Raw genomic sequence first — 72,089 nt, 5'->3', positions numbered from 1 at the left:
ATCCAGGCCTTACAGTATCCGGTAGGTTTCAATGAGATCCCCCCCTCATCCTTCTGAACTCCATTGAGTGTAGGCCCAGGGACATCAAATTCTCCTCATAGGTTAAGCCTTTCCTTCCTGGGATCAAGAGTGAAATGTGGTAAGGTGATGGTAAGCTGTCTTCTTGAATCACTGCAATCCTTCCAGTGAAGGTGCTCCCATGCTGGGGAAGGAGTGCCAGGATTTCAACCCAGCAACAATGAAGTAACTGTGATATATTTCCAACTCAGCATGATGTGCTGCTTGGAGGGGAACCTACAAGTGGTGGTGTCCCAATGTGCCTTCTGCCCTTTGTCATTTTCGGTGGTAGAGGTCACAGCTTTTGTAGATGCTATGGGAGTGGACTGGGTGAATAACTGCAGTGCATTTTATAGGTGGCACCCACTGCAGTCACGGGTGGGACCACTGAATGCTTGGGTTGGTGGGTGGGGTGCTGATCAACTGGGCTGCTTAGTCCTGGATGGTGTCGGGTTCCTTGAGAGTTGCTGGAGCTGCACTCATCCAAGCAAGCGGAACGTGTTCCATTCCACCCCTGACTTGTGCCTTGTAATGGCGGAAAGGCTTTGCGGTGTCAGGAGGTGAGTCACACACCACGGGATCCCCAGCCTCTGACCTGCTCTGGAAGCATCTGACGAAGGATTACTCACGCAGGCAGAGTACTGGACCAAGCTGGTTGGATAATTATATTTGGTGTTTGAATTGTTCAGTTATAGAGTCAGACGGAACAGAAACAGGCCCTTCCGCCCACCATGTCCATGCCAACCATCTATTCTAACCCCATTTACCAGCACTTGGTCTTCTGTGCCTTGATGATTCAAACACTTATTGAAATACTTCTTAAAATTGTTGTGTGTGTCTCTGCCTCCACCATCCTCTCAGGCAACCAGATTCCAAACAGCCTCTAGGTGAAAAAATTCTTCCTCAGATCCCCTCTGAATCCGGTACATCCTCTACCCCAAACATGTGCTTAGTGCTTTTTTTCTTGGGAGACACTATACTAACATTGACGTTGGAGAGGGTTCAGAGAAGATTCACTAGAATGATTCCAGGAATGAGAGGGTTAACATATGAGGAACATTTGACGGCTCTTGGGCTGTACTCCTTGGAGTTCAGAAGAATGAGGGGGGACCTCATAGAAACATTTCGAGTGTTAAAAGGTCTGGACAGAGCAGATGTGGCAAAGCTGTTTCCCATGGTAGGGGAGTCTAGTACAAGAGGGGATGACTTCAGGATTGAAGGGCGCCCATTCAGAACAGAGATGCAGAGAAATTTCTTTAGCCAGAGAGTGGTGAATCTGTGGCATTTGTTGCCACGGGCGGCTGTGGAGGCAAAGTCGTTGGGTGTATTTAAGGCAGAGATTGATAGGTATCTGAGTAGCCAGGGCATCAAAGGTTATGGTGAGAAGACGGGGGAGTGGTGCTAAATGGGAGAATGGATCAGCCCATGATAGAATGGCGGAGCAGACTCGATGGGCCGAATGGCCGACTTCTGCTCCTTTGTCTTGTGGTCTTTATGGTCTAATCCCACTCGCCTGCATTAATTCCATATCCCTCTGTACCCTGCTCATTCAAGTACCTGTCCAGATGCCTCTTAAATGTCGTTACTCTTCCTGCCTCCACCACCTCCTCTGGCAGCTCATCCCAGACACCGACTACTCTGTGTGTGAAGAATTTAGAGCAGATATCTTTGTCACAAGAAAGTATGGTACAGTATATAATAAGAGCCATAGTGAGATACAGCACAGAAACACTCTGTGCCGACCATCAATCACCAAGTGACACTGCTTCTGCATTCATCCTATTTTTTTATTCTCCCCACATTCTTATCAACTCCCCCCAGCTTCTACCCCTCACCCACACACTAGGGGCAACTTACAGCGGGCAATTAACCCACCAACCTGCACGTCTTTGGGATGTGGGAGGAAACTGGAGCACTCGGGGGGGGGGGAACCCACGCAGTCACAGGGAGAACGTGCAAACTCCACCCAGACAGCACCTGAGGTCAAGATCGAACCAAAGCCTCTGGTGCAGTGAGGCAGTGGCTCTACTACCTGCACCACTTGTGCTGCCCAAGGTACGAAGGTGCTACAGAAATGCAACTTTAACATGAAACACTTAAGGCTCATGCTTGGAGAATGACTTATGTACTCACTGAGGCAGGAGCGTTTAGACACCAGTCATGTGACATGGTACCTGATCCCAGGGGGGTAGGGGGAGGTTTGTGGGTGCCCTCAGGAGAGGGGGTGGAGGGGAGTGGGAGGAATCAAAGGTGACCCTGATGATGGAGAACAGTTGTCCCCTGCACATGGTAGTCTCATGAGAATAACTCCAAGTGCAACTCCCTGACCCCAGTTGCTGACAGACTACCCTTTCCCACTTCAGAGAGCCCCTGGAAAAGCAAATCCCAACCTGGCAGGACCACCTCCTCTGCCTCTCCCACCTTCCCATGAGGGGGAGTGATATAACCTCCCCACAGGGCTTCTGGAAAGAGATGGTGATTGAATCAGCAATTATTCCAACATACAGCCCTTGTTTGGCAAGAACTTTGTTACCCTGCTGAATAAACAGAGACTGCATCCTTATACTGATTAACCCTTAATGTGCTGAACAAACGGCAACTTTGCACAGTTATACTGATTAACCCTTACCCTGCTGAATAACCAGCAACTCTACACAGGTATACCACAATTAACCCTTATTCTGCTGACTAAACTGTGATTCTGCACAGATGCAATTAACCCTTAATCTGCTGAAGAAACTGTACAGCTACACACATAATAAACAATAACTCTGTAGAGTTAACCAGTGATTAACCCTTGCCACACTAAATGAACAGCAACGCTATACAGTTACACTGTGATTAACCCTTACCCTGCTGAATAACTGGTGACATGGGATGAGAGCTTAAACTTAAGGCAAGGGAGCTGAACAAGTTTCTTTGGTTCTGGGGTGGTGGGGAATTCAGTGACTGTCTGACGGAATCCCATTTATTGAGAGAAAAATCAATAAGGTCATTTAGAAGACTGTGTTGGAAGTGGTCTTTCAATCTTGTCCCCAAACCAAACTCAGATAAGTTTCTCCCCTGTCCTTCCCACCGCACTTTGGACTGGTCAGGGACTCAGGGGCGAGGGAGCAGAATTTGAAATGCAATCCAGTCTTTCAGGAGTGGAGTTAACAAGGACATGTACTCCAGAGGAGTGGAAATTCAAAACACTCTTCCCTAAATGACCACTGATGCTGATAATTGCTGATGTTGGATTGTTAACCTGAGGTCTTGAGGAATATGAAAGAAAGGGATCTGGGATCAGTTCCTGTTACACACACACACACACACACACGCACACGCACACACACACACACACACGCACACACACACGCACACACACACGCACACACACACACGCACACACACACACGCACGCACGCACACACACGCACACACGCACACACACACACACGCACACACACACACACGCACACACACGCACACACACATGCACGCACACACACGCACACGCACACACGCACGCACACACACACGCACGCACACGCACACACGCACGTGTGCACACACACGCGCACGCACGCACACGCACACACACACGCACACACGCACACACACACACACGCACACACACGCACACACAAGCGCACACACACACAAGCGCACACACGCACACACACGCGCGCGCGCACACACACACAGAAACACACACACACAAACACACACGCACACACACACAGAAACACACACACATGCACACACGCACACACAGAAACACACACAGACAGACAGACAGACAGACACACACACACACACACACACACCGGCAGTCAGTCAGTGCTAGGTCACACAGACACAGTCAGTGGATTATATAGTGCTAGTCAACGTCGATTATGTTACTTGATTCCTCTCCAAAATATTAACTAACTCCCATGAGTACCAACTAATCATCGCTTCACCTTTAAGTAGGTATAACATCATATGCCTAGGGGCCATAATCTCACTGAGGAGCTGAATGGCCTGCTCCTGCCCCTATTGTTATTCCCATTGGTGTTTCATGTTCCACAGTCCCTGGCATGCTGCATATCCCAGATGGTGTGGCTCCTTTAAATAGCTGGATTGTGAACGGTTGCCACACACTGCGTGTGTCGTACAGGCTGTAGGTGCTGAGAAGGTGTCAGGTTGGGAGTGAGTCATATTAAAGAGCAGAGCACAGACTCAGCAAGAAGCAGGAGTGGATGCCTTCACCATCCACCGTTTCCAGCCAGTGGTTGCAGAGTTACCACTCAGAAGACATCTCTAAAGCACTGACCTTACAGAGGTTTATAAAATCATGAGGGGCATAGATAAAGGTGGATTGTTACAGTCTATTTCCTAGGGTAGGGGAGTCTAAAACTAGAGAGCATAGGTTTAAGGTGAGAGGGGAAAGATTTAAAGGGGACCTGAGGGGCAACTATTTCACAAAGAGGGTGGTGAGTATGTGAAACAAGTTGCCAGAGGAAGTGATTGAGGCTCGTACGTTAATGACATTTAAAAGACATTTGGACAGAAACGTGGATGGTAAAGGATTAGTGGGATATGAGCCAAATGCAGGCAAATGGGACTGGCTCACAGAGATACCTTGGTCGGCATGGACAAGTTAGGCCGAAGGGCCTGTTTCCATGCTGTATGACTCTGTGACTCAAGTAGGTGTGGCGGGTAGCTTGGTTTTATCAACAGAGTCTTCGTGGAGGCAGCATACTAACCGGGAAGTGGACAGTTAACATGTGCAGAACAAGGGCGCGATATTCAGGCCGCAGACTGGATTAACCTCCTATAGTCTGAGACTGGCACAAGGGGCCATCTCATGACAGACATAAGCACTTGAAGAAAGGGTGAGGCAGGAATGAAGAGGAGAAAACAGGAAGGTAGCAGAGGAAAGGTGTCTAGAAAATTCAGGTACCTGACATACCATCTGCCGTGGGAAAATCTTCCTCTCACAGTCCCAGGGAGGAAGTGTTTTATCCAACTAACTAAAGCTTTGTGTGCACACTCAGAGATAAACTGTTAATACTTATGTCTAAAATAATTAAGTTAACAGCAGTCTTGCTAAACTTGGGATATGCAGTTATACACATTTAAACGTGATGCGATAATTAGTTATTACTCATGGGAGTCGGTTAATATTGCAAAGAGGAATCAAGTAACACAATAAATGTTGACTAACACTTTACAGTTCTGTGACTGTGTAACAGGGTTTTTAAGTCCTAGTACTGACTGTGCGTGCGTGCGTGTGTGTGTGTGTGTGTGTGTGTGTGTGTGTGTGTGTGTCTGTGTGTCAATACTTGTGTGTGCATTTGCTTGTGTGTTTGTGTGTGTCTGTGTCTCTGTGTGTGTCTGTGTCTCTGTATGTGTGTCTGTGTCTGTATGTATGTGTGTGTGTGTGTGTGTGTGTGTGTGAGTGCGTGTGTGTGTGTGTGTGTGTGTGTGTGTATGTGTGTGTGTGTGTGTGTGAGTGCGTGCGTGTGTGCCTGTGTGTTTAAAACAAGGATTAAGGATCCCAAGTCATCTGCAAGCGTTCAATGGGACAGTGCAGAGGGCAGGGACCGCACGGGTTAGATACAGAGTAAAGCTCCCTCTACACTGTCCTATCATGCTTTCTGGGGTTAGACACCAGGTCAACCCATCAAACCCCCCCCAGGACATGGACAGCACAGGTCAGGCCCATTGCGAAGCTCCTTTAGGATGCAATTTCTTCTAGAATGGCCCTGTTCTCCTGGATGTAACCCAGGGAGCACAGAAGCCGAGGAAAGTGAACAAAGTTACTATTTCCAGACTCGGTAATGATTTGTCCAGGAAGCTGCGGTTGTACGTATGACAAGGACATCATTTGTGGCTGTGCTTTGTATGTCTCAGGGACGGGGAGCCAGCAGCCTGCTGTACAGACACTGCCCACACTGCATCTCTACAGCACACTGCATCGACCAATGTGGCAAAGCCTATAGGATTGGCCTTTCCAGGAGCTGAGCATCCACCATGAACTCTTCCTTTACCTCTCTCCCACCCAACCTGGCATCCCCACCCCTGAGACGGAAGATTGTAAGTTTGAGTCCCACTCCAGAGGAGTGAAGACACAAATCCAGGGAGACCCTCCCAGACCATTCAGGAGGGAGTGCCGCACAATTGAAGATGCTGCCTTTTGGATGGGATGTTCAGTAGAGGCCTGGGCCTTCAAACTCTCAACCAATACCATAAAACAGATGATTGGCTCACTGGCACATTTTTCTAAAATACAAATGTTTACTTAATAAAAGCACTCCTAAAGGACACCCAGTGTCAAAATACTACAACTAATACAGAAAGTAGAAGAAAAACTATTCAAACAACTACAGCAATAATGCTCATTAACAACCATGAAACGCACCCGCAACACTTCAGAGAAGAATCACATTCTCACCGTCCACGACACACGCGATCTCCTGAGGGGCCCGCTGATCGCAGAACTCAACCAGGGTGCCCATGGATACCGCACGCTCTCTCTCCAAGGACACCCGGACGTGGACATAAGCCTGGAAGACAGGCAGGCAGGCAGACCGGCCGGAACCCTCGGCTGCCCGCCGCATGGACCGTGGATAGCCAGCTTGGCCAGGCCCAGGAGAAGACCTACCAGGAGATCCCTCACGCAACCTGCGCCCCCTCCGCACCAGGTGACCATAGATCAGCAGCGTTGGGCTGAAGTGCAGCCAGAACTTGAGCAGCAGCCCCCTCAGATACGCAAAGAGAGGCTGCAACCTTGCACACTTGGTACACGTGGTACACCTTCTCCTCCCGGCGACAGAAGTGACAGGCGGCCGGGGTGTCGGTGAACTGGCTCTAGAAACGGTTGCACGTCACGGCCCAGTGCAGCACCCTCCCTCTCAGGTCCCCGATGTAAAGGGGGAGGACTCCCACCTAGAGAGACCTCCACCAGGGACCTCCCTCGCCGCCCGACGGCAAGCCAGACTGCTCACTGGCACATTTCTGTTTGTGCATCATTTGTCAGCCACATCTCCTGGATTGCAACAGAGACTACATTTCCCAGAAAGCCCTTTGCTGGGTGTAAAATGTTCTGGGATGCCTGAGGTTATGCCCTTCTTCCTCTCAGGAACACCCACTGGCTTCTTTCTGCCGTTGACATGCATGTGAAGCAGGATATCGAGGATTCTCAAACTACTTGGCCTTGGAAGCCATCACAACGAAGCTCCTGTCTCCTGCAGGTGACCACTAAACCAACCAGTGAGCGTCAATTAATAGCCATAGCAGATTGGAACTTTGGGTAAATGTCTCTTGCTAAGTCCATGGGGTAAAGGTCTATTAGCTCAGGATGGAACCAGTAACACCAATTGGATCACCTTCTGGTTGCTCAACTGTCCCACCACTGACAGCCAATACCAATCACAACCTGCTTTCTCACAGCCAATGGGAAGTGGACTTATTGGGCAGCTCAGTGGCCACACAGCTCCAGTGTCCTGGGTTTGATCCTGACCTCGGGTACTGTCTGTGTGCAATTTGTACGTTTTCCCTGTGACCACATGAGTTTCCCCCGGATGTTCCAGTTTCCTCCCACATCCCAAAGATGTGTGGGTCGGTAGGTTAATTGGCCACTGTAAATTGCCCCTAGTGTGTAGGTGAGTGGTAAAATCTGGAGGGAGTCACTAGGAATGTGGGGAGAATAAAATGGGAGTAGTGTACATGAATGGCTGGTGTGAACTTGATGGGCTGAATGGCCTGTTTCTGTGCTGCACAACTCTATAATTCCACTACTTTGTTACCTAGTTGCTTCCACGACTGATAAACAAGGCACTTGATGGGAACTAAAAGACGACCCCATTGTTTTCAATGCTTCTTCAATTTGTTCCTTGGGTTTAGGATGCAGCAGAGTCCAGTACGTAAAGGGTTAATTCCGAGTGAAGTCCTGTGAAATCCTGGAGGGGTTGGCAACCCTGGGACCACACAGGGTGGTGGAGGACCAACAGAACCAGCGAGGCCCTAGCAAGATTTGTTTAATTGCAGAGGTCAAAGTGGAAATCAGGGGCCTGAGGTCAGTGTTGAGTGATGGCTGTGGTCTGAGGTGAAACTTGCACGGTATTTAAGAAGCATCTGGATTTTTACTTCCCAGGTCCTGCTGTCTCCATGGAAACGCCTTCCCTGTATTGTCTGACACCTGAGCTGTGCTGTACAGTACAGCTAGCCCCCTCCTCGTATCACCCTTGCTTGTGACAGCACTGCCCACACACTAGCCCAGAGTGCAGCCTGACCACACGCCCTGTGAATATATGCCTCGCTATGTAACTCCCTCCTCTCTGTATAAAGCACGCAAACTCTCTGTATATACAGTCATCCTCTGTATAAGGATGCTGAGCATGTTGGGCGGCACAGTGACACAGCGAGTAGAGCGGCTGTCTCACAGAGACCCGGGTTCGATCCTGACCTTGGGTGCTGTCTGTGTGGAGCTTGCACGTTCTCCCTGTGACGGCGTGGGTTTCCCCTGGGTGCCCCGGTATCCCCCCGCATCCCAAAGATGTCCGGGTTAGCAGTGTGTAGGTGAGGGGTAGAATCTGGGGGGAGTTGATGGGAATGTGGGGAGAATTAAAAATGGGCTTAGTGTAGGATTAGTGTAAGTGAGTGGTTGATGGTTGGCATGGACTCAGTGGGCCAAAGGGCCTGTTTCCGTGTTGTATAGAGCAATACAGCACAGATACAGGCCCTTCAGCCCAACCAGTCCAAGCCGACCACGGTGCCCACCCAGCTAGTCCCAATTTCCTGCGTTTGGCCCATATCCCTCTAAGCCCTGCCCCTCCATGTACCTATCCAAGTGCTTCTTCAATGATACTGTTGTACCTGCCTCACCCACTTCCTCTGGCAGCTCGTTCCACACACTCTCCATCCTCTGAGTGAAAAAGTCGCCCCTCAAGTCCCATTTACATCTTTCCCCTCTCACCCTAAATCTAGCCCCCCGAGTTTTGGACTCCCCTACCCTGGGGAAAAGACTGTTACCTTCCACCTTATCTATGCCTCTCATAATTTTAAACACTTCTGTAAGGTTGCCCCTCGTTCTCCTACATTCCAAGGAATAAAGCCCTAGCCTGGCCAACACCTCCCTACAACTCAGGCCCTCGAGTCCTGGCAACATCCTCGTAAATCTTTTTTGCACTCTTTCCAGGTTAACCACGTTTTTCCTCTAACAGGGTGACCGAAACAGTACACAGTACTTTAAGTGCGGCCTCACCAATGACTTATACAACTGCAACATAATGTCCCAACTCCTATACTCAATGCCCTGTCTGATGAAGGCCAGCGTGCTAAACGCTTTTTTCACCATCCTGTCTACCTGTGACGCCGTTTTCAATGAACTATGCTCTTGTACTCCTGGGTCCCTCTGTTCCATTACACTCCCTAGTGCCCTACCGTTCATACCTTTTTATGTCTCTATAACAACCCTTTCTGTGTACGGAATGCACCCCTGCTGTGTACGGAAAGCCAACCCACTATGTGTGTACAAACACGCTCTTGTGTATAACATGAATTCTATGAACATCACACACCACTTCTGTGTGTGACATGCAGCTTCTTTATAAAACATATCATTGTAAATTGCCCTTAGTGTGCAAGGGAGTGGTGGAATCTGGGGGGGTATTGATGGGAATGTGGGGGGATTAAAAATAGGATAGCGTAGAATTAGTGTAAATGGATCACTGCAGAGTCGTTGGGCTGAAGGTCCTGTTTCTGTGCTGTATGACTTTATGATATCCTCTCTGTTTAGCAGATGTATCCATGTAACACTCACTATATGTACTGGTCATTTACCATTCACCTGCTGTACAACAGATTCACCCACATTTACTCTGTATAAAGCCCTATTCTCTGTTAATCAAACCAAATCACCAAATATGCTACAGCCACTGTTGAGCAAAGTACCTTCTGTGTGAATCTCTCCCCATGTAACTGCATCCCCTTCGTATGTAACTGGCCCATCTCTGTGAGCTACGAGTCAGGCTGCTCCTCAAGGGTATAACACAACAGAGCTGATGGGTGGAGTCCACAGGCAGAGAAAGACTGTTCGCCATTAGTTACACCGTAACCACTAACTCTGGGATGTGGGTGAACACCGGGTAAACAACATCACTTCTTGACCCCCTCTTCTCATGGACTGAAGGGGCCTCATGAGCCACCAGCTGTGTGTGGCCTCAGACAAAGAAGTGGGAGTAGGCCATTCAGCCCCTCCTGCTGTTCCTGCCCTTCAGTAAGATCATGGCCGATCTTCTACCCCAGCTCCACTTACCTGCACCAACCCCAGGTCCGTTGATTCCTTTAATATCCAAAACTCTGTCCATCTCTGCTTGAATGTACTCAGTGAGAAAGTAGCCTCGTCTGTCCCGGGTAGTGAATTCTACAGATTCACCACTCTCTGGGTGAAGAAATTTCTTCTCATCTCTGTCCTGACTGGCCCAGCTCTTAGTTTGAGACTGTGACTCCTGGATTGAGAGACCTGAGTCAGGGCGAACATTAACCTTGCATCCACCCTGTTCAAGCTGATTAAAATTTTAGTATGTTTCAATAAGATCACCTCTCCTTCTTCTAAACTCTAGAGATTATAGATCAAGTCTGCTTAATCTCTCCCCACAGAGCAATCTCCTTATCCCAATCATAGCTTTGGCTTTTTCAACTTCATACAGCACAGAAAAAGGCCAGTCGGCCCAACCAGTCCATGCTGACCAATATGTTTATCTAAACTAGTACATTTGCCTGTGTTTGACCCATAGTAATCTAAACCTTTCCTATCCATGTTTCTGTTTAAACATTGTAATTATACCCACCCCGACCACTTCCGCTGGCAGCTCGTTCTACATCCCCACCAGCCTTTCCTTGTACTTCAGACAGGAGGAGGTATCATTTTCACTCTCCTGTTTTTCAGGGAACGTTCTACAGGGGAGGCCAAAGGACATCATTAAAGATTAAAGGTCAGAGTGCAGGGGTCAAAAAATAGGTGCGTCTCTTCTCATTGACAAATACAGGCTGAGGCTTCAAAGTACTGAAAGCCGACTGTCAGGTTACCAAGCTGCAGGACTGTCCTGGAGTCTACTGGTGATATCTAACAGATGGCACCCCAATTCTAAGTACATAAGATGCATGGCACTTACTCCCCTAAGCTATTCCAACTCCATCCCAAAGGACAGGGCAGCGATGCATAGGGTCATAGAGCACAGAAACAGGCCCTTCAGCCCAACTTGTCCATGCCGACCAAGGTATCTTACTGAACTAGTCCCATTTGCCTGAGTTTGGCCTATATCCCTCTAAAAACCCTGGTAGTGTAGCAGTTAGCGTAACGCTTTACAGCGCCAATGACCCGGGTTCAATTGTGGCCGCTGTCAGTAAGGAGTTTGTACGTTCTCCCCATGTCTGCGTGGGTTTCCTCCGGGTGCTCCAGTTTCCTCCCACATTCCAAAGACGTACGGGTTAGGAAGTTGTGGGCATGCTATGTTGGCACCGGAAGCGTGGCGACACTTGTGGGCTGCCCCCAGAACACTATACACAAAAGATGCATTTCACTGTGTGTTTCAATGTACACGTGACTAATAAAGATATCTTATCTTTTCTTTTATTTCAAAGAATCCTCACCATTTTCCCAATTAATATTTACCCCTTCATTAAAATATCACTAAAGGGTCTCAGCCCGAAACATTGACTGTTTCCCTCCATAAATGCTGCCTGACCCATTGAGTTCCTCTAGCTCCTTTATGTGTGAGACTTTATTAACGTATTGTTGCTTGTGGGAGCTTGCTGTGCATATGCCCTTCATTTGCTGCCTTACAACAGTGATGATATAAGTATTTTATTGGCTTTGGGATGGTTTGAGATTGTGAATGGCACCACGGCAAAGCAATTGCCTACCCTGCCCAGGTACAACATATCAAAGGACCATGACATTGGAAAGAGTGGTTAGCTGAGTTGAAGAATGAAGCCAACTTTGGGATGTAGGGACAGGAACAGGCCACTCAACACACCCAACTCAGAGTCACCTACAGCACACACACTGGCCCTTCGGCCCACCGAATCCATGCCGACCATCAAGCACCGACTTACACTGATCCCATTTTATTCTCCCCACATTCCCACCAACTCCCCCCAGATTCTACCACTCACCCATGCACTAGGGGGCAATTTACAGTGGTCAATTAACCTACCGACCCATACGTCTCTGGGAAGTGGGAGGAACCAGAGCACCTGGAGGAAATCCACGCAGTCACAGGGAGAACATGCAAACTCCACACAGACAGCACCGGAGGTCAGGCTCGAACACAGGTCATCGGAGCTGTGAGACAGCAGATCCACTAGCCGCATCACTCTGTGATCCAACTGGGATTCAACTAAGCCATGGGCGTTTCTTATCTACCCTGCAACCTTCAAACTTGCTGACACAATTCTTTCAGTCCTGGTTATGAAATTTTCGGTTTCCATCTCTGGGGTGTTCTGTGGGACGAGGTTCCAGAACCCCCAACCTTCATGTGAAGGTGTGCTTCCTTAACCCCTGAACAACCAGACTGTAATTGTAAAGCTCTGCCTCCTGTTCTGAGTTAACTCCAGCCCCTACCTAAAGAAATAACACAGCATTTTCTTTTCTCCTTCCACATCGACAATAAACTACTCCCGGGCTTGGTCTATTAAAATTCTCCTTAGAACTAAATTTCAGGATAATGCTGGTTGAAGAACATGTGAATTGTGGACACAAGGTGCTCCCCAGTTCACGAACGCCTGACTTATGTACAGCCCGTTCACGCAAGTGAGCGTTTGGGAGGAACCTTATTGTCTACCTGCACTGCATTTTCTCCGTAGCTGTTACACTTTATTCTGCATTCTGTTATTGTTTTACCCTGCACTACCTCAATGCACTGTGTAATGAATTGATCTGTATGAACGGTACGAAAAACTAGTTTTTCACTGTACCTCGGTACAAGTGACAATAATAAGCCAGTTCCAATTCCAAGCTTCTTCTCCATTGGACCTTGGTTTGTGGCTGTATTTCTGATTTGACAACTGTTCGGGTTATGAACGGGTCACAGGAATGGAACCCTGCCGTAACTTGGAGATGGCCTGTATAAATTAGAAGCGAGCGTAGGCCATTCAGCCCCTCAGTCTTGCTCTACATTTGATATGATCTGGATTTACCCCAAACACTTCCCTTTGTTTCTCTCATTCCCAAATAAAACCTTTGATACTAAACAGTCCATAAAACACAAGAGTGAATATAGAGCTTAAAGAGAAAAAAAAACACACTCAGAGCCTCGTTAGTTTATTTGCATTAATTTCATGATAAAATTTTTAATATCTTTGAATACTCCATGAACACTACTTTTTTGACCGTAACACGGTGACATCAGGTAACAATGTACAGCTCAGACAAGTCACCGGCCCACCAGCTTTGAATGAAGATTCCCAGACTCCCAGAAACCAGAGGCCTTGTCCGAGGCAGGAGTTTGGATTTTAACTTTTCCAGGATTGACCTGGAATCTCCAGGACTTCACCTCCAACTCGCTGCCGAGAGTAAAGATCTGGGAACACAACTGCTGGATGTGTTAAAATTGGGATTGGTGGGATTTTCTTTTACATCTTCATTATAAACATTATTTATAAGAAAAATATTGAGGATGTAGGGTTGGTGCAAAGGCAGGATCAACCGTTGGGCAAAGAATTTTTCCAAGTACCCAGTGGTCAAGGTGAATGAGCACACACATCTCTACCTCCTGTTGGGTCATCCACTGCTCTCCCACATAAGGACCAGACACAATGGCATGTGAGAGGTGGGCACCCAATTTTAGTTTAGCTACAGGTGGTTCTATCTCCATCTCCCTCGTGGGAGAGCAGTCAACTCCACAGTGTTGGTTAACATTGCTGCTGGTTGACACCAAATCTGCCCCCAAAAGAGGGAAAACCCATCCTCTTGCCCTGATGCCAACATCCATTCATCTCTGAGTCCTTCCTGGTTGAATTCAGAGGGTCCCCATCGTGCCTACTGTTATTAACCACGCGTTGAGTAGGCCGTACCTGCTTTGCCTGGGGAATGGTGAAAGTTCCCGTCCAGACAGAGGAATGGGGAGGGTGTAACCTCCTCCTGCCTGAATCTCTCAGAGCTTGAGCTGTGATTGGTGAGAGTTGGGGAGGGTTCCAATGAGATCACAGTAACTCTGATTATGAGGATGGGGAGAGCGGGGTGGCTTCAATCCCATCCATTAGTCAACTGGGTTTGGGTTTAACCCATTATGTACTGGGGAAGATGTCCCATAATTTATTGTCTCAAGACTAAGGAAGTAGAAACACAATCTCCATCAACAGTAGGTTACAACCAATTCACACCAGGGTTTATCCAGCTGAGTTATCATTCACCACTGACATGTTTAGGCACAGCTAGTGGAGCCACTGCCTCCCAGCTTCTGAGAACTGGGTTCAATCCTGACCTCCGGCGCTGACTGTGTGGAGTTTGCATGTTCTCCCTGTGACCGTGTGGGTTTCCCCCAGATGCTCCGGTTTCCTCCCACATCCCAAAGACATGCGGGTTGGTGGGTTAATTGCCTGCTGTAAATTGCCCCCCCAGTGTAAAAGGGTGGTGGGATCAGCTGGGGTGGATGGGAATGTGGGGGAATAGGTTACAGGGAAATAAATGGAGGATGGGATTGCTCTGAGAACCAGCATGGACTCGATGGGCTGAAAGGTCTCCTCTGTCATGAGAAAATTGCTGGGAACAAGGGCAATACTTCCCCAACTCCTCCAGACTTCAAAAACCCACCCCCTCCCATAAAAAATTCCACTTGGAATCATCAAAATGTATAAAGAGGCCATTTAGCCCAACACACATTGCAGTTAAATTCACCCCCTTGGGCTGCCTCCCCCTCCACTCCATACTCCGCAGTACTGACGGACATTTTGCTGTCAAGTATCCGTCCAATGCCCTTTCGTAGCTCATCAAATCTGCTTCCACTGCCCTTTTCCAATGGTGAAAGCCCGACATTGACGACCCGGTGTGCTGGAAGAAATAGAAGAAAACCTCTTCCGACCTACAGTAGGACCCCTGTGTTACAAGCCAGGCTTCAAACCAGTGCATCCTCAAGTCCTTTGTCCTATCTACAGCTCCCTGTGGACCATCTCACGTGCGGGATAATAATTACATAACTGTTTGACACACTCATACTGAATACATATATACATCATTTCATACCGCTATCTGTCCGGCGCTGGCTGAGAGGGTGAAATAAGTTAGTTCAATGGTTAATGTTGCCCCAGATTTGCACTGGGGGCATATTTTGTTCCTCCACCCATCACAGCACCCTTCCCCCCCCCCCCCCCCCCCCCCCGCCAATTCAAATCCCCACCCACTCAGCTGGGATGTTTCTTTTATATCTTAGCAGTATGGAGGAACAGAGGGATCCTGTGGTCCACGTCCACAGATCCCTCAAAGTTGCCACCCAGGTCGATAGGGTTGTTAAGAAGGCGTGTGGTGTGTTGGCCTTCATTAGTCGGGGTAGAGAGTTCAAGAGCCATGAGGTGACATTGCAGCTCTATAGAACTCTGGTTAGACCACACTTAGAATATTGTGTTCAGTTCTGCTTGCCTCATTATAGGAAGGATGTGGAAGCTTTAGAGAATGTGCAGAGGAGATTTACCAGGATGCTCTCTGGATTGGGGAGCATGTCTTATGAGGATAGGTTGAGTGAGCTCGGGCTTTTCTCTTTGGAGAGAAGGAGGATGAGAGGTGACTTGATAGAGGTGTACAAGATGATAAGAGGCGTAGATCGAGTGGACAGTCAGAGACTTTTTCCCAGGGTGACAATGGCTTAACACGAGGGGACATAATTTTAAGATGATTGGAGGAAGGTATAAGGGGGATGTCAGGGGTAAGTTTTATTACACAGACAGTGATAGGTTCATGGAACGCACTGCATGCAGAGATTATGGGGGCATATATATTAGGGACATTTAAGAGACTCTTAGATAGCCACATGAATGATAGAAAAATGGAGGGCAATGTGGGAGGGAAGGGTTAGATAGATCTTAGAACAGGATAAAATGTCGGCACAACATTGTGAGCCGAAGGGCCTGTACTGTGCTGTAGTGTTATATGTTACATGTTCTACGGTTCTATGTTCTATCCCAGTTGGTTGTGGGTTCCCAGGATCCTCAAGCTTTCCTGAGGATTTTCACTCAGGGAAGCGGGAAGCAAATCCTGGCTGCCTGCTCACAGTCTCCACTGAGTGGAATTTTATGGATGCGGCTGGAGTAGCCCTGGAGCCCCAACACCATTCCTCCCAGTTGGTGCACTGATCCCAGAGTCAAAGGGGGTTGGATACCTGGCGTCAGTAGCTCATCACCTCCCATGTTCTGCAGCAGTAATTTCTCGGGAATTGAATCTGACTTGGGATGCATGCCCATTGTAGGACGGACATGGGCTGTGGAGCATTAGCCCCTTTCCAGGTGAGCAGGATGCACACAATATGGTCACATATTACAGCTGTACAGGACATTGGTGAGACCACACCTGGAATATTGTGTGCAGTTCTGGTCGCCATACCACGGGAAGGATGAGATTAAGCAAGGGAGGGTGCAGAAAAGTTTCACAAAAGATGTTGCCAGGACTGGAGGGCTTGATTTATAAAGAGAGGCTGGATAGGCTGGGACTGTTTCCCCTGGAGCGCAGGAGGCTGAGGGGTGACCTTATAGAGGTTTATAAAATAATGAGGGGCATAGAGAAGGTGGATGATTCAAGGCTTTTTTCCAGAGTACAGGGGTCTAAAACTAAAGGGCATAAAGATGAGAGGGAAAAGGTTTGAAGGGGACCCGGAGGGCAGGCTTTTCACACTGGGTGGTGGGTATATGGAATGAGCTGCCAGAGGAATTGGTAGAGGTGGCTACAATTACAATGTTTAAAAGAGATTTGGACGGGTTCGGGGACAGGAAAGGTTTGGAGGGATATGGGCTAAATGCAGGCAAATGGGACTGGCTCAGGAAGGCACCTTGGTCAATGTGGACAAGTTGGGCCAATGAGATGTACAACTCCGTGACGCTATAGTGAACGCAAAATTGAGGCAGTAGAAAAGAGGGAATTATATGATCTATGGATAAAGGCGTAGGTTCGATCCTGACCTCAGGCACTGTCTGTGTGGAGTTGCACATTCTCCCTGTGACTGCGCGGGTTCTCCTGTTTACTCCGTTTTCCGCCCACATCCAAAGACATTCCGGTTGGTAGGTTAAATGGCCACTGTAAATTGCCCCCTAGTGTGTAGGTGAGGGGTAGAATCTGGGGGGAGTTGATGGGAATGTGAGGAGAATAAAATGGGGTCAGTGTACGATAAATGGAAATGGGTGCTCCAAATGGTGTTGGTGGGGCAAAGGGCCTGGTTTGGTGCTACCATCTCTTATGCAGGGCTGTCTTATCTAAATAGTGCTTGCCCTGAATGGGTAAGTTGGATAAACTGACACTGAGTCACACAAGGAGATGACAACGGGACCCAAAGCAATCAAAGAGGGAAGTTTTAAGGAGCAACTGAGGGGGGAAAGTGCAGAGAGGTTTAAGGAGCCAACTCCAGAGTTCAGGGCACACACATGACCGCCAACAGTGATAGAAAATTCAGGCGATCAAGAGGCCAGAATTGGAGGAGCACAGAGATCTTGGAGGGTTGTACAAGCTAGAGGACGTGTGGATGACGGATCTGAACACAGGGGTGACAATTTTGAAATTGAGGTGTTATTGGCCCAGATGATCAGTAGGTGACATTTATTACCCGAGTTCCTGTCTGGTCCTTGATCTAGAAGTTTTCTACCACTTGAAACATCAAACACTTTCTGTGGTAACATCGAGTTAAATAAATCAAAATCTGTTAACACTGTGTAAAATTAATGCACAGCCCTCCGTATGTGATATCAATAAGCCTGGCAAAAGTGATCCAGACCATTCTTTTGCCCTCAAATTGGGATGCCATCACCTAGAGGTGGTTTCCTTGACATGTGGGGCCCATGTCTTTTGGCCACCTTGCTGGTTGGGGCTTGGCGAGTGGCTGCAGCAGGAGGCCGTGGCTTCAAAACACACTCCGCAGAATCGGGCACTGAATCTGCCCTGGTGCTCCCTGCCCTTCAGCACCAAGGGGCATCTCCCTCTGCCCTCTCTGGTGGCTGTGGAAGCTTCTGTGGTTACCACGGTGGAGAAGGGTTGGGGGAGGTCGGGGGTGGGAGGGGGAGAGATCCACAGAAGTTCTCGTGCAGTTTCCCCAATGCTGGTGGAGGTACCAAATCAAGAATCCAGTGGGCTCTCATCTCTTGGAGCTTATCTTTCCCGTGCCCACATTAGCCGACACCCTTCCCAAATTTACAATGGCCGCCAAAGGGGAAAGAACAGCGTCAGAGCACTGATGGGAAGTCCTGAGGTGGTGAAGGGCACCTGAGGACTTGAGGCGCTCGGTCACCTTCTCGCTCAGACGGTGGTCATGACCTTGAGGGAGCCGGTGCGGAAGCGAAGGATCTTCTTCTTCAGAGCGTGTGAGGCCTTGATCTTCACGAAGACCTTGGGCTGGGCGGGGTTGCGGCCAGCGGCCTGCGGGGCCACCTGCTGGGGCCACACCAGCCCGCCGCCCTCCTCGTCTGTGTCGCTAGAGCAAGTGCTGAACCCTGGCGACTCCACCTCGCTCAGGCTCGACTCGCTGTCGCCGAAGCAGTTGGCGCCGTAAGCCCTGGCCCCGGGCCCTTCCTCCTCCGCCTCACGGCTGGGACCCCGGTACTCCGAGTCACTGCTACCCGCTTGGCCCTGGGGCCCGGCCGCCTTCTGGTACCTCCTGAGCCGCCGCTGGCCTTCCCCCGATGGGTAGGGGTCGGAGGTCGCCGCCGTTGCCGTGGCCGCCGCCGCCGCCGCCTCCTCCTGGCAGATCTCCGCCGTCGACCTCCAGCGCCGGTAGCCGCCGCCACCGCCGGGGTGACGCCTGGGCCGGAGAGAGCGGCCCTCGTCCCGCTCCACGGTGTTGTACTTCACGCAGGCTGAGCCCTGCCGGCTGAGGAGGCTGTTCTCAGAATTTGAGCGGCAGGTCTTCTTCCCCCGGGGCGACGGCTTGCGGCCGTTCCTCTTGGCTGCCTCCGCCTCCTCGCTGAAGCGGCACTTCTTGCCCGAGGCTTTGCCCTTCTCCCTGAAGCCGTGAGGCCCGCCTTCCGGGGACATGTCAGCAGAACGGCACTTGTTCAGCAGCGCGGCCCTGGCCCGGCCTCCTTGCCCTCCCCCGTGGACTTTGTATGGCTGCTTGGCCGGGATGTACTGTGCGTTGACCATCTGATACCCTCCGTCGTCGGGGCCCTGAAGGGGAGACCTCTTGTCTCTGACCTCCAGCCCAATGCGCTGGTCATAAGGCGGGGAGTGGACTTCAACCGAGTCGGGCCTGGCGGATGCAAAAGCCTGAGGCCTGTCATCCAGCTCGTACACATTTTGGTAATAATTCTCCTGAGGTGATCCCCGCATGGCTGGGTGGTAATTCAGCTCATGGTACTCAAGTGAGGTTGGCCTCATTGGAGGAGTGTTGGTCATGAGCCTGATTTGTTTCCTCAGGCTCTGTGAATGTTGGGATTCCTCGGCGCCCTTTTGCTTCTGAGCAGCGCTGGTGAAGGTGTCTGGTGTTTGGCAGCTCAGAATATTTTTCTTGGCTGATGACTGATCGCCGCCTGAATTCCACTGAGGCCTGTACTTTGCGGTGGGCAAGCTACCGTCGAAGCTGTGGGAATTTGAGATATTTCCTCTCTCGGATGAGGGATACATCTGCTCACAATTGGGACTCTGTGGGCTGGCGGGCTCCGTGTTCCTCTGGCACAGGCTGCTCTGCCTGATCAGGCCTTTTATGGGGTCTGTGGTGAGGCTTGTCCTCGGCTTGTTTGACCGGACTGGGTACACCCTTTTGTGGACCAGGCCCGTGATGTAGTTCTCCAGCCTCTTCGACTGGACGGCCTCCAGGCCTTGGGCGAGCTCGCCCTGGGAGCCAAAGAACATCTCCCCATCGCTGTCCAGCTTGTAGGTGCCCAGGAAGGAGGTGGGCGAGAAGGGTTTGTCCTCGCTGCTTGCCCGCATGGCTTGGCAGAGGAGGGGGCTCTGTACTGCCATGGCGTGGAGGGGGCTGGGGTAGGGGAAGAGCTCCAGACTGTCACGGGTCAGCAGGTCGGACTGGTACTTTTGCCGCACGTCCGCCAGAGCCTCCAGTGACTCCGAGTGGGTTGCCGAGAAGGAGCGGGGCACCGAGGAGACATAATCACTGTCGGCGTAGCTCAAGCTCTCGTCTTGGTCCGTGTGCAGAGGCTCGGCTGAAACAACAATCGATACTCAACGTCAGAGGGCAGTTTTCAACTGAGGTAACACTCGCAGGGCAGGGACAGCACAGGTTAGATACAGAGTAAACCCTCCTCTACACTGTCCCGTCACACACTCTCAGGGCAGGAACAGCATGGGTTAGACACAGAGTAAAGCTCCCTCTGCACTGTCCCATCACACACTCCCAGTGCAGGGAGAGAATGGACTGGACACCAAGTAAGGCTCCTCTGGACTATATTAAATCATGGGGATGTGCTACAGTATTGGGGATGGGAGAGGCGTGTAGTTACATGCTTTCAGTGTTAATAAAGAAACTGCAAGCTGTGCACATTACACCAGGAAGTGTTGAAAGTCACATGATATCGTAACATCCATGAATGGTGAGTTAGGTCCTAATGTTAGTGACTTGCTTTGGGCAGGGCTGGATCCAAGGCTGGCAAAAGGAGTTAAGTTAACCACAATCTCAATAAGTGATGAACTGAGCAGTCTCCCCATGTTCCTAAGTTCGAATCCCGGTTAAGCTTCCTGACACCTCTCCTCCACTAAAGATGCCTTCTGGAAAGCAGGAGCTGACTGGGGAGGAGCTCAGTTTAGTCCACAATGGTATATTGCCTGCCATCTGAACACCTAGATGATTGTGTGCAGTTTAGCTCACCTCAGCATAGAAAGGGTGTGAATGCACTGGAGAGGGTGTAGAGGAGGTTCACCAGGATGAGTGTCCCAGGTTTCAAGGAGAGATTGGATAGGTTGGGTTTGTTTTCCTTGGAGCAGAGAAGGTTGAGGGAGGCAAAATCATGAGGGGCATAGATAGAGCAGGCAGGAGTAAACTTTTCCCCATAGCAGAGGTGTCTTCTGCCACAGGGCATAGATTTAAGGTAAGGAGCAGAGGTTTAGAGGGGATTTGAGGCAGAATATTTACACCCAGAGGGTGCTTGGAATCTGGAACCTGCTGCCTGAGAGAGTGGTGGAGGGAGAGACTCTCATATTTAAGTATTATCCAGACAAGTACTTGAATCCCCAAGGTATTTAAGGCTATTCACCACGTTCAGGTAAATGGGAATAGTAAAGATGGGTACTTGCTGGTCAGCATGAAAGAGGTGGGCCGAAGGGCCTGGTTGTGTGTTGTATGACACTATGAGAAGTGCGGGAGCTCCTGGGAATGAATAGCTGCTGGTGTCTATGGGAGGGCAGCCCAGTGAGGGTTCATACCCGCAGACACAAGAGACTGCAGATGCTGGAATCCAGAGCAACGAACAATCTGCTGGAGGAACTCAGCGGGTCGAGCATCATCTGTGGGGGGGAAGGAATTGTCGATGTTTCAGATCGAAACCCACCATCAGTTAATAGTTTATGTAGGAGGGGAGGGAGAACAATTCACTGTAACGAGATAATGGAATGGATCAGTAATGATTTAAGGCAGCTCAGTGGCACTGCTGGTAGAGCCGTTGTCTCACAACGCCAGAGACCAGGGTTCAATCCTGACCTCCACTGCTGTCTGTGTGGAGTTTGCACGTTCTCCCACTGCTGTCTGTGTGGCGTCTCTCGATGACAGCATGGATTTCCCCTGGGTGCTCTGGTTTCCTCCCGTATCCCAAAGACATGCAGGTTGGTGGGTTAATTGGCCGCTGTGAATTGCCCCCTGGTGTGTAGATGAGGGGTAGAATCTGGGGGGAGTTTATGGGAATGTGGGGAGAATAAAATGGGATCAGTGTAAATGGGTGCGTGATGGTTGGCGGGGATTGGTGAGCTGAAGGACCTGTGTCTGTACTGTATGACTCAATGACTACCATTACTGAATGGACAATCACTGACATTAATTGGGGATAAGTGAGAAGAGGAGGGATGGGGAGGACAGTTTGTTTTACACACAGGGTTATGATCTGGAACACACTCCCTGAGGGAGCAGAAGAAGCAGATTTAATACCAACTTTCAAAAAGGTATTGCGTAAATCCTCAATAAATGTTCTCCCGCCATCGGACAGAGGCGCTGATACAATCGCTCCCGGGGACATCCTCTGCCCTCTTCCAGAGTTGCCTGGGTTCACACCTACCTAAAGATTTGGGGCGTTCATTTGCATAATTAATGCGAGCGTCAGCCAAGCCAAACCGTGGGTAGTTGCACGCGGCAGAATGCAAGCTGGGAAAGCACTCGGCAAAGATGGAGGCGGAGGAGTCGGAGAGCGCAGGGGACGGGCCCTCGCTCAGCTCAAAGAAGCCTGCAGGAAGGAGCAGAGGAGGGCAGAGAGGAAGGTGGAGGGAGGTGGTGGGGAGGGGGGTTGTAGAAAAACATCAGCGTGTTAAGGCGTGGCTCAAACTTTCGCTCGTAGCGGCCGCATGGAATGTGATCAAATCAGTACCGTGCCTGTCCCCCTGAACAGTCCAAACAGAGGCACCCCCAACATCTCAACCAAAGAGATGCCCCTTCATGTTCATTCAGGCTTTGCAGGGGGTTCTTTAAGCTGGTGGGGAAGGGTCTGTCGCCGTATACACTGGGGTACAGTACTGGTGGGGATGGATGTCACTGTATAACACTGGGGTACAGTATTGGTGGGGACGGGTCTGTCACTGTATAACACTGGGGTCCAGTACTGATGGGGATGGGTCTGTCACCGTATAACAGTGGGGTACAGTACTGGTGGGGACAGGTCTGTCGCTGTATAACACTAGGGTACAGTACTGGCGGGGACGGGTCTGTCACTGTATAACACTGGGGTACAGTATTGGTGGGGACGGGTCTGTCACTGTATAACACTGGGGTCCAGTACTGATGGGGATGGGTCTATCACTGTATAACACTGGGGTACAGTACTGGTGGGGACGGGTCTGTTGCTGTATAACACTGGGGTACAGTACCGGTGGGGACGGGTCTGTCACTGTATAACACTGGGGTACAGTACTGGCGGGGACAAGACTGTCACTATAACTCAGGGGCACAGTACTGGTGGGAACAGATTCCCTGAGACATCTTTTATATCCACTTCAGAGAGAGAAATGTCAATCAACATCACATTTCGAGAGTCTCCAAGAGTGCAGCAGTCCCTCAGTAGGAGCAGGAGTAGGCCATTCAGCCCCTCAAGGCTGCCCTGCCATTCAATATAATCATGGCTGACCTGCTCCACACCACAACTGTTCCTCTGTGCCAAAATGTCCACGTGTTAGTGCTTGAGTTACTGAACTGAGGTGGATTTGAACCGGCATACTTCTGGGTCAGAGATAAAGATACAACCAGTTAAGGAATAGCAGAGAAAGAAAGACAGATTTCCATTTCAGTAGTGCCTTCTGTGATGTCCCAAATCATGTCAGAATGTTTTTGGAGACACAAGGGACTGCAGATGCTGGAATCTGGACTAACAAACAAAATGCTGGAGGAACTCAGCAGGTCGGGCAGCATCTGTGGAGGGAAATGGGCAGTTGATGTTTTGGGTCAAGACCCTTCATCTGGACTGATAAGAGGGAGACAGCCAGTATAAAGAGGTGAGGGGAAGGGGTGGAGTAAGAGATGGCAGGCGACAGTGGGATCCAGGTGAGGAGGGATGATAGGCAGGATGAGTGGAAATAGTGCGAGGTGATAGGTGGAGACAGATGATGAAATCTGATAGGAGAGGAAGGTGGAGCCTGGAACCGAGGGAAGGAGGTGGGGAGGGTAGATGGGACCGGTGGGGAGAGGGGACCCAGTGGGAGGGGTGTGTGGGAGACGGGCAGATGAAGTGGGTGGAGGAGGGGAAAGAAACAGGGTGATGGGGGCTGGGGGGGGTGTTGGAGGAACTGGGTAGATCAGGAGGGGAGAGAAGAGGGACAGAGGGGGAGCAAGTTTGCTGAAAATGGAGAATTCAATGTTCATACCATTGGGCTGTAGACTAAGCAGGTGGAATATGAGGTGCTGTTCCTCTAGTTTGCGTTAGAATTGTTTTTAATGCATTGACGTGGCAAAGAAACAGACGCAAATATCTCTCAGCAAAGTGACAGAAAGGGAAGGAAATGGGGATAAAGCGATAGGGAGGCCCAGAGAGAGGAAAGCAAAGAGATAAGAACAAAGAGAGAGAGAGATGAAAAACAGAATGACACACTCATGGAGGGACACACAGAGAGTAAAGCCTTCAAATGTATGAGAGGAATGAAACAAGGCAGATGCATGCATGGGAGAGGAGCTGAGATAATTGGAGAGAGAGATAAAACAGGAACGATAATACAGAGCAAAAGCTGGAAAAATAGTGAAATAGGCTACAAAAGGCCAGAACTAAATGGACAGACAATCTAACTAGACGTCAGTGTTCCTGACAGATAGCCAGTGTGGGAAAATCTATCAGGAAGAATCTGAAGGCACAGAAATCAAACACTGCCCCTAAACTGACCTCAAACCCTTGACTTGGGACATTGTGTATCTCTAACATGAACATCTGGAAACTATCTTTTCTTTTTGAACAGATTCAGACAGATTTGCTGGGCGTTTTTGGTTCAAATATTGGAGCTATTTTCCCAAATGACTGCTGCCGGCGGGAATACCCACCCAGTGGCCCCACATCTTGGGAACTGGGGTGATTGGCAACTGGGGATGAAGCTCGCAAATCTCCCTCCAGGAATTTAGACACACTTAGGCACTGTCACTTTGGCTACCAAGGTAATTTTTTTGCTTCTGAGTGCTATTTCGCTCTGAAAAAAAACCCTAACAAATCGACTTAACCCGTTACCCTTCATGTGGTCACGTGGTTGTTTTCACCCTTACAGCAGCTGAGAGAACAATATTCAGCATCGCTTGTATTCAACAGTAAGAAAATGTGTGTGACCAAAAGGTAATTGTTAAACCAGATCACGCCGGCCTGCACACACAGTGAACAAAGACCTACAGATCATTTCCCCTGGATGTTGGAGGGGTATGCAGTCTGGCCAGAAAGTTAGACAGAAGAGTAACGAGATCATCTTGACTTGTAAATCCTTAAATCACTCGAACCAAAACGGAAGTCGGAAAGGATGAAGCTGCCACCCCTTCCTACCCCCCACTCGCCCTCCCCTAACTCCATGTCTCCCTCTCCCTTACCTGAGCTCGGACGGCTATCAATCTCTGGCTCCCCTCCGGGCGTCTGGTTCACATCGAGTCGGAGTTCACTGACCTGCCTCTCCAGTTGCTGGAGGGGGCTGAGGAAAGCGAGTTCTTGGCGTCGCAACCCATTCTGATGGCGGGGAATGGGAAGAAAGAACGGGGGAGAGCAGGTGTTAGTCGTGGTGTGGCTATATTGCGTGAAGACAGACAGATCAGTGAGAGAACCATAGCTGATCCTCCAGAAACAAGGTGAAACTTACCTTTCAATTGCAGTTAAGATGCCCCAGGTACTTTACAGAGTCTCCATTGCACTTTATTGATGTGGGGTTTTGTTTTGGAAGGAATCCATTTTGCTTTCTGCGACACAGATCTGAAATTTGATTCACCTGTCTGGTTCTTAGTCCCAGGGCTCGAAACTCTCAGAAGCAACGAACCTTGCTTCTGAGAGTTTCGAGCCCAAATCTAGAGACTTGAAGCTGAAACTCCAAGTGTGATACTGAAGGAGGGCCACACTGTCGGTAGGGAGTTCCTTCAGTGAAGAGCATAAGACACTGCCCATGTCCTACAATGCTCTGCAGCAGGCCGCGTTTTCTTTTGAGGTGCAGTTACTATGGGAGATCAGCACACAGAAAACCCCCACAAATAAAGGCTAAGTAATCTACTTCAGGTGTTGGTAGTGGGGCGATCTGTTGACCAGGAGACTGGGGAGGACCATTCTGCTCTTTAAAAATGACGCTGGAACAGAGTCATTTATATACCTCCCCAATTCTAGATTGACTGAGCTCATCTTGAGTTCAGGGAACCTGTACAAATGAACCCCATCCTCCTGATCTCTGGGCAACTGATCAGGGTCTTCACGCTTGACTCTACAGTGATGCACGTTAGAACGAGCACAGAAGAATATTGCAGTAGGGAAGGACTGAGGACAACGTGTCTAATCTAAGGGTCGAATAGCTCACCGCCTGGACTCGCAGACAAGGAGAGGAAGCCACAGGCAGCGTGTACCCAGACTGCGCTGATGGAACCTGCAACCCCTGGCCCTCAGGAGAGGAGTGAATTGAGGATGGAGTGTGGGGGTGGGTGCTGGCTAGTGAGCTTAGCAAGAGAAAACAAAAGAGAGAGAACCCATTGCCTGACATTGAGACCATCTGTCACATGCATTGTGTTGGGGGGTCAAAATTCAAAACGTATTCTCACTAATTAGCAAAGTGTAACCAATTTTCGTCACAGCTTTCAGGCAGCTGCTGGTTTCCATGATGTCAATTTATCTCCTCGAGACAGTCTTGCCTCCGTCCAGTGGAATTAAATCACTATGGACGCAGCGTGTCACATGACCATCATTAGCAAGCTTGAGGATGGGCCAAAGCCAGACTAAGAATCAGGTCATAGGTCAAGCCCATCAATCTTGCCTGTCTTTCAGCCAATTTGTCAGGAATCCTATTATTATTCAACTGGATGCTGAAAGATAGATATATTTCAGTTTCAACTAATTGTTGCAGTTTTTTTTAAATAAAATCTTGGTTCCTGGACACATGCCTGCTTAAGGGGGCCCTTCCTTCTCTCCCACAAATTCTAACTCATTCTTATCGAGAAAGCTGGATACAAAGAGTTGCAGCTCATTGATTGGGTCTGGTGGAAGATTATTGACAGGGTAAACTGTTCAGGGAGTCAATATAGAGTGAAACTTGTCTTTTTATTCATTAACCTTTCAGGATCTGCTCATCACGGGCAAGGCCAGGATTTATTCCTCATCCCTAATTACCCTTGAGAAAATAGTGGTGAGCCACTTACAGCTGATTGGTTTGCCAGGTCATTCCAGAGCGTATTGAAAGGCATCTCCATAGAATGGGCCTGGAGTCACAAATGGGCCTAACCAGGTAAGGATGGCAGATTTCCTTCCTTGACGAACATTAGATGAGTTTTTACAACTGTTACGGACTAGGTTACTATTGGTGAATGTCCCTTTAAGATAGAGTAGTGTGGTTGTGTGTGTGTGTGTGTGTGTGTGTGTGTGTGTGTGCGTGCGCGCGTGCGTGGCATGATGACATGATGACGTCAACAGAAAATAAGGATGTAATGACGTTTTTGAAACAGTCAGTCGGAATCAGTTGGAGGAAAGAGAGAGACAGAGAGACAGAGACAGAGAGACAGAGAGAGACAGAGAGAGACCAGCCTGCTAGTCTCTATCGATGGATGAAAAACAGTAACTGTGCCTGTCACTACAATCCACATATGGATTTTTGGAGTAATCCGGTGGAGTCCACTTTGTCGTTAACCTGTAGAGGGAAACAGGTACTTGTGTGGATGGCCATGATTCGAGAGCCTTTTGGGGTGAGGAAGATGCGGTGAGTAGTCACTGCTGAGTAGACACTGAGATGTCGTATGGGTTCCATCGTGGAACATTTGGATTTCGTAATTACTCTCTATTTTCTCTCTACATCTACGTCTTATCTTCAGTCAACGGTGGTTTTGAAGAAGCCTTTGCTCACGTTTCACCTTATGGCTTGCTGAAATGAACTTTGAAAACTATTCCTGGACTTGGAGTTTGGAAGTTTGCCACACACACACACTACGAGTTTAGTTTTTGGGGTTAATGTTTAAGATTTAACATTTTTACTTCTAACATTCTAACATTTTTACTTTTATTTTTCTTATTATCATAAGTAGTTATTAATAAAGTAGTTTTTAACACTGATACATGACTGTGTGTTTCTTTTGTTGCTGGTTCGTAACACAACCATCTGGTTAAGTTATTAGTTCATCATTACTAATAATTAGCCATTCTCATTGTTTCTGTCCAGATTATGAGCTGAATTTTAACTTCCACGGTTACTGTGTTGGGATTTGAACTTCTGGATTATTGAACCAATAAATTTAATCACTGCACCACATCCATACCATCAGGTGGAAATTCAACTCTCTGAAGGTTCAGCGTAAAAGATGTGCATTTCCATGGCATCTTTTGCAGCCACAGGACTTTCAGGCAGTAAAATAAAACATAGAACAGTACAGTAAAGCATAAGAACTGGTTCTCCGGCCCACAAGGACATCTTCAAGACGCGGTGCCTCAAGAAGGTGGCATCCATCATCAAGGACCCTCACCACCCAGGACATGCCCTCTTCTCGTACTACCATCAGGGAGGAGCCTGAAGACTTACACTCAACGATTCAGGAACAGCTTCCTCCCCTCTGCCATCGGATTTCTGAACCCATGAGCACTACCTGGTTATTCCTCTTTTGCACTATTTATTTATTTTTGTAACAGTAATTTTTATGTCTTGCACTGTCCTGCTGCCACAAAACAACAAATTCCTTGACATATGTCAGTGATAATAAACCTGATTCTGATGTCTGATGAGGCCAATCTAACTAATCCCATCTGTCTTGAACCCTAACCCTAAGAACAGATAGTCCTGATGCAGGGTCTCGACCTGAAACGTCGACAATTCCTTTCCCCCCACAGATGCTACTCGACCCGCTGAGTTCCCCCAGCAATTTGCTTTTGCTTTTTGCCCACCATGTCTCCTCCGACCATGAAGCCGATGTAACTACTCCCATCTGCCTGCACATGGTCCACATTGCTCTATTCCCCACCTGTTCATGCCCCTGTCTAAGTGCCTCTTAAATGTTGCGACTGGATCTGCTTCCCCCGCCACCCCTGGCAGCACGTTCCAGGCACCCACTGCTCTCTGTGTAAAAAAACCTTGCCTTGTATATCTCTTTTAAACTCTCCCCCTCTCACCTTAAAGCTATGCCTTCTAGTATTTGTCATTTCCACTCTGGGTAAAAGGACTGTCTACCTTACCTAAGCTTCTCATAATTTTACAAACTTCTATCAGGTTGCCCCTCAGCCTCCGATGATCCAGAAAAAATCTATCCAAGTTTGTCCAGTCTCTCCTTATATCTAATACTTTCTAATCCGGGCAACATCCTGGTGAACCTCTTCCGCACCCTCTCCAAAGCCTCCACAGCCTTCTTGTTAAGGGGTGAGCAGAACAGCAATGAAGTGTGGACACTGTTATAATGTACAAATTGTGCACACAAAACTCCCACATCAAGGACAGGGGTAATCGACTTTGTTTATATTGATTTTGAGAAGGAAACATGAGCCATAGAAATGAACCACAGCGGGAAGCCTTAGAATGGTGGATAGATGCTAGTGGGTAAAATAATAGGTTTTAGTTGGAAGGAAATGTTCCAAAGGGTCATTGCTCCATTTGGGACTTTACCTCAACCCTCCTAACTTTGTTCTTGCTTCTCATTCCCTCTTTCCCAAACCTGCCACTAAGTTGCGCCACTACGACACAGCTCATAGAGCTGCTGCCTCACAGCTCCAGCGACTGGGGTTCGATCCCAAGCTCAGGCGCTGTCTGTGTGGCGTTTGCACGCTCTCCCTGTAACTGCGAGGGCTCCCCCCCGGGTTCTTCAGTTTCCTCCCACATCCCAAAGATGTGCTGGTGTGTAGATTGCCCCCTCATGTGTAGGTGAGTGGCAGAATCTGGGGAGGAGGTGAGATGCTGGGAATGTAGAGAGAATAAAACGGGAAGCAGTGTAAATGGGTGTTTGACGGCCAGCACGGATTCAGTGGTTTGAAGGGCCTGTTTCTGTGCTGTGTGAATCCTTGAATGACCAGCAGAACGGAGCTGATAAACAAGGTCCTGGGACACAAGATTAGCAATTGATTTGCCTCTTCCACACTGATGGAAGTATGGATTTAGGAGGCAGATTGCCTAAAGCTCTCTATCAGTCATTCAGTTTTTGTTTACCGCTGCTTTCATTGTGAGGAAGCCTTCCTTTAAGGGGGGGCCATGAGGGTGTCATTGGCAGATTTGAATGCACTGGAGAGGGTGCAGAGGAGAATCACAAGGATGTCACTGGGACAGAACGTTTCAGTTATGAGGAGAGACTGGAAGGGCTGGGCTTGTTTTCCTTTGAGTAGATCTTTAAGGTGAGAGGGGGAAAGTTCAAAGGAGATGTGCGAGGCGTTTACTTGCACAGAGAGCGGTGGTGGTAGGCGCCTGGAACATGTTGCCAGGGGAGGTGGTGGAAGCAGATACAACAGCAACGTTTAAGAGGCAATTAGACGGGCACATAAACAGGCAGGGAATGGAGGGACACAGACTATGCAGGCCGATGGGATTAGCTTGGCATCATGGTCGGCACAGATGCAATGGGCCGAAGGGTGTGTTCCTGTGCTATGCTTCTATATGGAGGAGGCTGAGGTGGGGTGGGGACGTGATAAAGTTATACAAAATTATGAGGGGCATAGAGAGGGTATATAGTAAAAAAAAACTTCTCCCCATAGGAGAGGTGTCAATGACTGGAGGGCACAGGTTTAAGGTGAGGGGTAGGAGGGGATTTCAGAAAGAATTTTCTCAGCCAGAGCGGGGTTGGGATCTGGAACACACTGCCTGAGGGGTTGAAGGAGACAGAGACTCTCACAATGTTTCAGAAGAATTTAGACGAGCACAAGGTATAGAAGGCTACAGACCAAGTGCTGGCAAATGGGGTTAGTGTAATTGGGTACTTGATGCCTGGCATGGAGGCAGAGGATTGGGAGGACTGAATCCAAGCTTAACGACCCTAAGACTATGGCTGTTTATTACCATTTGCAGTTATAGCAAAACTCCAATAATCCGCCATCTGGGAATGTTATTTTGGTGCCAGAAGCGTGGCGACACTTGCGGGCTGCCCCCAGAACACTCTACGCAAAAGATGCATTTCACTGTGTGATTCAATGTACATGTGACTAATAAAGAAATCTTATCTTATCTGACCATTCGGAAATCCCAATGGTTTGGCGTCTGGCTCACCAGGTAACCTTTGCTGTATTCCCTTCTACGTACAAGGGCCCCAGTTCCCACACACCCCTTCAAGTGACTGGCGCCCGGTTTCCCACACACGCTTTAAACTTACCTGGTTCACTGGGAACAGTTTCACACAGACTAAGAGAGACGACACAAATCTCAGTCAAAGGGTTCGGCATTAGAGGGCACAGAAAGGAGGAAAGACAGCTGAAGAGGGTGCAGAGGAGGTTCATCAGGACGTTGCCTGGTTGAAGCATTACAGTTATAAGGAGAGACTAGATATGTGGATCTGCTTTCACTGGAGCTGAGAAGGCTGATTGGTGACCTGATGAAAGTGCATTGAATTATAAGAGGGATATATAGAGTAGATAGTAAAAACCTTTCTCCCACGGTGGGGGTGTCTAAGACAAGAAGGCAGACATTTAAGGTGAGAGGGAGGAGTATGGGGGGAATCTGAGGGGTAGATTTTATCTCACAGAGGGCGGTTGGTGTCTGGAACACATTGCCTGAAGAGGTGGCAGGGGTAAAGACTCTCAAAACACTTAAGAAGCATTTGAATCAACGAGGCGTAGAAGGCGGCGGATCTAATGCACGGTGATGGGGTTAGGGTAGATAAGGATTGTGGGTGCCTGGAATGTGCTGCCAGGGGCAGTAGTGAAGGAAGATACTATAGAGGTGTTTAAGAGGTTCTTAGATAGGCACATGAATGTGCAGAGAATGGAGGGATATAGACCATGTGCGGGCAGAAGGGATTAGTGTAATTAGGCATCATTAGCTTAATTAGTTCAGCACAACATCGTGGGCTGAAGGGCCTGTTCCTGTGCTGTACTGTTCTATGTTCTAAGTAGTATGTGCAGCATGAATTTGGTGGGCTGAAGGGCCTGCTTCTGCTCTGTATGACTCTTTGACTCATTGAGAGGTAGAGAGGTTTAAGGAAGGCATTCCAGAGTTTCAGGGTGCCACCATCGTGGAATGATTCAAGCTGGAGATGACGAGGTTCCAAGAGAGACCTTCCCAAAATGCCGGCAGATCAGGAACTTTATCACGCTGGTTCGCCAAACCTTGGCCTATTTTACCTCAAACCCATTCGGCATTGGGTTGGGTGCTGGGGCATTGTCCATTAACAGGGGGCATAACTTTCAAACCTTTGACCGCTCTTGGAGGCATTAGCCAGCCCACCAATAAAAGGCCAGAGCTCAGCTCTGAAGCACTTGAAAATGCTTCTCCTTCATCTGTTGTTAATGCTGGCACATTCACAACAAAACATTGCAGCAGTGTCGACAGAGAAAAGGAGAGAAAGACATTTAATCTGTCAAAGAAAAATATGTTGCTATTTTGGGAATTTATATAATGAATAAATTGAAGCTCGGCAGGGTTGCAATTTTCTCTCTGCCTCTGCAGAATTTTTGTACTCTGACTAGGAGTGACTCTATAACCGGAGTCCTGCTGGTAATTAATGACACTGATTTGCTTCCCACCTTGGCTGTTGTCAGCTGCAGCTCAGTGGTTAGCCCTCCTGCCCCTTGCATCAGAAGGTCAAGGGTTCAAAAGCCCTGCTCCGGACGCACAAGAGGCTGAGGTTCCCGAACAGTGCTGAGGGAGTGCTGCACCGTTGGAGGTGGTCTGCTTTCGGTGGAACGTTAAACCAATCCTCTGTCTACTCTTGGGTATTAAAACCTCCCGTTAGTGGTACAGTTGAAGAATAGCAGGACCCTTCTCTGTGGTGTCTTGAACAATATTATCACTCAACCAACAGCAAGATAAAGGACTGTTTGATATTTTTGCATTATTGCTTGCGGGATCCTGCTGTGCACGAATCAGCTGCCATGTATTTTTCATTTACAACAGTGGTTACATTTCAAAAATTCCTCAACAGGTGCTTTGAGATCTTGTATGTTATCCTAATCACAACACAGAAGAAGGCCACTCAGGCCATCGAGTCCCTGCTAGCTTCCAAAGAAGCAATTCCATCAGCCCCATTCCCCCCCTTATTTCCCTGCCCTCCTGCAATGTGTTCTCTCTCTCTCTCTCTCTCTCAGCTCCCTCTCAATTCTCTCTGCCACTTACCTACACTAAGGGCAAATTGACAGAAGCCAATTGACTCACCGGCACATCTTTGGGATTGGGAGGAAACTGGAGCACCCGGGGGAACTCACGTGGTCACAGGGAGAAGGTGCAAACTCCACACTGACAATGCCACAAGTCAGAATTGGACCCAGGTCCCTGGAGCTATGAGACAGTGGCATTAAATACTGAGCCACTTTGCAAAGCACTGCAGACATCCAAATCTCTTTCTTTTCTTCCCAAACATGACTCCACTAAAGGTTGACTTCTGAAATAACCAGCACAGTGCTATCAAATGGAATGCTCATTTCCTAGTTGCCGATATGGAGATAATCTACTGGACGTTGGGTAACTGAGGGATAGACTCACTTGTGATAGCCACCCGCAAGAGTCAACACCTATGGTTACACACCCTCCAGGGTTTGATGGACAGGCCAAGGCTCAAGGCTGAGAGAGCACAAAAGGATTCTTCCTCTTCAGCTGCCAGTTGGTATTGTCAAACTCAAGGCCAAGTTTATTGTCAGATGCACAAGTACATGTACACAGAGGTGCAATGAAAAACTTACTTGCAGCAGCATCACAGGCACATTGCAGCAGATACACAACTTCCACAACATAAATTATACAAAATTACACCAGAAAGGAAAAAAAGGTCCATTGTAGCGCAAAGTGGCCAAAGTGATGTTATATTGAGGCAGTGATTAGGGTTGTGCAGGTTGGTTCAAGAATCAAAAGGCTGAAGGGAAGTAGCTGTTCCTGAACCTGGTGGTGTGGGACTTCAGGCTTCTGTACCTCCTGCCCGATGGCAGCTGCGAGAATATGGCACGGCCTGGATGGTGGGGATCTTTGATGATGGATGTTGCCTTCTTGAGGCAGCACCTCCTGTAGATACCACCAATGGTGGGGTGGGATATGCCAGTGCGGACACATGGTTCTGCAGCACACCAAGAACTAGATGCCACACTAATTCTGGCCCCCACTAATTACTTGCTCAATCCTTCGGCTGCCTGAGCCCTGAACTCTGGAATTCCTCCCTCTCTCTCCTCCTTTAAGACATTCCTTACAACCGACATCTTCGCCCAAACTTGTGGTCAATGTAGCCTAATACCTCCCCAGGAAGTGCATCGCAAGCTATGCAGCATCTAAAAAATTTACCTCCATGAGCAAAGCCCCTCAGCCTACCTCTGCAGCTGAGAACATTTCTACAGAGTTTACCCCTGGGATTCCTCAGTCTACGGCTTCTAATTTGGCACACATCCAACCCTGAGGTTTGGCACACTCCCGTGGGCCACCGTGGCTGGGGTTTGCCCCCCCCCCCCCCCCCGGAGCACTCAATTTCACATGTTAGCGGCAACCCCAGAACAAATCTGGAGAGCTTCCCATTTCAGCCGCAGGATTGGGCTAGAGAAACTGAGGTTGTTCTTACTGCAGATGAGGAAGCTGGTGACATGGTTTGGTTGGGAAAATATGTCCCCATCCAGGGGCTGGGAATTGGACAAAAGATAAAAGGGGAACGTGGTGAGAACAAAAGCCTTCAAAAGCAAGTTGGATAGTGACTGGAGACTGGGGCAGGTTAAGGGAAAATGGGGCTGATGTACATAAACCTGATAGACTGAACACTCCTCCTTCCACATGTTATCAATTCAATGACTACAATTCATCGATGTTCAACTGCCAAATTTGTTCTCGACCTGTGAGGTAGAAATGCGGCTCAAGTGTTGGAAGTTCAACCTTGGTTCCTTGCAAAGCCAAGTACCACAGCCTGTACTCTGTGCCCAGAATGTGATTGAATTGACTGTGGTGGAAGTTCAGAATGGAACATGCTACCACATTAACACAAGAAGGAATTTTCACCAATCTGTCACAATAGGCTCTTTTGAATTATTTCCTCTCTTAAGTAAAAAAAAACATCTCTCTTTTTGCTTTCGGTTCTCGCCCTGAAAATCCTTCATCTCAGCCAACGCACGAAGCAATGGAAACACTAACTTCTGGCTCTCTCAACACCTCCCACAACACTCTGTACCACTGACAGATTCTTCCTCAACCATCTCAGACCAAGCACAACATGCTTACATTTCTGACCCTCCTTCAGCACTCAAAATTCTCATCCTTGGATCAGTCTCAAATGAATTAATCTTTCTCCTAGGGTGCAATGAAGGGAGGGGGTGCAGGTTAGTGTGGGTGGTGGGATCTCGTATTGGTAAGTGTTGAATTATCTCCGTTCCACTTGTCTAAACAGTTCAGATTGTCTCCTTGTCCTTTAGAAGCACAGAGCCAAACAACAAAACAAATGAGTCACCAGGATGTCTCCCCCAGGTCCATCCCGACAGCACAGTGCAGTTTATCTGGTCTACAATCCTTTCTTGAGCCTCCATATTTTAACCATCTGTCTTCAGTGAGAGCATAGAGTTCGTCGGGTCTCCATGGTGACAGATTGCCTGACTGCCATCTCATTTATTGAGTTATCAGTGATTTGCTGTTTCCAGTAAGGAGGGTTTACTCATCCTTAACCCCTGAGTTTGTCTCATATTCTTAGCACAGTGCTGGCAACCAGTGTGGAGAACGTGAATTAATGTGAAGACAGCAACTGTGTGGGATTTACAGGCCGGTCACATTCTGAATCTGAATGCAATGGAATCCCAGAAGGCAGTAATTGAAATTGTGCACACACACACACACACACACACACACACACACGTGCATGCACACACATACACACACATGCATGCATGCGTACACACACAAACACGCACACACATGCACACATCCATGCACACACATATATACCCACATACACATGCACACAAACATACACACACACCCGCATACACATACACACGTATACAAATGCACACACACATGCATAGCCACACATACAAGCACACACATACATACACACCCACACATACATGAATGCACACATACATATGCACACACGCATACACATGCATACACACACATACATGCACACACAGACACAGACACAGACACACACACACACTCAGACACACCCACAGAGACACACCCACACACACACCCACACACACACACAGAGTCTGTCCTACTCCCCTCAGACCCTGGCTCTCCCATTACACATACATAATCTCTTCATCTTCCGTAGTGTTAAGTAGTGAATAATCTTCCAGACCTTTCAGCCACTATATTACTGTGGTAACCACCACCCTCTCCCCCTCCACCCCCCAGTCCCCCTCCTCCACCCCCCACTGTCCGACTGTGTCTGATTGCTCTGGAGTGCAGCTTATAGAGAAGCAGTCCTTCAATAAATTTCCAAACAACCAGTGAATCATCGAGAAATGAGTCACTGCTGATACAGTTCTGCTGTGTTTGAGGAGACATCTCTTTCATCTTTTCATGTTTCACTGCCCTTTGAAGCACAGCTGTTGTCAAGCACAGGGACAGGAAGGTGTGAGGCAAAAGCCCAGATAATTTGCAACAAATGGAGGCCATTCTGCCTGCTGTGGTCGTACTGTTCCTGTAAAGAGTCCCTGTGCTCAGTCCCACATCCTCAATCTTTTTCCTGGAACTCTTGACGTTCCTCCTCCTCCAGTACCTGCTCCTTTGACGTTCCATATGGAATCACCCTCCACCACATTTGCACAGGAGTGCACCAAATCCCAAAACTCCCTACATGGAAGAAACTTCCCTCATCTCCCTAATTCTTTCCACTGGTCCTGAGCTGAGGCATTGATAGTGCTTACAGAATGGTTTTGGCACAGAAAGAGGCCATTCAGTCCATTGAGTCCATACTGGCTCTGTTCAAGAGCAATCCAACTCCCCCGCCCTATCCCCAGATTCCTTCCTTTTAAAGACCACTTCCTCCATTGGCCAATCATGCCAGACCCTGATGACTCGTTACATCGAAAAACACTTTGCTCATGTCACTTTTGGATCTTTTCACAATCACCTTCATTCTAGTTCTTGGCTCCTCCACCAATGGGAATCACCTTCACCATTCCTGATTTTAAATCCCTCTATCAGATCCCCTTCGGATCCTCTCCGTTCCAAGGAGAGCTAGCCCAGTTTCCCCAGTCTGCACACATAATGAGTGTTCCTCCTCCCTGGAATCACTTCAGTCAATCTTATTGGCACATTCTTGAAATCCCTTGAATCTTTCTGGAAATTCAGCACCCAGAACCAGACACGATATTCCAGATGCGGCTTAACCAGTGCTTTATAAAGGTTCGTTGCTGTTGTTTGTTTTGGCTCAGGATCTCCTGTGCTCTTTAACACATTTCTTACTTTACCCTGCCACTTTCAACAATCTGTACACACAGATTCCTCTGTTACTGCACCCTTCTAGTTCATATATTCACCCTTTCTACAAAAATGGAGTACCTTATTTTTGACCATTAAATTTCATCTGCCACCCAATACATCACGGGCACATCCCTCCCCACCATCGGTAGTATCTACAGGAGGCGCTGCCTCAGGAAGGCAACATCCATCATCAAAGATCCCCACCATCCGGGCCATGCCATCTTCTCGCAGCTACCACCGGGCAGGAGGTACAGAAGCCTGAAGTCCCACACCACCAGGTTCAGGAACAGCTACAACCATTCGGTTCTTGAACCAACCTGCACAACCCTAATCGCTACCTCAGCATAGCAACACTATGACCACTTTGCACTACTATGGACTTTGTTTTTTTTTGTTCTAATTGTGTTCTTTCTTGTACAATTTTATATAATCTATGTTTAATTCATGTTTAGCTTGTGAACGTTGTGTACCTGATGCTATGTAGTAAGACCAAGGAACTGATTGTGAACTTCAGGAAGGGGAAGTCGTTAATACATCTTCAATGTGTACCAGACACTCTTTGATACAGTTTAAGGTAGTTCACAGCACCCATATGTCAAAAGATAAGCTAGCTCGTTTTTATCAACATATAAATCCTATATGTGACAGATGTAAATGGAATGTGGCTTCTTTGACACATATGTTTTGGCCCTGTCCTCTTTTGGAAAAATATTGGAAAGACATTTTTAACATTATTTCAAATGTATTGAAGATTGATTTACAACCTCACCCTATCACTGCAATTTTTGGATTACCAAGGATAGAGTCTGGCCATTTATCTGCCTCCGCTAACCGTATAATTGCCTTTGTTACATTAATGGCCAAATGATCCATTTTGCTTAAATGGAAGGATCCAATACCCCCTACTACTTTTCAATGGTTCTCTCAAACTATATCATGTTTAAACTTGGAAAAATTAGGAGTGGTACTGTTGATCCTTCACTTAAATTTGAAGATATTTAGAGTCCATTTATTCAATATTTTCACATGATATAGATCCCCTTTCAATAACTTTCCAACTTAGAGGAATGATGACATAATATTGCTCTGTTTCTACTGAGAAATTTTAGTCCAGTCTTTTTTCTTGGTTTTTTTTTGAAATTTTTCTGTTTAGATTAGTTTGGTTTGATATATTGTTTATAATTTTTCTTATTGATTTGGGGATTTTTTTTCTCTTTCTTTTTTTTATTTATATAATAAATATTTTTCTTTCCTTTCTTTTATATTATATTCATTTACTAAGAGATCGTTGGAGCTACAGATTTTTTATATTTTATTGTTCTTTATGATTATCTATGCCATGATTGTTCTCCTGATCTCTTTGTATTACATGTACAAACATTGATGTTATATATTAATCTGTGTATTAATCTGAAAACTAACAAAAAGATTGAAAAAGAAAGGAAGGGGAAGTCAGGAGAGCACACACCAGTCCTCATTGAGGGGGTTAGCAGTGGAAAGGGTGAGCAGCTTAAAGTTCCAGGGTGTCAACATCAGAGGATCTATCTTGGGCCCAACACACTGATGCAATCTTGAAGAAGGCATGCCAGCGGCTCTACTTCATTAGGATTTTGAGGAGATTTGATATGTCAGCAAAGACTCTTGCAAATTACTACAGATGAACGGTGGAGAGCATTCTGACTGGTTGCATCACCGTCTGGTATGTAAGCTCCAATGTACTGGATTGAAAGAGGTTGCAGAGGGTTGTAGACTCAGCCAGCTCCATCATGGGCACAACCCTCCCTGCCATCGAGGACATCTTCAAGATGCGGTGCCTCAAGAAGGTGGCATCCATCATTAAAGACCCTCACCACCCTGGACATGTCCTCTTCATGTTACTACCATCAGGGAGGAGGTACAGGAGCCTGAAAACCCACACTCAATGATTCAGAAATAGCTTCTTCCCCTCCACCATCAGATTTCTGAATGGTCCATGAACACTACCTTGTTATTCCTCTTTTGCACTATTTATTTATTTTTGTAACTTATGGTAATTTTTATGTCTTTATGTCCTGCACCATACTGCTGCTGCAAAACAACAAATTTCATGACATATGTCAGTGACAATAAACATTCTGATTCTGATGCTATGTGTCTGTGATGCTGCTGCAAGTAAGTTTTTCATTGCACCTGTGCACACATGTAGCAACACATAAAATGCTGGAGGAACTCAGCGGGTCAAGGCACTCTTGATGAAGGGTCTCAACCCGAAATGTCAACTGTCCATTTCCCTCCATAGATGCTGCCTGACCTGCTGAGTTCCTCCAGCATTTTGTGTGTTGCTCCAGATTTCCAGCATCTGTAGTCTCTCTTGTGTGCATACATGCACTTGTGCATATGACAATAAACTTGACTTTGACACCTCTCTGCTCAGTCCACCAGCTTGTCCATCTCCCTGAAATATATTACTATCCTCGTAGCTGTTCACTAGACCACCAGATTTGGTGTCATCTGTAAGTTTGGAAGGGGTACCCTGTATACTTAAAGAATGCTCCAAGTGGCTGCATTTACTCCATTCAGTACCCAGAGTCTCAACAGAAGCACCTTCCCTGGTTATTAGAGTCATAGAGTCACATGACATGGAAACAGGCCATTCGGCCCACCAAGTCCATGCCAACCAGTGGTCACCCTTCTGTATTAATCTCATATTCCAGCACCTTGCCCACAGCCTTTTGTCCCTAGGTGATTCAAGTGCTCATCTAAACACTTATTCAATGTTGTCAGCTTCAGTGGAGTGCTATTGCCTCTACCACTCTCCCTGGCAGTGTGTTCCAGGTAATCACCGCTCTCTGGGTGAGAAAGGTTCCCCCTGGAATCCCTACAAATCTCTTTCCACTTACCATTAGTTTATGTCCTCTTGCTTAATCTACCTCTGATACAGGCCAAAGTTTTCTGCAGTCTACCCAATCTATACCCCTCATAATATTCACGGTAGTGCAGCAGTTAGCGTAACGCTATTACAGCACCAACAACCTGGGTTCAATTCCAGCCACTGTTTGTAAGGAGTTTGTACATTCTCCCCGTGACTGCATGGGTTTCCTCCGGGTGCTCTGGTTTCCTCCCACATTCCAAAGACGTATGGGTTAGGAAGTTGTGGGCGTGCTATGTTGGTGCCGGAAGCGTGGCGACACTTGCGGGCTGCCCCCAGAACACTCTATGCAAAAGATACATTTCACTGTGTGTTTCAATATACGTGAGACTAATAAAGATATCTTATCTTATCAATTAAGTCCCCTCTTAACTTCGTCTGCTCCAGGAGAACAGACCTCGCCTCCCCAGTCTATCCTCATAGCTGAGACTATAAGTCCATCCCAGGCAACATCCTGTTGAATCTCCTCTGCACCTTCTCCATCGCTATCACATCCATCCTTGTACTTCTCACAGTCCCATCTCGATGGGTTCACAATCTGCCACCATCTCCACAGCCCAGTGGATCCATGTGCCATGCATGTGTGGGCACACGTGCACATGCCTACATGTCGAAGGGAAGGGATGGGGAGGGGAGTGTATGCTTCAGAAGCAAATGAGTTGTGAATCCATCTTTAATGGGGCCTTGTTTTAACCTTGTATCCAAAAGATAGCACCACCAACATCAGTACCACACCAGGAGAATCAGTCCAAAATGTAGACTAAGGTCCTGAGGTGAGACTTGAACCCATGGTCTTCCAACTCAGTGGTAAGAAAGCTCCCCCCCACCACACCACGCCCCCCCCCAAACCCACACATACATCTGACAACATGAGGGATAAATTTTGTTGGTTAAGAGATTGGAAGAACAGAACTTCTCTTCAGCAACACACAAAACACTGGAGGAACTCAGCAGGTCAGGCAGCATCTATGGAGGGAAGTGGACAGTCGACGTTTCTGGTTGAGACCCTTCGTCTGGACTGTCTTCACCTTTCAGTCCAGTTCAAGGGCCTCGACCCAAAACATCGACTGTCCATTTCCCTCCACAGATGTGTAGCAGCCAGCATAATCAAAGACCCCACCCACCCAGGACATTCTCTCTTCTCTCCTCTTCCATGAGGTAGAAGATACAGGTGCCTGAGGGCACGTACCACCAGACTTAAGGACAGCTTCTACCCCACTGTGATAAGACTATTGAACGGTTCCCTTATACAATGAGATGGACTATGACCTCATGGCACTTGTTGTGACCTTGCACCTTATTGCACTGCACTTTCTCTATAGCTGTGACACTTTACTCTGTACTGTTACTGTTTTTACCTGTACTACATCAATGCACTCTGTACTAACCCAATGTAACTGCATTGTGTAATGAATTGACCTGTACGATCAGTTTGTAAGACAAGCTTTTCACTGTACCTCGGTACAAGTGACAATAATAAACCAATACCAATACCAATACCAGCAGTTTGTTTCCTGCTCCAACCTTTTAGTAACTAATAAACATGACTTCCTTTAAATCTCCTAGTATTTATCCTCTGATAATTTCTGGAGATTCCAGGTCAATCCCAGGATTTGACAGCGCCATAGTTGAGCAAAGGGTTAAACAAGTAAATAACAGATCAAATGTCTGACAGCGAGAGGAAGAGGCAGGTCCAAGAGAACAGCTCTGAACAACAGGCGACACGTTAAAATAAAATTATCCTTTCAACTGTAACAAGAAGATAAAAAGAGAGGGTTATGTGGCTAAATATATAACAGGGCTCTTTACCATCTTGCTCAGAAGGAATGTTGTTTCTTCTTGTCTCTGAGACTTCCCCTCAAGCCATAATTTGGTTGGAATCTAATCGAAGAATCTCAGGGTGGTTTATATATAGAATAACAGGTACCTGGGAGTGAGTTACAGACTGGAATCTAATGGGCAGGTTTGGGGGTTCATAAATAGAATAACAAATACTCAGGAGTGAGTTATTGACTGGAGTCTAATTGAGAGGTTTGGGGGTTCATATATAGATTAACAGATACATATGACAAGGTCCCTCATGGGAGGCTGATCCAGAAGGTTAAGATGCATGGGATCCACGGTGACTTAGTAATTTGGATTCAGAATTAGCTTGCCCATAGAAGATAGAGGGTAGTGGTGGAAGGGTGTCACTCTGGCTAGAGGTCCATAACCAGTGGTGTTCCTCAGGGATCGGTGCTGGGGCCTCTGTTGTTTGTGATATATATAAATGACTTGGATGAAAATGTAGATGGGTGGGTCAGTAAGTTTGCAGATAACACAGAGGTTGGTGGAACTGTGGACAGTGTAGAGGGCTATCAAAAGATACAGCAAGATATAGATCAGTTACAGATATGGGCAGAGAAATGGCAGATGCAGTTGAATCCGAGCAAGTGTAAGGTGTTGGACATCGGGAGGTCAAATGTAAAGGGAAAGTATGGCAGGACCGTTAACAGCATTGTTGTGCAGAGGGATCTTGGGGTCAAAGTCCATAACTCACTGAAAGTGGCCATACAAGTAGATAAGGTGGTAAAGAATGCATAGAGCATGCTTGCCTTCATTGGTCGGGGCATTGAGTATAAGAGTAAGGAAGTCATGTTGCAGCTGTATAAAACATTGGTTAGGCTGCACATGGAGTATTGTGTGCAGTTCTGGTCGCCCCATTACAGGAAGGATGTGGAGGCTTTGGAAAGGGTGCAGAAGAGGTTCACCAGGATGCTGCCTGGATTAGAGGACTTGTGCTAAAAGAAGTGATTGGACAAACTTGGGTTGTTTTCTCTGGAGCGTCAGAGGCTGAGGGGAGACCTGATAGAAGTTTGTAAAATTATGAGGGGCACAGATAGGGTAGACAGTCAGAATCGTTTCCCTCGGGTAGAAATGTAAAATACTAGAGGACACACATTTAAGGTGTGAGGGGGAAAGTTTAAAGGAGATGTGCGGGGCAAGTTTTTTTTACACAGGAAGTGGTGGGTGCCTGGAATGGGCTGCCAGGGGTGGTTGTGGAAGCAGGTAATGGCTTTTAAGAGGCTTTTAGATCAACACACAAATATGCAGGGAATGGACGGATATGGATCATGTACAGGCAGAAGAGATTTAGTTTAATTTGGCATTGTGTTCAGCACAGACATTGTGGGCCAAAGGGCCTGTTCCTGTGCTGTACTGTCCTACCTTCCCTATTTATATAATCCAATCCCTTTGCAATATAGTATGGCCAATGAAAGTCAAAGACCATTGAAGTGCCAGTTGAATAATCTAGGGCAGCCTCTCACCAGGACCCAAAGAAAAGCATTATCCCAATGTTACGTATTTTTCCCCACAATTAATACTAAGGCCCAAGGTCTCCTTGAGGACCTTGTGCGGAGGAGTCAGAGTTTGGAAATTGGAGGAGAGGAATTTCTTTTTCAATTCATTCATTTAACTTATGGGACGCAGATGTCACTGGTAAAACCACGATTTACGATCCCTGAGCCAAGTATCTTGCTAGCCGTTTCAGAGGAGAGTCAAGTAAACTTCCTTTCTAAGTCATAGAGTCACGCAGCTTGCACTGACCATCAAGTACCCAACCCCACACTAACTCCATTTCATTCTCCCCACATTCCCATCAACTCCACCCCCCACCCCCCAGCTTCTACCCCTCACCTACACACTTCTCCAGGCAATTTGTAGCAGCCAATTAACCTACCAAGCAGCACATCTTTGGGATGTGGGAGGAAACTGGAGCACTCGAGAGCAGCCCACCCCATCACAGGGAGAACATGCAAACTCCACACAGACAGAGTCTGAGGTCAGGATCGAACCTGGGTCGCTGGAGCTGTGAGGCAGCAGTACTACCTGCTGCGCTACGCTTCCACCCATAGTTCAGCTTTCCAGTTCAGAATTTATTTCATTAATTTTAAACTCCTCACTTGCCACATTGGGATTTGAACATCTCCGGGTCATTAGCTTGGGGATTCCAAATCCAGAAAATCAATTTGTGACAAGAGTTTGTTGTATTTTGACTCATTGCAGAGGCATCTGGTTCCAATCTGAAGGTCAAGCTACAATTAGTTCAGAACACTGTGGCGAATTAAGTGTTCACCCCTGTGTGTTCATAGAGTCACAAAGTAATACAGTAGGGAAACAGGCCCTTCAGCCCAACTCCTTCATGCCAACCATGGTGCCCACCAAATTAGCCCCATTTCCCTGCATTTGGCCCACAGCCCTCTATACCCCTTCTATCCATGTACTTATCCAAATATCTTTTAAATGTTGCCATTGTACCTGCCTCAACCTCTGGCAGCTCGTTCCACCTCCACTTCACCCTCTGTGAAGTTAGCCCTCAGGTCTCTTTTAAATCTTTCACCTCTCAGATTAAACCTATGCCCTCTGATTTTTAGTTCTCCTTCCCCAGGAAAAAGACCGTGTGCGTTCACCCTATCTATACCCCTCATGATTTTATACACGTCTATAAGGTCACCCATTAATTTCTTGCGTTCCAATAAATAAAGACCTAGCCTGTCCAACCTCTCCCTGTAACTGAGGCCCTCAAGTCCTGGCAGCATCCTCGTAAATCTTCTCCGCACTCTTTCCAGATGAATGATGTCTTTCCTATAACAGGGCGACCAGAATCCATACACAATACTCCAAGTGCGGTCTCACTAATGTCTTGTACAACTGCAACACAACATCGCAAATCCTGTGGTCGGTACCCTGACTGACGAAGGCCAGGACGATGGGAATATGCATCTTAGGGCATGCAGGGACTCAAACCTTTTTTGGTGGGGTACCCAGATCAGGTAAGTTAAATCGGAAAGTGGGAGTCCGGTATTTATCCCATGTAGCCATGCAGTGGGATGTGGAGCCTACACCAGCATCCTCCCTCCGCCCCTCCTCCTGTACCTGGTTGGGCTACACTTTACCGGCCGTTTAACTCCTGTAGCACCCCACCAAGTAGGATTCCATCCCCCCTGTGGGACATACTGTAGGGTATGTTTCTATTTATATTGGAGTCTTTCCTGGTGGTTTGGGGCTTTTGCTGATAGTTCAGGCACCTAGATCAGGAAAATTTTAAGGGAAGTGGGGAATCCCTTGTTGATCCTATAAGGGGGGAGGCACCCTATGAAATAAAGGGGGTCCCTTATAATAAGGGGCTGTTGGAAGCCCTATAACCAATGCTCCATTAAACTATCTCCTGCTTTGAACTGTGCATTAAACTCTTCCCCTCTCCCAGTTTTCCACTGGCTTCAATCTTTAGATTTTATGAGCTGAGCTTGGCAGCGCCTCATGGCCATCCCTTGATTTATGGGTCTGAGCCTTCACTTTGGTTGCTTTCTCAACCTAAATCTCCGGTGCCTTTGACAGCTCGGGCACCAACTCAGGGGTGTGCAGCGGCGTCTAAGATTGCTGCCAACTCGTACTTGCTCACACACAGAGGAGGATCAGTAGCTGGATGCAGTTGCCAGGAGAGGCACAGGAAGGCAGGAGGAATTAGAAGAGGGCAATGGTTAATCCCAGTTTAACATCAGATGCTTCGGTTGGATCGAGTCCTGTGAGCGGTTACAGGGGGTTCACCCACCCCTAGGAGGGGGTGGATCAAAGCCGCTTTTCACCTCGGAGTTTGGCATCCGTCAGCCCAACTCCCGGCTGCTGGGTCTGACACCTTTTGGGCCAGTCAAAAGGCACAAAGGGGGCAGCATCCTGGCAAGGAGCCAAGGCTGCGGGCATTGCCCTTGCTCAGAAGGGAACACAGTGGAACTTGCCTGCAGAGTCACCAAATGGCGATGCTCCCAAGGACCACTTGACAGCAGAATATTCCACCTTGCAACTCAGGTTTTCCCGTCTCTGCCCATTGGGACAGTTTTAACCCATCCGAGTTATCATAGAAGTGATGGAATTATGTGCGTCGCTGGGTTTATGTCCTACCTGATTTACCCCCCATTGTAAAAGGGGGCCTTTCACTAATCCCACCACTTCCTCCTCAGCACATCAGGTTAAAATTACCCTCTCCCTCCTCTCCCTCCTCTCCCCAGGTTTGCTGCTCACCCACAACCATCAGTCCTCACTCACTTGTTGACAGAAGGTCAGGGGTTCTGTTCCCGCTCCAGACATTTGAGGCAATAATCCAGGCTAACGTTCTCAGGGAGTGCTGCACTGTCAGAGATCTTTTAAATGAGCCATGTAACAGAGGCCTCCTCATGTGGGAGGATTGTATTGCACTGCATGACAGCAAAAGGGAGTCTTCCCCAAATTCTGGGCCCACAACCAACATCACAAAAGACGTGATTTTCTGTTAATTGTCATGATGCTATTTGCGGGATCTTGCTGTGTTAATTGTCTGCTGTGTTTTCTACAACAGAATCACAGAGGCCGCTTGGCCCATTGACTCTAGGCCAGCCTCTGGTCAAACAATCCTGTCAGTCCCATTTCCCTGCGATTTCCCCACAGCCCTGCTAATTATTTCCTTAATTGCCCATCCTGTTCCTTCCTGAAAGCCCTGCCTCGATTCTGTCTCCACCACCTCTGTAGACTGAGAATTCCACATCAATGACTACACCTCAAAAAGTACTCTGCTGGACTTCAAGTATTCTGGGAGGTCTTGAGAAGTGCTATGTTAATAACAAGCCAGTTTTCTCCTCAGCAGTGGTTGGGAACTGGTTCATGTTTTCTGGACTTCTGCAATCCAACTTAAAAGACCAAAGAAATTTATCCCATTAGTACAGAGATAATTGGCCACCAATTCTAAATAAATATTGAGAAAGCACAGGCCATCTCTTTCTCTTGGTCTGTGTTACTCTTTCGGTTTCCCACTGTCTCTCTCCTTATCTCTCTCTCTCTACCGTACTTTGTCACTCAGTTCTTTCCTTACACTTGGGTCAATCCAGCATTGTTAACGATGTCTGGCTTTGAATTGTTCTACCTTGTCACCCCACCCAGCTCCCCCCACAGACCTGTACAGATTACAGAGAGGTCAGGTCAGGATAACACATCCCAAATACAAGTTCCCTGATCCCCAGCGGGCTTCTCTCGGTACGTTCTGCTAGGCTGAGTGAACCACCCCTCTGGGGTTGTGTTTAATGCTAGCTGCAGATTAATGGCAGAGAAATTTATCACTGCAGGATATTGGCAAGTCATCCTATAAACTGCTGCTGACTTCTAGTAGCCTGCTGGAGTGAATTCTCTAATCTCTCTTGCTCTTTCTTCTCTCTCGCTCTCTCTGCTTTTTTAATGTATGTTATTGGGTTTGTCTTCCCGCTTCTTCGTGAACCTATTTCACCCTGTCTCTGTCTTTCCCTGTCACCTTTACTGCAATGTTTCTCCATCTCTAGCAGAAAACAAACTGCTGGGGGAACTCAGTGGGTCGAGCAGCATCTGTGGAGACAAGAGGGGTGCCCGATACTTCAGGACATCGGTCAAGACAGTCCTGATGCAGGGTCTCAATCTGAAAGGTCGACCGTCCCTCAACCCTCCAAAGATGCTGCTCGACCCACTGAGTTCGTCCAGCAGTTTGTTTTTTGCTCCAGGTTCCAACACCTGCAGTCTCTTGTCTCTCCATCTCTTGATCTGTAGCTCACAATCTGCAAACCTCTTTCTGCTTCTCTCTTCCCAACTCTCTGCCACTCTATTTGCCTCTCTCAGCCTGTGTGTGTGTCTCTCTCTCTCATCCTTTTCCTTCTCTGTCCCTGCCTCTTCACCTTTATTCATTACTCTCTCTGTCTCTGCCTTGGACTCTCTCACTGTCTCCATAACATCCTCCAACCATGCTCTCTATTTGTTCCTCTGGCTCTCTATCTCGTTTGACACTTTACTCAGCCTCTGCATTTCTTTCTTCCTCATCATTTCTGTTTCTAACCACCTTTTATCGTTTCCCTTCCATCCTTCTCTCTCTCTCTCTCTCTCTCTCTTCCCCCTTTCTGCCATTCCTTTTATCCCTGACCTAATAACTTGGAGGAACCAAAATTCCTTGGAATCTGTAACCAATCTGTATCAACCCTTGGAGACAGCAGAGAATGCAGATGCTGGAGCCTGGAGCAACAAACAAGATGCTGGAGGAACTTGCTGGATGTGCTGGCAGGTTGGAGGAGCACCTCATGTTCTACCTTGGTCGTCTCCAACCTGACGGCATCTACATCGATGTCTCTAACTTCCGGTAACCTCTTCCCTCTGTTTTCCCCTTTTCCCCCCCCCTTTGTTTTCCCACTTTTCCCTCATTCCTATGGCTCCCCCTCACCTCTTTCCCCTTCCCCACATGACCCTCCCATCTCTTCTCTCTAAGTACCCACCTCCTTCCCGTTATTCCATGGCCTGCTGCCCTCTCCTACCGGATTCCTTCTTCTTCAGCCCTTTGCCCCTTCCACCTGTCACCTCTCAGCTTCTCACACCACTCCCTCTCATCCCCCCCCCCCCACCTGCACTCACCTATCACCCGCCAGCTTGTCCCCCTCCCCCTCTCCCTATCTTCTTATTCTGGCTTCTGCCCTCTTCCTTTCCAGTCCTGATGAAGGGTCTCGGCCCGAAACGTCGACTGTTTATTTCCCTCCGTAGATGCTGCCTGACCTGCTGAGTTCCTCCAGCAACACACACAAAGGGTGTGTTTCATATGGAAGTGGGTGAGGCAGGTACATTAACAACATTTAAAAGGCACTTGGACAGGTACACGGATAGGGAAGGTTTAGAGGGATATGGGCCAAATGGGGGCAAATGGGACTAGCTTAGATGGGAATCTTGGTCGGCATGGACCAGGTGGGCTGAAGGGCCTGTTTCCGTGCTGACTCTATGAGTGCTGGAACAGTCTCCATGTTCCTGGATGAATGCAACGCAAACTACTCTCAGGAAAATGAACAACAACTCTCAAGAAGTTCACTACCATCTGGGACAAAGCAGCCTACTTAATTGGCATCCCTTCCATGACCATAAACAATCACCCTTCCCACCAGCGGTGCACTGTGGCTACAGTGCACACCATCTACAAAAGGCATTGCAGTTACTCATCTGGGTTACCCAAACAACATCTCCCAAACCTGTCACCTCTGCCACCAAGAAGGGCAAGGGCAGCAGGTGCAGGGGAGCATCACCAGCTACAGGTTCCACAAGTCATACCCCTGCAGAGAGTTGTGGACACAGCCCAGCGCATCACGGACACCAGCTTCCCCTCCTTGGTCTTTACCTCTCGCTGTCTTGGTGAAGCAGCCAGCATAATCGAAGACCCCACCCAGCCAGGTCATTCTCTCTTCTCTCCTCTTCCATTAGGTAGAAGATACAGGAGCCTGAGGGCACGTACCACCAGACTTAAGGACAGCTTCTACCCCATTGTGATAAGACTATTGAACGGTTCCCTTATACAATGAGATGGACTCTGACCTCACGATCTACCTTGTTGTGACCTTGCACCTTATTGCACTGCACTTTCTCTGCAGCTGTGACACTTTACTCTGTACTGTAATTGCTTTTATCTGTACTATGTCAATGCACTCTGTACTAACCCAATGTAACTGCACTGTGTAATGAATTGACCTGTACGATCGGTATGCAAGACAAGTTTTTCACTGTGGCTCGGTACAAGTGACAATAATAAACCAATACCAATACCATCCTGACCTGGAAATGTATCACCAATCCTTCACCGTCACTGGATCTAAATCCTGAACTCCCTCCCCAACAGCACCGTGGGAGCATCTTCGTCAGAAGGAACAGTTCAAGAAAGTGGCTCACCACCACCTTCTCAAGGGCAGTTGGGGATGGACAATAAATATTGTCCTTACCGGCGATGCTCACATTCCAAAAAGGAATTTAAAAGCTGCAGGGGGTCCAAACTGGGAAAATGTCCCAAGCCCCCAACACTGACACCTCGCTCCCTGCAGGATTCCAGACTACAACAAAGAACAACAACATTGCACTTGAGACTCTGAACTATAAACAGAAGCTGCTGCCAGCACACAGCGGGGCAGGTTGAGCAGAATAGACAAGATAACGTTTTGTCACAACTGGAGGGTTTTACTGATGAAGAGCATTTAAAAAGGGACAGAACAAAGGGAAGGGGGAGGGGAGTAACACACACACACACACACACACACACACGCACACACACACGCGCACACACACACACGCGCACACACACACACGCGCACACACACACACACACGTGCGCGCACACACACACGCGCACATACACACACACACATGCACACACGCACACACACACATACACACACACACACACACACACACACACACACACACACACACACACACACACACACACACACATATAATTCGGAGACATAGACATCCACACACAGATAAACATTTAAAAATCCGGTCATAGCATACAGAGGCACAGAAGCAAGGATATGCATATATGGAGACACATGCACATACAAATACACAGACATACATGTGCATGGTTGGAAGAAGTGTAATGAGGGAATTTGAAGTCACTTGGTAATGTGGGAGTGGCTGGGGAGCGAGAGATGTCTCTCTCATTCTCTCTGACATAGAACCAGGAGAAACCAGACAAGAAACGGACGGATGCCAAAGGAGCCCTGGTCTCCAACAGCACGGCGAGTGGGCCCTACACAAAGCATCGACAAGGCCCCGGGTCCTTCACCGCCCACCCACACAGGTAGCTGGGGCTTTGATTTCACGTCCCACCTGAGAGACAGCACATCTGACAGTGCAGACCTCAGCCAGCATCAGAATGCGACTTGAATCCAGGACCTTCTGATTCAAGGAGCGAGGGTCTCGGCCAACTGATTCATCGCCACCAATGCAAGGAAAGCCAGCCACTTGGTTTAGATCCAGTGACTGCCTGGGGCTGATGCAGCTCCACTTTGGTTGGTTGCTTTATGTATCAGAAGTTTGTTGGTCCAAGTGCCACTCCAGAGGCCAGAGGCTGAATCACACTCCACTGTTATACCATGGAAGTGCCACATTGTTGGACTTTTTCTCCAGGCATCCTGGCTATGTTTACCTCTCCCAGAATAGTGCCAAAAGAATCTGGTCTTTATCAATTTAGTATTGGTTTATTACTGTCACATGCATGGAGATACAGTGAAGAGATTTTGTTTGCGTGCCATCCAGACAGATCATGACATACATAATTACATCTAGGCAGTATATAGAAAACAGAAGCAATTTGTTGTTCAAGGGAGCTTGCTGTGCATAAATTGGCCACTGGGTTTCCTACTTTACAACTGCGACTTTCTCTCAATACAGTTCACCAGTAATAAGGAGCTTTAGGGTGACCTAGTGCTATAGAAATGCAAAACTTCTTGACAAAGGCGATACCCACATTCCGAGGATTATCACATCATTACAAATACGGCAGGAAAAGGACAACAGTGGGAGGGATCGGGCTGAGAGGGAGGGGGGAACGAGTTGGGAAAGCAGCCTCCCAGCAGAAGCAGATGGAACATTCCAATCAAGGCCACAAAATTCACCAATTGTTTAACAGGCGGAAAAGTAAACCAGTGGGCCATGCTTAAAGATCCCTGCTAGAGCTGACTACAAGGCTAAATACCCAGCTGTCATGTTAACACTGCCTGTCAATAGAGCAGTTGCACAGTAATTGTTCCCCCACCGCTAAACCTCAAGCAGCCAGTCAGCCTAGCCTGATAGCAAATGACTTTCAATTTGATGTCGCGACAAAAACGTTACTGGCCCCATTGAGAAGTGTTGTCTGAAATAGCTGGGACGGGAAACCTTCCGACCCACGTTATGGAGCCAGTACACACCACAACTGAATCAGAGAAATCATGAAAAGGCCATTCAACCCATGCTGGTCAGAACAGACTAGAGTATTCCCACTTCCCAGCGCTCTGTCCATAGCTTGGTAAGTTAATACTCATTCCTGAAGACCCACATTCAACGATTCAGGAACAGCTTCTTCCCCTCCACCATCAGATTTCTGAACAGTCCATGAATACTACCTTGTTATTCCTTTTTTGCACTATTTGTTTTTATAATTTATAGTAATCTTATATCTTTGCACTGTACTGCTGCTGCAAAACAACAAATTTCACAACATATAAGTCAGTGATAATAAATCTGATTCTGATTCCAAACAGAATTGTGCAGCACAATGGTAGAGTTTCTGCTCTACTCTGGAGTATTATGTGCAGTTCTGGTTACCTACTTACAAGAAAGATATCAATAAGCTTGAAAGAGTGCAGAGAAAGTTTACAAAGGTGTTGCCGGGACTTGTGGACCTGAGTTACATGGAAAGGTTAAATAGGTTAGGACTTTATTCCCTGGAGCGCAGGAGAATGAGGGGAGATCTTACAGAGGTCTACAAAATTATGAGAGTTATAGATAGGGTGAATGCATGCAGGCTTTTTCCCCTCAGATTGGGTGAGACTAGAACTAGAGGACATAGGTTTAGGGTGAAAGGTGAAATATTTAAGCGGGATCTGAGGGGGAACTTCTTCACTCAGAGGGTGGTGCGAGTGTGGAACGAGCTGCCAGTGGAAGTGGTAGATGTGGGTTCAATTGTAACATTTAAGAGAAGTTTGCATAGGTACATGGATGGGAGGGGTATGAGGGATATGGTCCTGGTGCAGGTAGATGGGACTAGGCAGAAGATCACGTCGGCATGGACTATATGTGCCGAAGCGCCTGTTTATGTGCTGTAGTCCTCTATGACTCTCGCAGCTCCAGTGACCCGGGTTCAATCTTGACCCTTGGGTGCTGTCAGTGTGGAATTTGCACGTTCTCCCTGTGACCACATGGGATTCCCCCGGTGCTCCAGTTTCCTCCCACATCCCAAAGACGTGCTGTTTGGTAGGTTATTTGGCCGCTGTAAATTGCCCCTAGTGTGTAGGGGAATGGTAGAATCTGGGGAGAGTTGATGGGGATGTGGGGAGAATAGGTTACAGGGAAAATTAGTAGGGTTCCGGGATTGCTCCTTGAGCTGGCATAGATTAGATGGGTGGAACGGCCTCCTTTTATGTGGTAAGGAAATATGAAAAATAATTCCAGCTAGTGTTTTTTTTGAAAGGAATGATTTGAATTTCTCTAGCGCCTGAGGATGAACAAGCAATCAAAACTTCTTCTGTTGAGTAACCACACGGTTGCAATGTGGGAAGTGTGGTAACAAACTTGTGCACAGCAAGGTGGTGTGCACCGCAGCGGACCAGAGACAAGAGCATGAAAGAGTCATCATCTGTGCTGTGGACGTCACCATCCCAGATCCCCTAAAACAGTCAACTAAATACTCTGTTAGTACGTGGTTACTGTTGGCAGGTGAAGAACAATCCAGTTAGTTTGTGCACAGGAAGATCCCAGAAACGTATATAATTTGATAGTTGACAGATAATCTGGTTAAGTGATCTTGGTTGACAGGGAAATATCAGCCAAGATATCTGGGAGAAGTCTCCTGCCATCTGTCATGGCACCTTCAACACCCACTCGAGCTGGCAAGTAGATCCCTGGTTTAATCTCCCTCCCAGGAAGTGGCTCTTGCAACAGTCCAGCTCTCCCTCAGTGTCGAAGGTCTTCCTGCACTACAAAGGTGATGTGTTTTGCATTGATTGCTGAGAAGCTCTTTGGGAAATCTCAAGGGAGTAGAAGCAGCTATATGTACACCATCCCTCCATTTTAGACACCGGGGTGAGTCAGAGGTCAATCGCTACTTTGATGAAGAGTCTAAACTGATGGCTGATACAGTCACTTACTTTGAGTTATTACCAGAGAGTAATTTCTCCCCTTCCATGCTCGTGAGGCAACCTGTATATGGGCCCTCGGTAGCTATGTGACGTCACAAGCAGGTGACAGCGCTGCAGGGAGTGCAGAGGAGATTCACCAGGACGCTGACTGGTGTGGAGCATTTCAGTTATGAGGAGAGACTGGGTCTGTTCTCCCTGGAGCGGGAGGGGACATGACTGAGTTATCTAAGATTATGAGGGGTATAGATAGGGTTGACTGCAGGAAACTTTTCCTCATATCAGAGGTATTAAAATGATTTATGGATTTAGGGGAAGGGGAGAGAGGGGATCAGAGGGTGAACTTCTTCACCCAGAGAATGGTGAGTATCTAGAGCACACTGCCAGAGAGAGTGCTGGGAGCAGAGTCACTGACAACACTTAAGAAGTGTCTAGGCGAGCACTAGTCATAGAAGGCCATGGGCCAAACTATGCAACATGGGATTAAACCAGATGGGTGCGCACTGGTCAGCATGGACGTGATGGGCTAAAGTGCCTGTTTCCATGATGTACAACTCTATGACTACGACGAGGGTAAAGATCAGAGAGTACTGGGGGACGTCTTCCAACCACACACCACCTTGCCCACCCAAAGGGGTTTAGTGTGGCCCACGGCCAATGTTCCAACCACATTGGAGGCCCCTGTACATCGCTCTCAGCTGGATATAACATGCGTTTTTGCCGGCTCCAGCACTCCCAACCAGCCCTTAAATGAATTGGCAGCTTAAAATACAGGGAAAGATAATAGAATCAATTCATGTACAATAAGCACCTGAAATAAATCTTACTTAGCAAGAATACCCTTAAGATATTTTCATATGTGTTCTTAGCAGCACATAATTTCATTTTAAATTCAATCTTTTGCTTATAATCTAAATGTATTTTTTAATACTGCAAATTTGACATAATCAAATAAGTCTTTCAATTTCATTCAATCCTACGATGATTACTATTGGTATTTTGTTTCTCAGTGTTCCTATATCCTGTTTCTCTCTCTCTCTCTCTCTCTCATTTTCTCTATCGTGTTTCTCGATGGCCTAAGTTATAGGGAGAGGTTGGACAGGCTAGGACTTTATTCCTTGGAGCGTAGGAGACCGAGGGGTGACCTTATAGAGGTGCATAAAATCATGAGGGGCATAGATAGGGTGAATGCACACAAGTCTTTTTCCCAGGGTTGCGGAACCAAGAACTGGAGGGTATAGATTTAAGGTGCGAGGGGAGAGATTTAAAAGGGACCTGAGGGGTAACTTTTTCACCCAGAGGGTGGTCCGTATATGGAACAAGCTGCCAGAGGAAGTGGTTGAGGCAGGTATATTAACAACATTTAAAAGACAGTTGGACAGGTACATGGATAGAAAAGGTTTAGAGGGATATGGGACAAACCTGGGCAAATGGGACTAACTTAGATGGGAATCTTGGTTGACATAGGTGATTTGGGCCGAGGAGCCTGTCTCCGTGCTGTGTGACTCTATGACTTTATGTCTTTCCTTCCCTCTGCATCTCTCGCCCTCTCTTTCTCTCTCTCCCCATCGCCCCAGCTCCCAGCATCGGACACAGGAAGAGATTATTAGGCAGACAGAAGAAAAGATTTAAAGGTGTGCTCAACACCTCCTTAAATGACAGCAACATCCCCACCGACTCCTGGGAATCCCTGCCGCACGACAGCTCAAAGTGGAGAACAAGTATTCGGGACGGAACCGAGACTCGTGGGTCTGTGCATTGGGAGCACACAGAAGCCCTGCATAACAGAATGCGCCACCTCACAAACTACCCACCCACCCTTTCGGGGACCTCCTGCCCCACTCACGGCAGAGACTGCAGGGTGCCTCATCACCCGCCTCAGAGCTCACGGGACCAGAGACGAAGCAAGTCACTCTTGCCCCAAGGGACAGCCCAAAGAGAGGAGTGTGTGTGTGCGTGCGTGCGTGCGTGCGTGCGTGCGTGCGTGCGTGCGTGCGTGCGTGTGTGTGTGTGTGTGTGTGTGTGTACGCGCTTGAATTTGTCTGTGCCTGTTTCTGACTATCTCTCTTTTTCTGTTTCTATCCTTCTCTGTATCTTTTCTTCTCTGCTTCCTGCTTTTTGTCCCTCAAACTGTAACTGTCCCAATTTTAATCTCTCGATCTGTCTCGCTCCCTCCATTCCCTTCCTTCCACCCCCTCCTCTATATCTCTGTCCTCTCTCCACCCCATTGTCTTCTCTTTGTCCTCCATACATGTCTCTCTACTCCCCAAATCTCCCCACCCCCTACCATCCCACTCTCGGCTTGTGCCCCAGAGGCACAATAACTGTTCCCAGTGTTCCTGGACGAGGCGGCGGAATAAATCAGCCAGGGTCTGTGCTCCTGCTCACTCCTCTGGGACCTTCTGTGAGGACCGCCTCCCACTCTGCTGATGGAGTAGCCTCTGGTTAGACCCATATAAAGGCTGGGCCCCTGGGCTACGAACATTGGGAGAGCAGCTGGGAGGGCAGCGGGAGCAATAATTAGACACCAGGTTGGGAGACAAGTGAGACTGGGAGAAAGTCCTTGGCCTGTGGAGTTGAACATTGCGTGAGCCTGCCATAATTCACAGGAGGGTGATGCCACTCCGGGCTTACCATGTAACACAAGGCTTCAGACACAGAAGGGTCACCATGGTGGTCTTTGTGGGGCACTCCCTTACACTCACTCCCACCCTCGCGCCGGGATCCCGGGGTTAGGGGATCCGCAGAGGGAGGAACATGTCCTGGACTCTCACCACATCCTGCAGTCTAGTAAAAACAATCCCACGAGGAACTCAGGTCAATTCATTTCCTGTCTGACACGGTTAAATACATTCACACATCCCGCACCACCCTGCCTGCTCTCCTCATCTCTCACCCTCTCTCAGTCTGGTGTCTGGTTCTTATCCACCGGCTCCCAAAATCTCCCAGACAGTGTCTCGTTCCCTACTCTCTCTCTCTCTCTCTCCCCCCCTTTCTCTCCCTCTCCCTTTCTCTCTTTCTCCTTTTCTCTCTCTCCCTCTCTCTCTCCCCTCCCTTTCTCTTTCTCCCTCTTTCTGCCTCTCTCTCTCTCTCCCTGTCTCTCTCTCTCCCTCCCCAACTCTTTCTCTCCCCGTCTCTCCTCTAATCTCTCCCTACCCCCCCCCCCCACACACATGCACTTTCCTAAACCATCTGGTGTCTGCCTCTCTTTTTCTTTGTATTTTGACTATTTCTCTCCTTTGCTCTCACTCTCTCTCTCTCTCCCCCTCTCTCTCTATCTCTCTCCTCTTTGTTCCTTCTGCTCTGCAAATTGCCTGCTGCATTTCCATCATTGACCACATGTCAAAGGTACCTCATTGGCTGAGAAACCTTTGGGGATGTCCTGAGATCATAAAAGGCGCATGTAAAATGCAAATTATTCCATTCCCAACTCCCAGACCACCAAAGGACCTCAAAGTGCTTCAGCAATGGCTTCAAAATGCAGCGATAGCAGGTTGCCGGCTATGCATAGCAAGATCCCATACCCTCTGCCAAACAACACCTCTCATGGGGGTCTATGGTAGAATAGTGATTAATTTACTGGACTAGTAATTAAGAAGTCTGAATCAACGAAGTAGTTCAAATCCCACCACGGAAGATGTGGAATTTAAATTCCATTAATTGAAAAAAGTAAATTAGGATTTATAAAACTGCCCTCAGTAATGGATTGTGGTTATAAACCCATCCATACCTAGTCTGGTCTACATGTGACTCCAGACCCGACCTGTGAAATTGCCCAGTAAGTTATCCTGTGGTATCAATTAGCCAGAGATTGTTTAAGTTTGTTAACTGAGAGACAGATTGTGCATCGTCCCTCTGTACTATACCACAGTGATGGGTGAATCTCCAGCTCAAGTAATATGGAGTCATAAAGAGATACAGCACAGAAACAGGCCCTTCAGCCCAGTGGTTCTATACTGACCATCAAGCACCCATCTTTAAACTAATCCTACATTAACTCCATTTTATTCTCCCCACACTTCCACCCTCCTCTCCCCTGGCCAGGATTTTACCACTCAGCTACACACTGGGGGTAATTTACAGTGGCCATTTAACCCACCAACCTGCAAATCTTTGGGATGGGTAGGGCTCCAGTCAACCAGTGGAGCCGAGCTGAAACGCCAGCCACTCCTGTCCTCCTCCTCTGTCCCTTGGTCTCGCCACCTCGCCTGGAGAGCCCGTGACGGAGCAGAGAAAAGGAAACTCAGCCAACTGTCACTGCATCTCTATAGCATCTGTCAGAACCCCCAGGACTTTCCAAAGCACCTCATGATCGATCTGCAGAGAGTTGCGAACGCAGCCCAGTCCATCACGCAAACCAGCCTGCCCTCTGCTGACTCCGTCTACACTTACCACTGCCTCGGGAAAGCAGCCAACTTAATCAAGGACCCCTCCCACCCCGGTCATTCTCTCTTCTCCCCCCTCCCATCAGGCAGTAACTACAAAAGCTTGAGATTACATACCACCAGGCTCAAGGACAGCTTCTATCCCACTTATCAGACCCTTGAATGGAGCTCTCATACACTAAAGGTGAACTCTTAATCTTCCAATCTATCTTGCTGTGGCCTTGCATATTATTTGTCTACCTGCATCGCACTTTCTCTGTAACTGCAACGGTAGTGTAGCGGTTAGCATAACGCTATTACAGCACCAGCGACCCGGGTTCAATTCCCGCCACTGTCTGTAAGGAGCTTGTACGTTCTCCCCGCGTCTGCGTGGGTTTCCTCCGGGTGCTCCGGTCTCGTCCCACATTCCAAAAAGACGTACAGGTTAGGAGCTGCGGGCGTGCTATGTTGGCGCCAGAAGAGTGGCGACACTTGCAGGCTGCACCCCAGCACATTCTCAGTAACGCAAAAAGGCGCATTTCCCTGTGTGTTTTGATGCACATGTGACTAATAAATAAATATCTGTATCCCTCTATATTCTGTTATCTTTTTCCTACCTCTATGTACTTATGCATGGCATGATCTGCCTGGATGGCATGCAAACAAAAGTTTTTCACTGTGTCTCGGTACACGTGACATAACAAACCAATACACTTCAAAACTAAAAGTGCAGTAGTGTTGTGATGTTGGAAACCAGGCAGCCAGTTTGTACACAGCAAGCTCCCACAAACCCTTCTGTGCTGTTGAAGTGCGTTCTGTTCTTGCTTTTCCCTTGTACTACCTTGATGTACTTATGTCCTGAAATGACCTGTACGGATGACATGCAAAACTAGGTTTTTCACAGTATCTCAGTGTATGTGACAATAATAAACCAATTCAACTCAATTGATGTGAAGGTTCAACTTTAGCCAGGACACAGAGGAATATTCCTCAAAATAGTGGCACAGAGATCTTTTTTTGTCCATCTTAGAGGCTTTGCTAATCCGACAGAACAACACTGTTCTGCATTAAAAAGATCTGCCGGGGGTTTTTGGAATTAATTTACGGGAGATGGGACTCAAACCTATATAACGCTGAGATTCAGAGGTGGGAAGGGCACCACCTGCTGAGACACAGCTGACACCACAGCACTTTCAGAAACATCTGTCTTCACACGTGGGCAGTGTCGACAAACACATGTGAGACAGTTGGATCTTCAAGCAGTCACCTGGGTGTGAGGTGGGAGCTCATTCCTGTGTGGCTCTCGCACCCCTGTGTTGTCTAACATCCCTTGTGATGCGAAGTCCACCCCCCTCCAAAAAAGAAGTCTTTTACAAAGAACAGTACAGCACTGGACAGGCCATTTGGCCCATGATGTTGTGCCGGTCTTGATGCCAATTTATACTATATATCCTCCTCCTGTGTATCATCCATATCCCTCCATTCCCTTCATATCCATGTGTCTAGTGTAGCGGTTAGCGTAACGCTATTACAGCGCCAGCCACCCGGGTTCAATTCCAGCCGCTGTCTGTAAGGAGTTTGTACGTTCTCCCCGTGTCTGCGTGGGTTTCCTCTGGGTGCTCCGGTTTCCTCCCACATTCCAAAGACGTACAGGTTAGGAAGTTGTGGGCATGCTACATTGGCACTGGAAGCGTGGCGACACTTGCAGGCTACCGCCAGAACATTCTACGCAAAAGATGCATTTCACTGTGTGTTTCGATGTACATGTGACTAATAAAGATCTTATCTTAACCCCACCAAACTGCCTGCTTCCACTACTACCCCTGGTAACCCATTCCAGGCACCTACCACTCTGCATAAAACACGCCCCTCACGTTGCCTTTAACTCCTCCCCTCCCCAACCTTAACAGCACATCCTCTGGTGTTTGACATTTCCATCCTGGGGAAAAGATTCTGACTGTCTACCCCATCTATGCTTCTTTTCTCCCTCTCAATCTCTGAGGGTAATAAAGGGATGATCAGTGAACTCAACAAGATGGTTGACATAGCAGATGTGACGTACAGAAATTCTTCACCTCAGGGACTCAACCAGGCCTGCAGAACGAGCGGCTGTCTGTCCCACCAGTGGATGGGGATATCCTGGCTGCTCGTGCTGGTTGGTGACTTCACCTGCATCATCGCCGTGGTTGGGCGATGCGGCAGAGCCGACGCCAAATTGGACGTCAGCTCCAGAGTCCTGATGGAAACTGTTAAAGATGTGTGACGGTTTCAGCAAGCCTGCAGAGGGAGAACCACAGCAATTCACCTGGTCAAGAGCTGACGGCTGGATAGACCTTCTCATGTCCAAGGCACTCACAGTCAGACCTACCAATGTTACGACAATGTCCTTCTCTGAATCTCTGCCTCCTGCTGCTAGTCTGTCTTCTACAGGAAGACCAGAACATTGGTGGGAGTATATAGAAACTGAATGATCCCAGAAAACGTTGAGCAACTTAACAGAGGGAGTTCCCAATTCACAGGCTAAAGAATTGTGAAGCCCCTCTTTGACTTCCCGACGTGAAGCAATCAGCACCAGAATCAGGTTTACTATCACTGACAAATGTCATGAAACGTGTTGTTTTGCGACATAAAGACATAAAAATTACTATGTTACAAAAATAAATAAATAGTGCAAAAGAGGAATAATGAGGGAGTGTTCATGGATTCATGGACCGTTCAGAAATCTGATGGCAGAGGAGAAGAAGCTGTTCCTGAAACATTGAGCGCGGGTCTTCCCCGATGGTAGTAATGCGAAGAGGGCAAGTCCCGGATGGTGAGAGTCCTTAATGATGGATGCTGCCTTCTTGAGGCACCACCTCTTGAAGATGTCCTCAATGGCGGGGAGGGTTGTGCCCGTGATGGAGCTGGCTGAGTCTACAACCCTCTGCACCCTCTTTCGATCCTGGACGTTGGAGCCTACATACCAGGCAGTGACGCAACCAGTCAGAACGCTCTCCATCGTACATCTGTAGAAATTTGCAAGGTTCTTTGGTGACATAGCAAATTCCTCAAACTCCTAATGAAGTAGAGCCACTGGCGTGCCTTCTTCATGATTAATGTGTTTGGCCCAAGATAGATTCTCTGAGATGTGAACATCGATAGTTTCTTCATCATTTAAGGTGAACAGGAAGCCAAGCTCAGCTGGAATGGAAAGCCAAGGTGAAACAGAGGTTTGGGCTGTGGGAACAGGCACTCCCTCCTGATGATGAATAGGAACCAGGTCATCGGGTGCGAGATGTTCTTGCTGTACGTAAGGCAGGAGTGGCTCCTACCTCCTGCAATGTGGCAGTCGCACAGTTCACCAAAACGGAACCGTCCGTTGGATCCTGATGTACTGGTGTCCAGGGAATGGGGGGAAGGTGTATCCAACATAACTCTCGTCCTGATCTTCATCAAACTATGAGTATGCAAACACCAAGCGTCACTGTGTGCTGACGTTCTACCCGTCCCCACTGTTGCAAAGGACGGGCCTGGCCTCGTTGCCGCACAATGTTCTATTCAGCTGGACTTTGCCCGCATCATCTGCTCTTCGTAGAAAGGTTTCTGCAGGGAAGCACCTTTCATCAGGGAGAGATCAGCATGGAATATCCTGCAGTCCCTGTGGGAGAAGGAGACGATGGATCCTGTCGGATGGCTCTCCAGGGCAGGCTGTCAAACTCATCTGGCAGAATGCCTCATCGTCAGGACTCTCAACTGAAGCACCAAGGCCTCACTTGGTTGGCAGTGAGTGGGGCCCTTCCCAACAGATCCTTCATGTACAGCCAGAGACTCACCCCCAACACACGCTGCCCTCAAGATGGGGGGTGCGAATGAGATGATTGTCCACTTCCTCACGGACTGCTCATTCGCTGAGATCATCTGGAAAAGGATGTAGGGTTTGAGGTTTTCCCCAAGCACTTGATCTACTCTCTGATCTATGGACTGGTCCCAGGAACACACACTGAGACCGGCATCGACTGCCGCTGGAGGATCATCAATTCGGTGAAAAGCACTCTTTGGTCTGCCCGGAACTTGTTGGTTTTCCGGTGTAGACTTGTTGCTGTGCTCACTGGCACATTCCAGGTTGGAGGAGTACGTGCTGAGGGACGCACTGAAGCTGGGTGCAGCCAACACAAAGGCTCTGTGGGGAAGGACCACAGTCTAGGGTCCTGTCACCACTGGACTCTGAGGGGCTGGCCCCTGTGTAACAGCCATCCAGGGTTTATGGAGGAAACACGTGACCTTGACACGTTGTAACTGAATGTGTTGAGGAGTTTGGTGCAGTGAGTGAAGAAAGTAGAGCATCCTGATTGCATATATTGTGAATAAAGTATACTTCTGAGAAAAAAAATGCTAATTACATCCAAAAATGGAGAGTCAATAACTGAGTTCACAGTAATGTTCTCTCTACAGCAGATCAGTTGTTGTCTGTGAGTCATAGCCATAGACTCACAGGGTCATAGAGAGACACAGCATGGAAAAAGGCCCTTCAACCCATCGAGACCATGCCGACCATTAAGTGCCCCAATCCAACATTAATCCTATTGTTTTAATTCTCCCCACATCCCTATCAACTCCCCCCAGATTCCATCACCCACCCACACACTAGGGGGCAATTTACAGAGGACAATTAACTCACCAACCCACACATCTCTGAGACGTGGGAGGAAACCGGAGCACCCGGAGGAAACCCATGGGTTAGGCTGGGGATTAGAATGTCCCCTATAATCCCAGCCCATAAAGCAAGCTGGTTTGAAATATACCACAGCCCATTCTGGAGAAGAGCAGGAGAGTTCTGCCCATATCCCAGGGCCAACACTTAACCTCTCAATGAGCATCAGTAACAACAGAAATAAAAAATAATTGAAGACGTTGGAAATCTAACACAGAAACAGAACATACTGGAAACACCCAGCAGGTCAGGCAGCATCTGTGGAGAGAGAAACAGTCGATGTTTCGGGTGTGTAAACCTTCACCAGAACAAACAAAGTGTTCCGATAGAAGGTTGCAGACCCAATATGTTGACTGCTGCTCACTCCACAGATGCTGACTGACCTGCTGAGCATTTCCAGCTTCATCTGTTTTTAAACCATATTGTTTCACCCTGTCAGAGAAATTTACGTTGTTCTACCCACTGATCTCCCCCACCTTCTTGGTGACTACACCAACTTGCTTCTCTCTTTGTCAGTTCTGAGGATGGGTCCCAGACTTGAAACTATTGTCTGTTTCTCTCTCCACAGATGCTGCCTGACCTGCTGAGTGGTTCTACCACTTCCAAATTCGGCACGTCACCAATTTTTATAGATGCACCGTAGAAAGCATCCTATTCAAATGCATCACAGCTTGGTACGGTAACTGCTCTGCCCGAGATCGCAAGAAACTGCAGAGAGTTGTGGACACATCAAGGAAACCAGCCTCCCCTCCATGGACTCTGTCTACACTTCTCGCTGCCTCGGTGAAGCAATCAACATAATCAAGGACCCCACCCAACCTGAACATTCTCTCTTTCGCCCCCTCCCACTGGGCAGAAGATACAAAAGCCTGAAAACACATACCACTAGGCTCAAGGACAGCATCTAACCCGCTGTTATAAGTCTATTGAATGGTCCCCTTGTACGATAAGATGGACTCTTGACCTCACAATCTACCTCATCATGGTCCTTGCACCTTGTTGTCTGCCTGCACTGCACTTTCTCTGTAACTGTAACACTTTATTCTGCATTCTGTTATTGCTTTTCCCTTGTACTACCTCAATATACTGATGTAATGAAATGATCTGTACGGATGGCACGCAAAATATAGTTTTTCCCTGTACCTCAGTACATGTTACAATAATAAACCAATTTACCAATTTAGACCTACAAGTTCTTTCCTCTCTCATTCTGCCTCAGCCCCATCACACTTCGTCCACACTTAACCTAAACAGGGGGAAACGCTGATCCCACATTTTCCCCATGACAACCCTGTGCCTGCTCCCTCACCTCCCTCAGCCTCAATGATCAGCAGTCCAAACTTGACATTGTTTACGGACACAGGGATAGTGGGAGCATGGAATAAAACCAGTAAATGGCTGGAAAGTCTCAGCAGGTCAGGCAGCGTCTGTGGGAAGAGAAGCAGAATTAACTTGTCCGGTCGAAGACCCTTCGTTGGAACTGGGAAGGAGACAAAAGAAGTCTGTCCAGTTCAGGTTCTCGGGTCTGTCCCAACGTTCAATTACCTGCTAATTCTAGCTTTGGATCCGCAATTCTTCACAGCAAACAGTAATCTACCAGTGCCATTTCGGAAACTTCCTGGGTTTATTTTACCAGGCAGGCATGGTAGTGTAGCGGTTAGCGTAACACTATTACAGCGCCAGTGACATGGGTTTGATTCTGGCCGCTGTTGCAAGGAGTTTGTACATTCTCCCAGTGTCTGCGTGGGTTTCCTCCGGGTGCTCCGGTTTCCTCCCACATTCCAAAGACGTATGGGTTAGGAAGTTGTGGGCATGTTATGTTGGCGCCGGAAGCGTGGCGACACTTGTGGGCTGCCCCCAGAACACTCTACACAAAAGATTCATTTCACTGTGTGTTTCCATGTACCTGTGACCAATAAAGATATCTTATCTTATCTGTGCTCCATCTGAACTGGGTAAATCCTACAACTCACCCCTTGGGTATTGAGTGTAAACAGTCATACAACAAAAGGTGGTGGCTGGAACGTGGAGGTATCTGACGCGGTGAAACTTCTCACGGCACAAGGTCTGAGACTGAGAGATGGAATCATGGAAAAATGCAGCATGGGAACAGACCGTTCAGCCCATTGAGAATGTGCTGACCATCAATCACCTCATCCAACATTGATCCCTTTTATTCTCCCCACATTCTTCAACTGAAACAGAATCTTCAACTGTAGAGCACCCCTCTGGTGCTGCAGCAGAGTGCCAAAGAGTCATACATCATGGAAACAGGCCCTTCGGCCCACCGAGTCCATGCTGACCATCAAAAAAACCTAGTTACACCAATCCTACATTAATCCCATTTTAATCTCCCCACATTCCCATCAACTACCCCCCAGATTCTACCCCTCACCCCTCACTAGGGGCAATCTACAGTGGCCAATTAACCCACCAACCTGCACACCTTTGGGATGTGGGAGGAAACCTGGAGATCCTGGGGGGAAACCCATGCGGTCACGGGGAGAACGTGCAAACTCCACACAGACAGCATAGAGGTCAGGTTGGGTCCCTGGTACTCCAGAATTTCACTCTGCCACCCTGGGGGATGATCAACAACTTGGTTGGGGAGTTCTGTGTTATGAAGGTGGGGGGGGGTGGAGGGGGGGGAGAGGTGGAGAGGTTTAGGGAGGTGAATTTTGGAGTTGAAGAGCCTGAACCCACCCACCCAGCAGAAGAGGCTAGGGCTGGAGGAGGGCAGACACCTTGGAGTCTGTAAGGGTGGAGAACGTCATGGGGGGCGGGGGTGGGACTGGAGACATTCACAGTGGGAGAGCACAGGGGTGATAGGTGAAGCAGGACACGGGAGGAGCTTAGGGGGGGGTCAGGATGGCCATTTTGGACCCCTCCCCTCCCCTCACCCAGCAGCGCACTGGCTCAATACCAACACGTCACCAAACGCATCTCCAGGCCACTGATAGCACCATGGCAACAGTCACAGTGTGGGACTGGGGTTTAAGTATCCCTTTGGTTTGGATGAAAATCACCACCCTGCCTGCCCCCCCACCCACCCCATCCACAATTTGCTCCTGATCTCAGTTATGCCTGTGGTTGGTAAGTTATGAGAGGGGATTCTGAGGGATAAGATATGCAAGTATTTGTGTTGATTAGGGATAGTCAGCATGGCGTCAGGTGTGGGAGATCATGTCTCATGAACTTAATTGAGTTTTTTGAAGAATACATGGATTGGAAAGGTTTAGAGGGCCAAACGTGGGCAAATGGGACTAGCTTAGATGGGAATCTTGGTCAGCATGGACCATTTGGGCCGAAGGGCCTGTTTCTGTGCTGTATGACTCTATGTTCTCTCCACCATCACCCCATTTGCTCCCTCTCCTTCCCCCCCACTTGCCAAGGGAGTGCACACTGGCCCTCTCAGGATGAAGTGGTCCACTTGTTATCCCACCAGTCTAAGTGTTGGGTGTGGGAAATTTGGCCATGAGAGGCATCACTCAGCGCATTCGTTAAAGGGAACTGGCATCTCCACCACCACCTCGTGTCCCCATCACTCTGGGACCAATGGACACGGGTTACCACTTCCTATTACTTCACAAGACAAAGAGTGGTTTGGTTCTTTGAAACCTACTTCTGTTCCCCAAAGAAGGTCTTAAGTCCACATCTGGGGCAGCTGTGTACGATGAGTTTGAGCAAAGTACAACAGGGAGGAGGGATTGGGCTTGAAGGATACACAATGTGGAAAAAGCAGAATACTTTAGGGTCCAAAAGAGTTAAATCATGAGAATGTGTTGGATCAATGAAGAGTGGAGATTAAGGATGGCCTGACAGAGGTTTCAGATGCTTGAAGGGTTAGAGAGGGAAGATTGACAGGGATTTGTTTTTCCTCTTGTTCAGAGGTGGCTCGTAGCAGAGGGGTAGGGGATGGTGGAGGAGACCATAAGAAAATTAGGGCCAGACCACTCTGGAGATTTCTCCACCCCCCCCCCCCCCACCCCCGCCACAAAACAAAACTGGGCCCACGGAAAATTAGTGGAACAGGCTTAAGGGTTTGAATCACCTCCTCCTGACCCCATTAGCTCACAGCTGATCTGTACATTCCATGTACTTGCAATACCACCATATCCTTGATACAGAGAAAATTATCGACCAGAGATTTAAAGTTAACAATTGAGTTGGCTTCAGTTGAAGAAGTGCTCCAAATTCCCACTGCCTCCCTCCTGGACAAGAGTCCCTGCACTTCATTGCTGAAACCTGCCCCTAGTCCAAAATTCCCGATCAGGGGAGTAATTTCTTTCCATCCCTCCCTGTCAGCTCCCCTTAATATCCTGAAAGCATCAATCAGATCAAGCTCTCTCTCATCTTAAATTCCAGTGGATGCCACCATAGTGTTTGTGATCTCACTTTGGAATTTAACCCTTGGAGTCCAGGTATGGTTGGTGAATGAACAGGCTTGAGGTGCATGGTTGTCTGTTCCAGGATTCTTTTGTACGATAGTTCCCTCCTCCGACAGGTAAGGATGGTGCAGACAGGGCCCCCAAAGGCTTCTAACATGATCCAGGTTTGTGTAGGGGGAGAGAACAAGTGAACAGGCACCATCCCACAAATAGCCTAATAGGTAGAGTCATAGAGTAACACTACACAGAAGCAGGCCCTTCAGCCCAACTGGTCCGTGCCAACCAAGATGCTCATCAAAACTAGTCCCTTTTGCCCATGTTTGGCCTATATCCCTCTAATCCTTTCTTAATCATGTACCTATCCAAATATCTTTTAAACATTGTTGATATACCTGCCTGAACCTCTGACAGCTCACACCATCCTTATTTCAATTTTGTTTAATAGAGCAAGCTGCACTTATGTAGAACCTATAACGTGGCATGACATCCCAAGATGCTTCACACAGGAGTCATCAGACAAAAACTGACATCAAAATAAAGGAGGAGATAGTAAGATATGTGCCGGTAGCTCAGTCGGTGAGGTAGACTTTGGAAGCAGTGCATTGAAAGGATAGAAGCAAGGGTTGGTAAATGGAGATTGGTCCCACATGAAGCAGTAACTGGTGAAATGGCCGAAAGAGTGTTCTCCTTTTCTAAGGGAGAGGTGGTGAGGAAGGATTTAGGGAGGAGACTCCCAGGACTTCAGTCCAAGGTGAGTGATGGGTGGGAAGCCAGAGGTGAAGGAGCTTGGAGATCTCAGAGGGTTGTGGAGGTCCATTGTGGAGAAATACAGATCTCCTGCTCACCTGAAGTCACTCATTAATGCTTCAGTCAGTCCTCCTGTCCTAAAAGCATCCTTCCCCATGTGAGTCCTAGTAACGGGCTATTTGACTGTGTGAGGCATCACACTTTTCCTTAGACCACACCTCAGGCCAGTGGTGGGTGAACAGATGGGCTAATTTTCGATGCCAGCACCAACCAATAAGCCTGAATCGGATCTACCCACCCACAGCAGAGGCCAGAGATCTGAAGCCCAACGTCACGTTGATACTGAGACTCAGTACTGTTCAAGGCTCTGGCTTCACCCGCTTAAGTGAGCTAGGAGGAGAGCAACACGATGAAGAGCAGTCCACACGTGAAAGCAACGGGCATTTGGCGTCCTGAATATAACAAGACATCTCAAGGTCAAGAACACATCCCCATTGTGAAGGTCACTCTCTGAAATTTCTTTGTTTACAAATATACCATCTTGACAGCCATTGGCACCGCCCCTTTAATTTCACATTATCTGTTTGCCCTAATAATTTCGTTCTTAAAGCAAAAGTGCAAATGTCGGTTAAAAAAAACACATGCTTGATTACTTAAACTATGGGGCCCTTGTAAGACAATTTACTGACAAAGAAAATTATCTTTTAAACGAAAATTACATTTTAATTGAAAATTGGCGGTATTTTAACCACTTAATATTTAATTGCTTGGAATTAACCACTAAACATACTGTAAATGTCTCTTATGTAATCTGTGTTATTACAGAATACTATCTAGCACATAGTTTGAGAGATATTTTGTATCAGTTCCAAATTTGTTACAGGCGATTAACTGGTACCCGAAGCCAAGGATATATGTCAATGAAAAGCGGCTATAGAACCCATCGAGTTAGTATTTGCCCTTTCTTTCACTACCATTTTAAGAGGGGGCGGGTTCTGGGGAGGTTGAAGAGTTAATGCTGACTCACATATTTTAGCATGTAAACATTTATTGGATTTTCATTTGCAAGTATGTTACAGTTTAACTCTTCCCCCCTCCCCCCCCCCCCCCCACACACACACCCCACCACCTTATTTTAAAAATCTTTAATCGTGGGGTCGACTCGCTGATACTTCGTTCACGCCAGAAATAGTGACCAATTTTCCAATTACGGTCACAGGCACTGAAACTCAATAAAAAGTCAGGTTACTTGCAAATGTCCAACAAAAGCAGAGAAATCTCAGACCAAACATTTGAAAGAAATGTTTACATCTAATGCAATGTCACACGCCATCGCAACAAGACATTTTGTTGCAAGCTTTCAAAGCCAAAGCAAAGTGTTTGCAATAAATATATTGATATATGTGTGATCTTTAGCTCGTGTCCTTTGTAGCAAGAGGCAATGAGCATTCGATATTCTGTATGCAGAATCCTGTCCGGGCATTGTTACCGCTGCTGGTCACAAGAGGTGAGTGTGGGGAGAATGAGTGGCGGTGGGGGGAGACGATTACAGAAACAGTCACTCACCAAATGCCTCCTCAAACTGTTCCCTTCTGTTTCCCTGAAGCTGGCTCCTGGGTAAAAGGTGTCGCCTCCGTTTAAATCCCAGTTCAACACGAACGGGTCCTGTTCCCGTCTGCTCCCGGCGATCTGCAAAGCCTCTTTCACCAAAAATTCCTGCCTTTGCCTCAAGAACTGCAGCTCTAAGAGGCCGGCGAGACTAGCCTCCAGACGTTCTTTATTTCTGCTTCGATCCAGATTCACTGGGAAAGACAAACCCGAGAGCATCTCGCTAATTTCAGGATGTGTCTTCAGCTTCTCTCGCCCTGAATGAAGCTTGCAAGAATGTATCAACCCCGCAGAATTTCCATGTGGCCCCGGTTTGATACTGTATCCCTGAGCATTTGATACAGTGTGTGTGTGTGTGTGTTACACTTTTTTTGGTCAATTTCATTAGGGGAAACTGACATGTAGAGGGGTTGTGTCACTCAATCGGTTATTAACATACAAACCCCACCCCCTAACTCTTTCTGATTCGCCAGTCTCTTTCTCTCATTACATCATCCTTCAAAAGCCTGGACTTACGTCCTTATATGAAGCCGTTGGAATGCCTATTTTTATTGCCTGTACATTGTTAAACGTGTCTGTGAGTGATTATGACTTCCCCTCTCTCTCTTTCTCTCTCTCTCTCTCTCTCTCGCTCTGTTGTTTCTCTCTCTCAATCTCCCCGCCCCCAATTCCTGCCCCTGTCTGCGACTTGTAATGTTCCCCAGGAATTTTTTTCAATTGCTCTGAAATTATGGATTAAATAACGGGGGGGAGGGTAAAGTGGGGGTGGTGTGGGGAGCAGTCACGTTGCACTGAAATCTCATCTGAAGCAGATGCGCTTATTCCGAGGCAAAGCCAGTTTGAAATCAGTGGTGAAAGTATCAAAGACCACGGGGCAGGTCAGTGTTAACGGGAGAGAGAATAGCTCTTGCTCGGGAGATAAGGAATTGTTCCATGGATAATCCAATCCAGGAAAAAATGGGGTTCTAAAAATAGGAAGCAAGGTCTGAGAATTTAAATCAGTAAAAAAAATGTAATCTCTTCAGTGTGTCGTGTAAAATGCTTTGCATTCCAATGTAACTGCTTGGAAAATAATTCTATCGCAGCTTAATCAAAGCGTAACACAGACTGCAGCCATTCCTTCAGTCCTGCTGATTCTCGCTGAGGTTACAGCTCCCATGTTCGTCTATCTGGCCTCCTGGGTCTCTCCCAGACGTTTGTGAATCACAGGGCTATTGGACCTGAGTGGGCTTCACCGTTGTGCCCGACCCTGCCCACAGCTGAACAAGCGCTGCAATAATGGACAGTGACTTTTCCCCCAGTGTGAGCGTTCAGATGCCTCCGTGACCTCTTCCAGTCCTAGCACCCTCTGAGAACTCTGCTCTCTGTTTCTGTCCCTTATCCACAGCCTCTTTTTTTATCCAAAATAAACTTTATCCATAATAAAAGACAAACTATATACAATAATAAAACAGTGCAAACCTTTACATTCGTGTACAGATCAATTATTAGTGTTACTTTTTACACAAACCACAGCACTGATGCCACTCGTGTGGCTCCCTGGGGTGATACCCCAATCCCATATTTACGGTCTTTAAGGGGCTTTCTTGCCTGACCCTGCCCCTCCCTCTCCTGTGGCAGAAGAACCCTAAACTGCCATCCTTCCCCACCGAGCCCTTGGGTTGGCTGCACCCAGCTTCAGTGCGTCCCTCAGCACGTACTCCTGCAGCCTGGAATGTGCCAGTCAGCAGCATTCCCCTACGGACATCTCGCAGGGCTGGGAGACCAACATGTTTCGGGCAGCCCAAAGGGCATCTTTCACCAAGTTGATGACCTTCCAGCAGCAGTTAATGTCCGTCTCTGTGTGTGTCCCCGGGAACAGCCCGTAGATCAGAGAATCCTCTGTTAAACAGCTGCTGGGGATGAAATGTGACAAGGACCCTTGCATCTTTTTACCACACCCTCCTCGCAAACCCACAGCCCGCAAAGAGGTGGGTGACTGTCTCATCCCCAGTGCAGTCTTCCTGCGGGCAGCGTGTGCTGGGACTGATGCTCCGACCATGCAGGAAGGATCTGACTGGGAGTGCCCCTCTCACCGCCCCTCTGTTGTATCCATGGCTTTCTCAGTCAAATCTCTAACCTCTGGAATCCCCTTACCATCC

The 72,089-nt window shown here is 47.9% G+C and overlaps 1 protein-coding gene across 1 annotated transcript; it reads right to left on the bottom strand.

Moving 5' to 3' along the window:
- Window positions 1-15,439: 15,439 nt before the first annotated feature.
- On the bottom strand, window positions 15,440-70,274 carry LOC127586248 (dapper 1-like). The gene is made up of 3 exons (XM_052044050.1): window positions 69,907-70,274; window positions 25,419-25,551; window positions 15,440-20,376 (listed from the first exon to the last, which is right to left on the bottom strand). Exons 1-3 carry the CDS (start codon window positions 70,165-70,167, stop codon window positions 18,518-18,520), a joined length of 2,253 nt encoding a protein of 750 aa, XP_051900010.1. The 5' UTR covers window positions 70,168-70,274; the 3' UTR covers window positions 15,440-18,517.
- Window positions 70,275-72,089: the final 1,815 nt, after the last annotated feature.

The sequence above is a fragment of the Pristis pectinata genome, chromosome 35 (genome assembly GCF_009764475.1).
Source record: "Pristis pectinata isolate sPriPec2 chromosome 35, sPriPec2.1.pri, whole genome shotgun sequence".
NCBI classification, from domain to species: domain Eukaryota; kingdom Metazoa; phylum Chordata; class Chondrichthyes; order Rhinopristiformes; family Pristidae; genus Pristis; species Pristis pectinata.
The sequence above is the reverse complement of the archived record's forward strand: the minus strand, read 5'-3'. Positions and strand labels throughout refer to the sequence as shown.

Coding starts and splice junctions, on each gene's coding strand:
- LOC127586248 (XM_052044050.1), bottom strand. CDS start 70,167: ATGCTCTCGGGTTTGTCTTTCCCAGTGAATCTGGATCGAAGCAGAAAT. Junction 25,552..69,906: donor ACAGTTTGAGGAGGCATTTG/GTGAGTGACTGT, acceptor CCCCGCCATCAG/AATGGGTTGCGACGCCAAGA. Junction 20,377..25,418: donor TGATAGCCGTCCGAGCTCAG/GTAAGGGAGAGG, acceptor TTGTTGTTTCAG/CCGAGCCTCTGCACACGGAC.